Below are 72,089 nucleotides of genomic sequence, written 5' to 3'. Positions count from 1 at the left end.
GCACCCGATGGAGTGTGTAGAGCTGGTCCAGTGTGCCACGACCAGGACGAAAACCACACTGCTCCTCCTGAATCCGAGGTTCGACCATCGGTCGAATTCTCCTCTCCAGTACTCTGGAATAGACCTTACCGGGGAGGCTGAGGAGTGTGATCCCCCTATAGTTGGAACACACCCTCCGGTCCCCCTTCTTAAACAGAGGGACCACCACCCCGGTCTGCCAATCCAGAGGCACTGTCCCCGATCGCCACGCGATGTTGCAGAGGCGTGTCAGCCAAGACAGCCCCACAACATCCAGAGACTTAAGGTACTCAGGACTGATTTCATTCACCCCAGGAGCCTTGCCACCAAGGAGCTTTCTAACCACCTCGGATACTTCGGCCTGGGTAATGGATGAGTCTGCCTCCGAGTCCCCAGTCTCTGCTTCCTCTTCGGAAGACGTGACGATGGGATTGAGATCCTCGAAGTACTCCTTCCACTGCTCGACAACATCCCCAGTCAGGGTCAACAGCTCCCCACCCGCACCGTAAACACTGCTGGTGGAGAGCTGCTTCCGCCTGAGGCGTCGGACAGTTTGCCAGAATCTCTTCGAGGCCGACCGATAGTCCTCCTCCATAGCCTCCCCGAACTCCTCCCAGACCCGGGTTTTTGCCTCTGCGACCGCACGGGCTGCGGCACGCTTGGCCTGCCGGTACCTGTCAGCTGCCTCTGGGGTCCCACCTACCAACAAAGATAAGTAGGACTCCTTCTTCAGCTTGATGGCATCCCTTACTTCCGGTGTCCACCACCGGGTTCGGGGATTGCCGCCGCGACAGGCACCAGAGACCTTGCGACCACAGCTACGAGCAGCCACATCGACAATGGAGGTGAAGAACATGGTCCACTCGGACTCCATGTCTCCAACCTCCCCCGGGATCTGGGAGAAGCTCTCCCGGAGGTGGGAGTTGAAGACCTCGCTGACAGAGGGTTCCGCCAGTCATTCCCAGCAGACCCTCACGATACCTTTGGGCCTGCTAGGTCTTACCGGCTTCCTACCCTCCCAGCGGATCCAACTCACCACCAGGTGGTGATCAGTTGACAGCTCTGCCCCTCTCTTCACTCGAGTGTCCGAGACACGTGGCCGAAGGTCAAATGATACGACTACAAAGTTGATCATCGACCTCCGGCTCAGGGTGTCCTGGTGCCATGTGCACTTATGGACACCCTTGTGCTCAAACATGGTGTTTGTGATGGACAAACTGTGACTAGCACAGAAGTCCAACAACTGAACACCACTCGGGTTCAGATCGGGGAGGCCGTGCTTCCCGATCACCCCCCTCCAGGTCTCACTGTCGCCGCCCACGTGGGCGTTGAAATCCCCCAGGAGAACAATGGAGTCCCCAGTCGGAGCGCTATCTAGTACCCCTCCCTGGGACTCCAGGAAGGTCGGGTACTCTGCACTGCTGCTCGGCCCGTAGGCCGAGACAACGGTGAGAGACCTGTCCCCGACCCGAAGGCATAGGGACGCGACCCTCTCGTTCACCGGAGTGAACTCCAACACTTGGCGACTGAGCTGGGGAGCAATAAGCAATGCGACCCCAGCTCTCCGCCTCTCCCCGTGGGCAACGTCAGAAAAATGAAGTGTCCAGCCCCTCTCCAGGAGTTGGGTACCAGAGCCCAAGCTGTGCGTGGAAGTGAGCCCGACTATCTCTAGTCGGTATCTCTCAACCTCCCGCACAAGCTCAGGCTCCTTCCCCCCTAGCGAGGTGACATTCCACGTCCCAACAGCCAGGGGCTGTGAGCATGGACCGGGCCGCCAGCCACCCGCCCTCGCCTTATGAACACCCTGATGGTAATTTTTACTATGTTCAACTGGAAAAGTGTTGGCTTGATCACTGTTAGACAATAAGCATGTCTTTTGTGTTCTAGTTTGGAATTTTAAAAAACAACCCACTCTATTACTGATTTAACCATGCTCCCATATTTTATTATCGCTCTTTAAAGACATTCTAACTTGCTAAACGCACATATTCTTTGATAACATGGCAGTAGGGGAAAATTGTGTGTGAAATACACGCAAGTGTGATTCAGAACATACATGTATAAGTAAAAATCTGTATGTGCAAGATAAAAAAAAATTTAATTATGGCTTTCAGAGCACTCACCGTGTACTGGCTATCAACCTTAACCAACGTTTAATCCTATTTTCTGTCCATGTGGGCTGGTCCACTGCAGACAGCCTGTCAATTGAGGAACATTCATTCCATCCTGCTCAGGCATGCAGAAAGTCCCACATCAGTTTACATTCATATTTTCAGATTAGCTTTCAACCAATGAGAATTTTAACAAACTATTTCAAATGACTCATTTGGGCACAGACGTTATATATTAAATAGTCTCTCTGTCAAATGAGTCAAGAACTACATATACTGCTGTACATTCACAACTGAAAGTACATCTCTCTCACTCTGTGTGTGTGTGTGTGTGTGTGGTGTGTGTGTGTGTGTGTGTGTGTGTGTGTGTGTGTGTGTGTGTGTGTGTGGTGTGTGTGTGTGTGTGTGTGTGTGTGTGTGTGTGTGTGTGTGTGTGTGTGTGTGTGTCTCTCTCTCTCTCTCTGGGCCTATTAGTGAAGAATTTTGGGCCACAGCGCTTCTAGTAATGAGCCCGGCAGTACAATACAAGCACCGGGCCGGAACAGCTAAGGGCAGACAAAGCTGGCAAGACGGGGCGACTGGGAGTTACTACGTTTAAAACGAAGGCATAGCATTGTACCAGTGTGTGTGTGTGTGTGTGTGTGTGTGTGTGTGTGTGTGTGTGTGTGTGTGTGCCTGCACATCTTTGGAAGGAAAGGCATGTGTCCTATTACCATTACGGGGACACATTCAAAGACAGAACAGGGGCCCCTAGAGGAACAGCTGCCAAAAAGCCAGCCGAGAAGTGTGTGGCAATCAGTGGGAAGAGATTTTTTTGGGGTTGTCCTATGTTAGTCATCTGGAAAGACTGACACTTGGGGCTGAGACATAGGCCAACCAGGTCAGACTAAGATGACAGAATATGTCTGTCCAAATGAGGCGGAGGACTATTTAAACTGTGAATTGGGTCACATCCTTCTTGTTTCTGGAGACCTAGAAATAGTCTAACAGCTCTTAGTGGTTCAGTTGTAATTCAGAGAAATTTCTCGACATTGATTAATCAATTATATTATTCCCAAATTTAAGATACCTAGATTGTTTGGCCTTGTCAGAGATACGGTATGTGCTCTCCTTGTGTCCATCAAATGCATGTCAGTGGGAAAATGTGGTGTTTTTCCTTTGACAGGGATGTTTGCAATATGACCAAAAAAAACCAAACAAACAAACAAAAAAAAAACCTATATGGGACTTCAAATGACACCACTTTCATCAAATTTCAAGGAGCTATCTAATCTCACCACCTTTAACCATGATGCACCTGGAACAAATGTGCCAGTCAAAAGAGCAAAGTGGTGAAACAGAGAGCGTTTGTGTGCGGAACCAGGAGGGAGGACACAGGTGCCCTGTGTCAAACCAACCTATTAAACAGCACACAGGCCCTGAAGGCAGGAAGCCACTACTGACTGTGAGACATCAAGAAAAACGCACCTTTGAAAGAACACAGCAAACATACACATTTAGCTCTTTATACACCAACACGGATAAAATCAGCCCAGTATCAGGTTCCTGCCTCAAGGGCCCTGGTCAACCTGTAGAGAGTGGGAGAGGCAGGCTACTGATAAATAACTCATTCAGCATTTATATATATATATATATATATATATATATATATATGCGTGTGTGTGTGTGTGTGTGTGTGTATTAGAGCCTGCCCAGTAGGGATTTATTTAGGGCCTACCTGTCGATACATACAGAAACATGGCATGGGGCTGGATGTTTTGCAGTTTAAACATGAACTTTAATATAAATAACTATACATATGACAAGAATCAACCAGCATGTGTCATGATGGCAGTTGCCATGTTGCTTCACTCAGCATTTGCATAAACAGACTTTGCATCTATTTTGACCCTGCATAGCACTACTTGTGTGTTGTTGCTGTAAAACGCCCACTCTGATTGAAAATGAATGAGAGCTGTTTGCTTTGGAGCTGTATCTTGTAGGTAAATAATGTGGCCAAGGGGTGATGGGGTCCCAGCTGTGCTTGACAACATTGTATGGTATCTTTTTCTGTATTGTTTAGCAGGAAATTAAATGTTTTCACATCTGTGTGTGTGTGTATATATATATATATATATATATATATATATATATATATATATATATACACAGATGTGAAAACAACAGTTTTGCAAGTTCTCCCACTTAGAAAATCATGGAGGGGTCTGAAATTTTCATCTTAGGTGCATATCCACTTTGAGAGACATAATCTAAAAAAAAATCTGGAAATCACAATGTATGATTTTTTTTTAATAATTTATTTGTATGTTACTGCTGCAAATAAGTATTTGAACACCTGCCAATCAGCAAGAATTCTGGCTCACACAGACCTGTTAATTTTTCTTTAAGAAGCCCTCTTATTCTGCTCTCTTTACCTGTATTAATTGCACCTGTTTGAACTTGTTACCTGTATAAAAGACACCTGTTCACACACTCAATCAATCCCAAAACCAAAGAGCTGTCTAAGGACACCAGGGACAAAACTGTAGACCTGCACAAGGCTGGGATGGACTACAGGACAACAGGCAAGCAGCTTGGTAGAAGACAACAATTGTTATGATTATTTATTAGAAAGTGGAAGAAACACAAGATGACTGTCAATCTCCCTCGGTCTGGGATTCCATGCAAGATCTCACTTTGTGATATAAGAATGATTCTGAGAAAGCTCAGAACTACACAGGAGGACCTGGTCAATGACCTGAAGAGAGCTGGGACCACAGTCACAAAGATTACATTCGTAACACATGATGCTGTCATGGTTTAAAATCCTGCAGAGCAGCAAGGTCCCCCTGCTCAAGCCAGCACAAGTCGAGGCCCGTTTGAAGTTCACCAGTGACCATCTGGATGATCCAGAGGAGGCATGGGAGAAGGTCATGTGGGCAGATGAGACCAGAATAGAGCTTTTTGGAATCAACTCCACTTACCTTGTTTAGAGGATGAGAACAACACTAAGAAAACCATCCCAACTGTGAAGCATGGGGGTGGAAACATCATACTTTGGGGGGTGCTCTTCTGCAAAAGGGACAGGACGACTGCACCATATTGAAGGGAGGATGGATGGGGTCATGTATTGCGAGATTTTGGCAAACAACCTCCTTCCCTCAGTAAGAGCACTGAAGATGGGTCATGGCTGGGTCTTCCAGCATGACAATGACCCCAAACACACAGCCAGAGCAACTAAGGAGGGGCTCCGTAAGAAGCATTTCAAGGTCCTGGAGTGGCCTGGCCAGTCTCCAGACCTGAACTCAATAGAAAGTCTTTGGAGGGAGCTGAAACTCCAAACCTGAAAGATCAAGAGAAGATCTGTATGGAGGAGTGGACCAAAATCCCTGCTGCAGTGTGTGAAAACCTGGTGAAAAACTCCAGGAAACGTTTGACCTCTGTAATTGCAAACAAAGGCTACTGCACCAAATATCAACATTGATTTTCACAGGTGTTCAAATACTTATTTGCAGCAGTAACATACAAATAAATTTAAAAAATCATACATTGTGATTTCAGGATTTTTTTTTTTTTTTTTTTTTTAGATTATGTCTCTCACAGTGGACATGCACCTAAGATGAAAATTTCAGACCCCTCCATGATTTCTAAGTGGGAGAACTTGCAAAATCACAGGGTGTGTCAAATACTTATTTTCCTCGCTGTATGTGTATGCTTGTGTGTGTATAAAATCACCCACGATAGAATCACAAATCCTCTGAAGAATGTCACAAATTTTACAGAAACACACATTCCAGAAATGCTGTTGTGGGAACAGAAGCTGTGCTGGATTAAACCTGGATGCCTATTTAGCTTCATAATACTGCACCAGGTGGAATTTCTCCTCAAGTCCTGCATTTTAAAAGCTGTCAAGTCTTTGCCGAGGAGTGTTGTCAGAGCCACAAGTTTGTGTAAGCAGAAAGGCCAGTGAGAGGTCATATGTTGAAATGCCCTTAAGCAAGGCACTACTCGTCTTTACTGTTCTAATAAGCAAACATTTGCGGTCAGGCCCTAACTGTTGGCTATGAAATGTTAAGCATTATTCATGTCTGCACTGGTACTGATTGGAAAAACACCCCCCCAGTTTCTCCATGTTCAAAGGTACACGCACGCACACGCACATACATCACACAGAGTCCACGATGACTTTTATATATAGATAGAATCGATGTTGACTTATTATGAAACTATATGTCAGCACAGGGAATCCACACCATTTCTCACAAAAATATTGTAGTAAAATGTGCTAAAAAATTATAATGATGTACAAATATTTTTCAGACTTATTCTTAATATTTCATGTATTGACGCTGTGATGATGTCACCGAAATCTGATACGATATCAATATGGTCTGAGAGAGCAAGAGAAGAGAAAAAAAATGGTGCAAGTCATTTTATTGTTATTCTAACCCCTGGCAAGCATGGCTGAATACTAAATGTGAACCCCACATTTAGCACATACACATGGATATTGTGGACGTAAGTACCAAATATCACACGAAACGTTAAGTTTTCTGATATTATATGAAAGTATCATGAGCATATGTTGATTCACCTCGAGAATAAGGGAGACAGGGAGATCTTTTTGTCTTTTTGGACTTACTCCAAACTTCGTATGCCCATCCAAAAGAGAATCCTTCTAGCACGGTATCCAACCATGTTGTCAGAATATGTTAGATAGTATTAACATGGGGAGTCCGACACCTGTGGTTCCCTGTGAAAACCATTGTGGGTCTTGATTGTGATGTCAGGTCCTGCTTTTCTCTCTCTCTCTCCCTCTCTCTTCTCTCTCTCTCCTCTATCATCTCTCTCTCTCTCTCTCTCTTCTCAACGGGTCTCGATCACATAACAAGAAGCAAATAGACTATTTAACACATAGGATTGCACACAGCTCAGACGTGAGGTCGCTGGATAAAAGTGTTTGGTGATGCTGCTATCTTTGGGCCCGTTCACACTATGACGTGAAGTGGCATACATAGCAGATTCTGAAAATGTCTGTGAAATGCTGGAGAAACCTCACTCCAAGGTGTACGAAGTTCCACCTTCAATGCAGGTAGACATAGCTCACGAGTGGGGGACATTTAACGACGGTCCACTGACTTACTATTGGATGTAGTTCAACTTTTGCCATTGGAAGACTGGTTTCATTGGCCGCACACTCCACGGGCAGTAGCGTAGCTTGGGGTGGAGTTTATCACTGACCTGATTCAGTGATATACTCATTTGAGAAGCGTTTGAGACGTCATGTGACATAGCCTATAAGATCTCGACATAACTGCAATTGCGTGACTTGCTGGTTCTATGGGTTCTACATATTCCTTTACATTTCTACATATTTCTTCATGCCCAAGGGATCCAGGAGGAAAGGTGGTGCATCCAGACAAGCCTCTGAGTTGGCCAGCGGAGGCCGGCAGAGGGCACTAGCGTACTAGCGGAGGTGACCGTAGTGAAGCCAGACCTCAAACTTTTGCCAGTGTTTAAGCGTGGACATCAAATATTTTAAGCATGTTGAAAGTTTTTCCGTAACCCCAACAAACATTAGCATTGCATGGACTGATGTTGACTTTTGGAGTCTGGTGAACCTCAGCGCTGGTCCACAGTAAGCATCTTTTCGCTCTCTATCAGCAAATGGGTTCATCATCAGAGTGGGAATGAACCATTTACAGGAGAATGCAGGTGCAAGACTTATGTTCCTGGTGCTCTATGAATTACTGTATGGGTCTGTGATTTGGTCCAAAAACCAGTGTCCTAAGGCGACGAATGGATGTCTTTGGTATTAGGACTCTTGAGGGGGATCGTTGGGTATCACTTTGTGTCAAACAAACCGGCTACTTACAGAGACTGAGTTGAAGCCTACTACTCCCATTGTTTTTGGGAACTCAGCTGTGACATTTCAGCCAAGTAACCGGCTTCTCTGGCATGATCCAGCACACAGTGTCCCAGTGTTGAGACCCAAAGCAAGAACAGAAGATCACGGACACGCCCACATTTTTACATGGCTGTGGAAGACATTTGGCTACTTTCAAGAAGTGCGGATGGACTGGTTGTCTGTCTGAGTGGTTAGCATCCAGGAACCAGACAGTTACAGTAAGTGTGGTGGATGTGGCACCACAGCATACTCCATGACCTGACGTAGGGCCAGACTTTAGGTTGTGAGCAGCTACAGTACGCAGATTAATCCACATCAATGAAATTTCCGCTTTTCACTCCGAGAAATGCACTGACTGTTCAGCTTTGTAGAATTTGTAAAGTGCTCTCTGCAAGTGTACACAGGACAAGAGCCCGCCAGAGGAATGTAAAAGTGTTGTAAAAGAGTCAAATAACTTCAGAAAGGACCGTGGAGAGATTTCAAGGGCCCTGGATGGAGTAACCCACAATGCAACACTGGCAAGTCGAATGAAGCAGCAGAGAAAGAAAAGTGGAGTGCACTAAAGTGAAAGGAGGGAAACAGTTTTTTTTAATAGTTCTAGTGGGAGAAATGAAGTGTGAGAGCAGATAAGAGATAAAAAAAAAAGTAACACGTAGAGTGTGCAAGCCATCAGCAGCAGATGGAGAATGTGCATCAGGAGGATCATTGAGGCCCGTGGCAGGCAACGAAATAAACAAATGTGAGCGTTCTTTCTTGGCGGGTGTTTGCGGCTTCTATTTACTGATCGCTTTCAGAGCTACGATGGATGTTGAGCAACGTCAGGAGGAGAAATGTAACCTTCAGTTTTGGTGGTTTTCACTGGATAAGCTGCTTATGATCACAACTCCAGCTCTCGGCCTTTTAATTGCTCACCCAGGCCTGACTGAGACGTACCAACCTCTCCAGCCTGGTGGGGGGTGGGGGTGTGTGTGGCGGTGGTGGTAGTAGGAATAGGCCAATTCCTCAGGAAGGATGTCCTTTGAACCCAGCGGCTTATGTGGCCCCCGCTGCTCCAGCAGCTCATTGGTTGTTAGAGAGGTGGCACTCCAAAACAAGGCCACCACTACTGCTGAAGTCATGGTCCACAGGCCATGTGAGAAGAGCCGCGGTCAACAGCTCTTCTGTGACGCCAGGACCATCTTCAGACTGCAGGCTGGGCCACAAACACAACGAAAGGAGCTTTATCTGAAAAAACAGGAGGCGCTGCAGCCTGAGCCAGGTTCCAGTGACGGCCCCAGGCCCCTGTCACTCATACAGCCCATCAGTCACCCCCCATCTGCACAATCTGACTTTATCTCAACGAGCTGTTGTTATTCCACCAAATGAATGGAGGAGAGAACAAAAAGTCTAACAGTCATCACTTTAAGTGCTGATCAGTCAGCAGCTCCTCCAGTTATTTCCTACCAAGGAGTAAGAATTATGGACACGTCCACTCGGGTCGTGATGATCCGACCTCCTTGTCTGCATTGTCTGTGCTCTTCGTTGCCTTTCCTATTGTCGCATTCTGACTGTCACGCTGGACGGGGGACTATAAGCAGGAATGTGTGCGGTTCAGGTTGTGGGGAAACGTTTCGGAGGAGGGAGTAAATTCCAGACATCCTGTTCTTATTGTGGGCCGCCCCAGGTCGACTGTTGCCCCTCATGTCAGGCTGAAAGAGAACAAAACGGGGCCCGTGCCACTGAGCAAGATCACTCACACACCCAAACCTCCCAGTCTGCTCCATCTTAAAGAGTTAAAATTCCACACGGTGCATTTTTTTTTTTTTTTTTTTTGTCTAACAGTAATTCTGCAGGAACACAGGTGCAATGAGAGGAAATTTTAATGGTAAAGTAAAATATGGCCAAATTTTGCAATCATTGTAATTCCATTACCGTAGAACTGCACATAATGTAACATTTATTCTACATCCATCCATCCATTTATCTATACCCACTTACTCCAATTAAGGGTCACTTGGGGGGGGGGGCTATCCCATTAGTAATAGAGTGTGAGGCGGGTTCACCCCGGAGAAGATGCCAGTCTATGGCAGAGCCATTTATTCTACAACCCCTGGCAAAAATTATGGAATCACCGGCCTCTGAGGATGTTCATTCAGTTGTTTAATTTTGTAGAAAAAAAGCAGCTCACAGACATGACACAAAACTAAAGTCATTTCAAATGGCAACTTTCTGGCTTTAAGAAACACTATAAGAAATCAAGAAAAAAAGATTGTGGCAGTCAGTAACGGTTACTTTTTTAGACCAAGCAGAGGAAAAAAATATGGAATCACTCAATTCTGAGGAAAAAATTATGGAATCACCCTGTAAATTTTCATCCCCAAAACTAACACCTGCATCAAATCACATCTGCTCGTTGATATTGACCCTATGCCATGACATTGACCCTATGTGTCTTTTTGCAAGGAATGTTTTCAGTTTTTGCTCTATGGCAAGATGCATTATCATCTTGAAAAATGATTTCATCATCCCCAAACATCCTTTCAATTGTCCAAAATATCAACGTAAACTTGTGCATTTATTGATGATGTAATGACAGCCATCTCCCCAGTACCTTTACCTGACATGCAGCCCCATATCATCAGTGACTGTGGAAATTTACATGTTCTCTTCAGTCATCTTTATAAATCCCATTGGAACGGCACCAAACAAAAATTCCAGCATCATCACCTTGCCCAATGCAGATTTGAGATTCATCACTGAATATGACTTTCATCCAGTCATCCACAGTCCACGATTGCTTTTCCTTAGCCCATTGTAACCTTGTTTTTTTCTGTTTAGGTGTTAATGATGGCTTTCGTTTAGCTTTTCTGTATGTAAATCCCATTTCCTTTAGGCGGTTTCTTACAGTTCGGTGACAGACGTTGACTCCAGTTTCCTCCCATTCGTTCCTCATTTGTTTTGTTGTGCATTTTTCGATTTTTGAGACATATTGCTTTAAGTTTTCTGTCTTGACGCTTTGATGTCTTCCTTGGTCTACCAGTATGTTTGCCTTTAACAACCTTCCCATGTTGTTTGTATTTGGTCCAGAGTTTAGACACAGCTGACTGAACAACCAACATCTTTTGCAACATTGCGTGATGATTTACCCTCTTTTAAGAGTTTGATAATCCTCTCCTTTGTTTCAATTGACATCTCTCGTGTTGGAGCCATGATTCATGTCAGTCCATTTGGTGCAACAGCTCTCCAAGTTACAGTTGTCACATATAAACGTTTTCAATGTTTGTATAAAATGCAATCAAAAAGATTTTTGTTCAAAATTTCAAAAGTTGAGAATATAATAAACGAAATAAGATACAACAAAATAAATAAATAAAAATGAATAAAACGTTTGATTTGGTCCAAAAATATCTGAGATGTGTTGAATAATTGGATCTTTTTTAGTCTGACTAGAAATTGAAAACTAAAAATGAAATTCACTGCAAAAAACAATACTTGCAAGTTCCAACAGATTTTTTTTTTTTTGGAATACCAAATAATTAATTCATTGTAACAGCTAAACAAAATAAATGTGGCAAATTTGGTTTAAAACATTTATTATTTTCTGTGCTACCCCAAAAACTACAATAACGTATCTCCAGATGATTCAGAACAGCAGCAGCTGGAGTTCTGATCTATATTTAAAAGCTATGGTTCTGACTGGAAGAAGAGCATTCACTCACATCACTCCTGTTTTGGTGGTTTGTTTAGAGGTCTACATGGTGGATTTGAAGACCACAAAGGGCTCTTGGGCAAAGTCCTTAATCTGTTGTGTGTGAATGTAAACGCATCATTGAAAAGTGCTTAGATAGAACTACTATTTATTTATTTCATGTCCAGTGATCTCGGCATGTAGGTTAACTGTTTTCTGAAGGTGATGATTAAGTCAGCAGGCTGTAGAGCTTCTGTGCTTCTGTGTTGTGGGTTGGGTTGCCTGCCAACATTAGTCTGAGCTATTAAATCTTTCAAATGTACATTTAAAAGTCATTTTTTCTGTTAATAAACTTGTTAAAATTGGGTCTACATCATTTCATTTTTAGCTTTTATACATGCTGACACTGTTGTGAATGCGGCAATTTGCTATTTGTTTTGAGATTGCTTTGCACTTAAAATTGTTCAGCACGTTTTTGAAAGCACTATATACAGTGCATTCAAAAAAAAATTCACAGCACTTCACGTTTTCCACATTTTATATTACAGCCTTATTGCAAAATGGATGAAATTCTTTTTTTCCTCAGTATTCTACACACAATACCCCACAATGACAATGTAAGTTTTATTTTTGCAAATTAATTTTTAAAAAATCATATGTACATAAGTATTCACAGCCTTTGCCATGAAGCTCAAAATTCATGTAATCCTGGAGCTCTGTCAGAGCAGAGTAGCCAGATGGAAGCCACTCCTTAGTAAAAAGCACATGGCAGCCCACCTGGAGTTTGCAAAAAGGCACCTGAAGGACTCTCAAAGATTGAACTTGTTGCCGTAAATGCCAGGCATCATGTTTGGAGGAAACCAGGCATCATCCCTACAGTGAAGCATGGTGGTGGCAGCATCATGCTGTGAAGATGTTTTTCAGCGGCAGGAACTGGGAGACTAATCAGGACTGAGGGAAAGACAAATGCAGCAATGTACAGAGACATTCTGGATGAAAATGTCCTTGAGTGGCTCAGCCAGAGCCCAGACCTGAATCTGACTGAACACCTCTGGAGAGATCTGAAAATGGCTGTGCACAGACGATCCCCATCCAACCTGATGGAGCTTGAGAGGTGCTGCAAAGAGGAATGGGCAAAACTGCCCAAAGATTGGTGCACCAAGTTTGTGGCATCATATTCAATTAGACTTGAGGCTGTAATTGCTGCCAAAGCTGCAACAACAAAGTATTGAGCAAAGAGTGTGAACACGTATGTGCATGTGATTTCTTAGTTTTTATTTTTAATAAATTTGCAAAAGTTTAAAAAAAAAAACCTCTCTCTTGTTGTCATTATGGGGTATTGTGAGTAGAATTTGAGGGAAAAAATTGAATTTTATCCATTCTGGAATAAGGCTGTAACATAAAATCTGGAAAAAGTGAAGCGCTGTGAATACTTTCTGGATGCACGGTAAGAATTTTATTATTAAAAGTAAGAAATTGTTATATGTAGGAAAGCAACAAAATTGCAAGAAATTTGTAGTTACAAGAAAGTGTCACTTTCAAGTCTCACAAATATAACTGGTTAAACAAAGGCATTGTTTTATTTTCCCATAAACAACATACAGCATTAACCTTATATAGAAATACAACTGAAAACTTTGTTGTAAACAGCATGAATTGTAACAGAACACAAGAACATTTTAACACAGGATGTTTTAAAACAAAAAAAGTGCAAATAAGTAGTTTAAAATACGCAATTTTAAAAGTACCTGACATGACATCTCACATCCCTACAAGTCAGAGCCATCCTGTACTACACCACCATCTTGTGGTTTACAATTAAAGGCACATTTGACTCAAAGTACAACTCCAGCCAAAAATAAAAAAAATAAAAAGGCAGATTTGTCCACCCCCTTTTTTTTTTTTTTTTGTTTTGGTCTGACATAAGGGCGAATTAGGTCCCATCATTTTATGTACCTAAAAATTAAAGAAAAAAGAAAGTTGCCCGGGTAAACATTCTTGGAGGTCTGCTTCATTAAAAGTGCACAGGATAAGAAATGCTGAATAATTGTAAAACAAGTTGCTGAGGCATATTTCACACAAAGCTTTGGTGTTTCTTTGCATCTCCTCATTATTTCAGTAATACAGATATGTAAATTTCTACAGGCCCCTCCCATCGTACCGTCATTGTGTTTCTTTGTTCCATCGAGGAATGATGGTCCTGCGGTACGTCCGTCTTTCAGAGATATTGCGCCTGACTTTGACCACAGTTGGAGCAGGAATCTCCAGCTCCAAAGACGGGCTCGAGTAGGACTTTTTCAGGCCGCCTTCCTTCTCCTCCTCTACAGAGTCCCCACACATGGCTTTGTCAAACAGGTTCAGCTCTGTCGTGCTCAACATGCTGTCGGCCGACTTCTTCACGTTCTTCCACGCCTGCAGCGCCTGTATGTACATCTCATAGCGACAAATCTGTGACACACAAGCAAGAAAGAGAGACGAGAGATCTGAGAGAGAGAAAAACAAAATAGAGTCACTCACAGGTCCGACCTCATAAGGTGTTCAGAGGACAAACACCTGCACTACCTCGTGCTGGAGGTACTCTGCTCTGACACGCTGCTCCTCCAGCTCCTTGGACCTGCCTCTTCGGCTTTCCACCCTGTTTTCCTGCAGGTACGACAGGTCGGCTTTAAAGGACTCCAGCATTCCTGTGTGAGACTGCATCTGATGCTCCTGCCGAAATAAAGTAGAGATAATTCACGATCAACCTTTCTGAAGAAATCCATAAAACTGATGAACTGTTGAAGAGTGCATGACAGCTGATACTTCCTCTACCATTCCAGTTGAACAGGTTTTATTCCATCACGGATAAAGATATCACGGATTTGGGTTAAAGATTCTTCACCTGACAGATAATGCGGGAAATACAGGCAGAAAAAAAAAAGACAGAGCCCCAAGACACATGGGACTAAGTACTCACTAATGGCACTTACCAACAAATGGTAGACAACACTGTCCAATTGCATAATAGGAGCTGACCACAGCTCAAAAATTAAAACTTATGCATAGTGGTTTGGGGCCCTCACTGAAATGTTTTTCATTAAATCGCATATTTTCCACATCTTTAAAGGAATAAAACAGGTACGAAGTACTGTTAGAAACACTGGCATACATTCTGTGATCTTTCTACCACTTGAAGGTCCCACAGATAAATGTGGTCCAGAGCTCCGTGGCTACACTACACGGCCCCTGACAGGAACAAGATTATGTGAAACATAACAGAGTGATGCGCTAGCAGAGGGGCAGTGCTTACCACATTCCACATGATGTGGTTTGCAGGATCCCCAAGTTTGAATCCTAGACTAGGCAACTCCTTATTTTCCTGCCAATCTATCACTGTTCTCTAAAATAACGGCCTGAAAAATGCCCCCCCTCCACAAAGTATTTTATTTATTTATGTATTTATTTATTTTTAAAAATGTATTTATATTTTTTTTCATCAAAGGACAAAACGAAACACCAGCAAGTGCAAACATAATGAGGTGCAATCAAGTATGTAAATGTGCCACAACCAGAACCTTCACAAATATCCAACACCAAATATACCAACCACAGGCCCTCCAAGATACTAACAATTAAAATAAATAAATAAATAAACAAAAAACAAGCTCCCATGAGAATCATTTCAATCAGGTCCAATATTTTTCAAGAATCCAAGATAGGAAGCACATGGTTGCCACACTTTAGAAACCAATCAGCCCTCCCTCTAAGACTAAACTTGATTTTTTCCTCAAGTTTTAAGAAAAACATAAGATGTTTCAACCATAAAGAAATAGATGGAGGATGTGGAACTTCCCAGGATAATAATATTCTGACCTGCTAGCATTGAGGAAAAGACAACGACATCCACCTGCGATTTAAAGGACACAATGAGGACTCCTAGAACTCCAAAAACAGAGATCAGCGGACAAGGCTCCAGCCCGACATCAAGAACGTGAGAGATAACATCAAAATATGAAATCCAATATGGCTGGAGTTTGACGCTATGAAAAAACATAGGACTTAAATCACAGGCAGAGGACAGCATCAGGCATCTGGGGTGTGCTGCATCAAGTCCAGTGTCGCCATCTTGGATTTAAACCACTCGTCTTTTCGGAGCGCAGCGTACTCGCCTTGAGCTGGTCCAAACACTGATCAAAATCAGTGTGTGCAGATTCAAGAGAAATAATGTGTAAACCGTGGTCACGCCCTGCAGATCGGACACTGTCCAGCTTGGACGACAAAACTTTAAAAAATGAAGGCTTAAAGTCCGCAACACAGTGCAGCTCAGTGGTCTTCCAGGAGAAGCCTAATCTCCACCATTGTTACAGGTGCCACAAGTGGCAAAACTTTCTCTGTCTCTTTACTTTCAGATTTTGGACATTTTGCAGGTGGTCAAAAAGCGGTAAATTGAAAAACAAAAATAAAACTGGGATTCCAAACAAAAAGTGCAAGGTTTGCAAGGTAAAAAAAAAAAAAACATTGAGTAGTGCAGCGGAGTGAGCTGAATACGCGTCTACTCTCTAAACATCATACTGCCAGTCCAAAGTATTTTTTTTAAGGGACTAATAATATGAAGGAAGTGCACTTGGTCAGTGTTCATTGTCCAGAATCCCAGAATATGTAAATGGTAAATGGACTGCATTTATATTGTGCTTTTCCATCAATATCAGAAGCTCAAACTGCTTTAAAATGATGCCTCACATTCACCCATCAGACAGACACATTCCCACACCGATGTCAGAGTGCTACCATGCAAGATGCTCACTACACACCGGGAGCAACTTGGGGATTAAGGACCTAATTCAAGGCTCTGTAGTGATTGTCCAGTCAGACTCTGGGGTTTGACCGAGGATCCTCTGGTCTGAAGACCATCACACAAACAAACAAACTATCAATCATGTGAAAATCATTAGTTTACATGCTGCATTTACTTGTACAACCACTGAAAATCAAAATACAAACCAGCTGGACATTGACTGTCCAAACATTAATGTGTGTGATCAGGTTTTTCAATCAATCAATCAATCATTTTTTTTTATATAGGCACCAATCACAAACAAACAGTTGCCCCAAGGTGCTTTATATTGTAGGCCAGGCCATACAATAATTATGTAAACCCCAATGGTCAAAATGACCCCCTGTGAGCAAGCACTTGGCTACAGTGGGAAGGAAAAACTCCCTTTTAACAGGAAGAAACCTCCAGCAGAACCAGGCTCAGGGAGGGGCAGTCCTCTGCTGGGACTGGTTGGGGCTGAGGGAGAGAACCAGGAAAAAGACATGCTGTGGAGGGGAGCAGAGATCGATCACTAATGATTTTTGTGTCCAGACTCTATCCTACAGCCACACAGAGACACTGAGGAACCAGAAACCAAACCACAACCTGAACCCAGCATACAGAGGTTCGGTGAATGTGAAGGCAGAAGGTGTGGAGTGGATCAGAGTCAGAGGAGACTTCATAGAAGTACAGAGTGCCGCAGGACAGTCCACCAACACTGAGACTGTGTGAGAGGATGAAGAGGAGCGAAGAAGGTCTGTTCAACTGTTACTGTGCCAGACAGTGTAAAAACACCAATCAGAGCATCTCAGACTCCAGGACTGATCATTGGATCCAAACTCACAGTCCTCACTGCCTCCTTTCCTTCAGATTCTTCTGTAAGTCACCTATATACGCATACAAACATGTCCTCTCATCTCGACCTCCCAGTATCAGTGACCAGTCAGGCCAGTTGTACACAGGACGTGAGGGCAGAAGTCAAACCTGTCTGGATGATCAGGATATGACTGATCCTCTTCCACATGTTCCACATTTCTGTTGCTGTCAGACAGTTTGAGTTTTCTGTTCGCTGAGTTTGGATCCAGAGTGAGTTCACAGAAATGCTTCCTCAGACCTGGTCTCAGCCATCGGACTCCACCAGGATCCACCCTGAGAGAGTCCAGAGTCCAGAATGCAGCGTGGGATCCTCCAGTCCAGCAGACAGCAGCTTGCTTGACTGATTCTCAATCAGTGGCCAAGGATGTGAATGCTTTTCAGTGATGTGCCTAATGGAAGAACATTAACTTCCAAACATTACAGACGTTCATCCAATACAACTAGAAACATTTAAAAATAAAGAGATTTAAAAAGCATTGGCTCTTGATGTATTGATTATACTGACCTGGAAAGTCAACTGCTGATATCTCATGTTTTATTTTTTAAGAGCTGAAGGTACAGCACATGCCACTCACTTTAACATTTTTCTATTTAGCTTCATTCTAAAGGTCTCGGCGTTAAAAAGGTGGGTTTAGGACTAACGGCTGTCCAGTTTGAATCCTCATGAGACCATAAAATCACTAAAGTGTGCAGTTGAGCTCCTTACATGGCAGAACCCTGAAAATTGGTGTGTGTAGAAAAGCGCTACAGAAATGCAGTCCATTTAGACACAGGGGTCTTCAACTCCAGTCCTCGAGGGCTAGTGTCCTGCGATTTTTAGATGCATCTCTGCTTCAATACACCTAGCCTGAGTCAATTAATGAGGTCATTAGCAGCCCTCTGGAGAATTTGACTGCATACTGAGGAGGTAATTCAGCCATTTGAGTAAGGTGTGTTGGACCAGGGAGACATCTAAAAGTTGCAGCCCTCGAGGACTTGAGTTGAAGACCCCTGATTTAGAACCATGAGAACCCACCATGTGAAGATGACGATTGCTCATACTCATACCACGTGACATGCAAAAACAAGCACAACATGCCTGTAGTATAACTTTGCAGCTTCCAGAAAACCCCCTGTTGATGTCACAGCATGTACGACAACATTACAGGTTCTACGGGAATAAAAAATATGCCAAAGATAGTCATAGCCAAGGACATTTATTTTTTTTGAACATCTTGAAAATCCTACCACCAATAAAACAAGACCATGGCACAATGATGGAATATTCTGGTTCACCCCAGACACCCTCCAGCACCTGCTAAGTGTTTCTGTGACATCAACAAGGCTTTAGTGAACAAATGTTTGGCTACTTATTAAAATTTATGAACCTTTAAGTTACACAGCTAGATCAAGCACTACTTCACCCTATATAGGGTATATTTCTAAGATTTTTGACAATACAAATAAAATAAAAAAAACTGTCAGACTCAAAGTGATGAGACTCAATATTTTAAGTCTTTGAGGCATGATTTTAGAGGCAGCCACTATTCATCGCTTTTGAAACAGTCCACAAGAAAATAGACTTTGATTGACAAATTAGCCAGGAAATTATTTTACTGAACCCGAGACATTTCAACTTCTGAACAGTAGAAGTAATGTGTACCAGAGTGTGCGCAGACTGCGAGGCAGGAAGAATCGGTCGACAGAACCTCCTCTGGGACCCAATAGCCGCAGGGAAGGGAGGCGAGGAGTGAAGAGCCGAAACCAGATTGATGCGTCTGATCCAGGAGTTCATCTCTGCTTTGGATCTGACACCAGAAAAAAAAAAAACAAAAAGACGCTCAGACATTGATCTCTTCGACTCTTCTGGATGATCAGAATGTGCACTTACGAGGCTTGAAAAAGGAAAACCCTCCAGTCGGCCGTCTGCAGGCGGAAAACATGCGGCTTTTTGGTGTAGTCAGCTGCAGGCTCAGCCAGGGAGTGATGCACGCTCACCACCTCCTCACTGGTCTGGTGCTCTTTCCTGTAGTCATCCTGACATGTGCCCAAGAAAGCAATGCACTCACAATCAGAAAACACACAAGATCTGATTTATGTTTCTGCAAATATTGAATTCTGGCAGCAGACACTTGTGCAAGAGGTGCTGACCTTCTGTAAATACAGAACCATTCCCCGCAGCACTCCAAAGAATGTTTTCCAGCTCCTCTTTCCCCACGGAGCTGCAATATGTTAATGCATCACGAAAGAGAAAACTTTGGCAATTTGGCATGAGAAAGGCAGTGGATGGAAACTTGTAATTCCCCGTGTTTAGCAGGAGTCAGTGAGAGAGTGGGTCCACAAACATTCATTCACTAACTTTGTAAAAACTACGGATATTCAGCTCTTATATTTGGAATTCAGGTAGATGCATGTAAGTAAACCAACACTGTATGTCTGTATATAACAAAATAGAAATGCGATACTTTTGTTTTTGCTCCAGTTTTCATGAGCTGAACTCAAAGATCTAAGACATTTTCTATATACACAAAAGACCTGTTTCTCTCAAACATTGTTCACAAATCTGTCTAAATCTGTGTTAGTGAGCACTTCTCCTTTGCAGAGATAATCCATCCCACCTCACAGGTGTGACATATCAAGATGCTGATTAGACAGCATGATATTGCACAGGTGTGCCTTAGGCTGGCCACAATAAAAGGCCACTCTGAAAGGTGCAGTTTTATCACACAGCACAATGCCACAGATGTCACACGTTTTGAGGGAGCATGCAATTGGCATGCTGACAGCAGGAAAGTCCACCAGAGCTGTTGCCTGTGAATTGAATGTTCATTTCTCTAACATAAGCCATCCCCAAAGGTGTTTCATAGAATTTGGCAGTACATCCAATCGGCCTCACAACCGCAGACCACGTGTAACCACACCAGCCCAGGACCTCCACATCCAACAGGTTCAACTCCAACATCGTCTGAGACCAGCCACCTGGACAGCTGCTGCAACAATCAGTTTGCAGAACTAAAGAATTTCTGCACAAACTGTCAGAAACCGTGTCAGGGAAGCTCATCTCCACGCTCGTCATCCTCATTGGGGCCTTGACCTGACTACAGTTTGTCATCACACCTGACTTGAGTGGGTAAATGCTCACATTTGATGGCATCTGGCTGCTGATCAACTCTATGCAAAGGAGGTATGTTGCACTGTGTGAGGCAAGTGGTAGTCACAACAGATACTGACTGGTTTTCTGACATCACCCACCCCAATAAAGCAAAACTGCTTATTTCAGAGTGGCCTTTTATTGTGGCCAACCTAAGGCACACCTGTGCAATAATCTTGCTGTCTAATCAGCATCTTGATATGCCACACCTGTGAGGTGGGCTGGATTATCTCAGCAAAGGAGAAGTGCTCACTAACACAGATTTAGACAGATTTGTGAACAATATTTGAGAGAAACAGGTCTTTTGTGTGCACAGAAAATGTCTTAGATCTTTGAGTTCAGATCATAAAAAACTGGAGCAAAAACGAAGTGGTGCATTTATATTTTTGTTGTTTTTTTGTGTATAGACATATGTATATATATGTATACACACACACACACACACACACACACGAGTCTCACGAGTCTTGTTTCAGATGCTTGTTGAGGCTACCACAGCCTACTCACTACGTTTGCCGTCAACATCAGCATGGAGTTTACGCTGGAGAAACCCCTGTTTGATCAGAGCAGCTTTCTTGTCATGTGGAACATCCTGGAAGGGGTTACTCTTGGAGCGCAGAAATAAATCCTCCCCAGCGTCTTTGTCCAGCAACACAAAATCATTCAGTTCCTCCTCATCACTTTAAAGGGCAAAGGACAATTGTTTGTAAGCGGTATTATCAAAGAACAGAGAAGGAAATCGTGTGCAAACAGAAACTGAAATGACGACACTTACACAGCCCATTCCAGAGGCTCGCTCTTAATTGAATTGTAAAAACTCTGAAATGCAGAGAAAAGAAAAAAGTGAGATTAACTTGTCTATCATATATTTTATGAGCTTTTTAATTCAGTAAATTACTTTGAGGAGCTCCTTGCTGAAGTTTTCGCCTTCGTTCATCCCATCCAGATTGGACACAAACTTGGAACAGGACATGACTTTTCCCACATGCTACAAACACACACAAAATATGTGACTGTCTAAATTCCTCACAGAGCTCGTCTGGCATCACAGCTTTTCACAGCCACTAACTTGTTTCCCACCTGTCCGTGCAAGTCGGTGTTAAGAAGCATCAAAGCACACGTGAGAGTCAACACGGCCCCTACGATAAAAGGCAAAGAGACATCTGAATACTTCCTGCTGTAGGAAATGGAGTACTCTGGAAGTGGCCGAGCAAACGATGCTCACCCGAGGAGCTAAAAGTGTCGGGGTTGCACTGATGGAAGCGGCACGAGAAATACTGCAAGACCCGCGCTCTCTCCTGCGTCTCTCCCGTTAGCACCACCACTTTCAGGAACGACCTGAGAGAAAAACAAAAGGACATAAAAGGGATTACGAGATGTTCAATGAATGCACTCGCCACAGAGAAGAGACGTCTGTGCATGTCTCCAGTCACACCAACTCCACAAGTCTCACCTTAGAGCTTCATCCAAAGTTTGCCCGGTGAAGTCAAAGAATTTCAGGTATTCTTCTCCAACAGCACGGCTGAAGTCATTACTATCAAAATAAGAGTGAAAGCACAAATTACTGAAAAGATGTTTTGCTATACCAAAATGTAAAAAAAAAAAAAAAAATTGTATTAGAACGAGTCATTTTCATATTGTATAATAAAACTGTGACAACTAGATGGATGGACACATGCACAATTAGCATGAGATCTATAAATATTTGGACAGTGACACTACTGTTTTTATGTATAATGATGCTGCCTCTGTTCACCAGCAAAATGGACTTGAAAAGAAACAATGAATAGGTGCTCGTAGTCCACACTTTCAGATTTTATTCAAGGGGTTTAACAAATATAGCCATAACCATTTATGAATTATAGACATTTGTATGTAAAGTGCTTCCATTTTCAGAAGTAATAAGAAATTGGACACACTAAATATAGGGACTATTTCAATACAAATGGCTTTTACAACCGGTTTTCCTTACACAAAGGATGCCAAAGGATGGATACGTGAACATTTTCAAGTCAATGAATATGTCTTGGGCTTCATGTACATCAATCATTAATAAATATAAACAGCATGGTACAGTTTGGTAAATCTGTCTGGACTTGACAGTTCTCAAAAATTGAGTGGCCACACAAGGAGACAAGTGAGGGAAGCCATCAAGACACCCAGACAACTCTGAAAGCATTCTAGGCATTTGTGGCTGTCACTGGAGCAACTGAATTAAAAACCTGTTGAATTAAAGCTGAAGTCGACACAAGATTGTTTCATTTCAACTCCAGTGTGGTAGTGCACAGAGACAAAATTATAAATAGTTGCGTCACTGTCCAAATAATCTCATCTGGAGAAGGCAAGAAAAAAAAATGACCTCTTAGACTTGAAGGGCGGGCACCAGACGGTAGTTTTCATTGAGCCGTCTTTAGAAAATACAAAGTGTGTTACTGGGATAACCAAACTCCGATACTGTATATAGTCTCATATCACGAGCAAATTCTTAAATCAGTGAAACATATCTGTGTCAGACCTCATTATAAGTGTTCTGCTTAGTGTTTACAGAGGCGCACCTGTGTGCCGCCTTCATCGAAACAAAAATCACAACTGCTGCGGCTGCAACAATTAGTTTGGAGGTTTTGCTCAGCAGACTTACCACCATCAACAAACACACAAATAAATAATTGCATAAAACATGTCCTTACTCTTTGTCCAAGTGCTTCACCACATCAACTGGTTGGAACCCATCCAGCTATACAGCTGCTCGGCGAGGCGGCAGGCCATCTCTCTGTCCACTTCACCTCCATTCATAAGCGGCTCCTCCGTCTGTCCATTAGAGGCGGTTGTTTGTACAGTTCCAGGCACGCTACCTTGCACCTCCTCAGCCTGATGTGCCTCCTCAGCCGCTGTGCCCGCCTGACTTTCAGCCTCTGCCCGCGGGATGGGAAGCCTCAGCGTCAGGAAGCAGTTGCTCTGTCGTTTTGCACTCATCTATCTTCTTGCTCTGCACGAGCTGTGCCGAATGCACTGGAGGAAGGTCGGCAGTTTGCAGGAGCTGCTCGTTCTGCTTCATGCATTCCTGCTGTTCCTCCGCCTCACAGTCACCTGCTTGGGCACCAACTGCTCCTTCTGAGCGCAGAGACTCCTGCGGCTGGTTATCTTGTCTGTCACGTCCAGCTGCTCCAGATGTGTGATTGTCTTAACTGCTTTTCCTCTTCAAAGTACTGTGACGCCTCTGCCAGTTCAGCTGTCCTAAGATGCTCAAACTGCACTGATGGCTCGCCGTTTTCTGATGTCATCACTTGGTGACTGTCGTCTTCCTCTAAACAACCTGGCTGCTCCAGTTTTTCAGTCGGCTCTGGTACCTCTGCAGAGGTTTCTTCCTGCTGCACTGGCAGTTCTTCATCAGCATCTGGAAGCTCTACAGCCTCCGACTGGTCAGGGATCCATTTCTGCTCATCGTCTTTGCACATTTCGAACTCTTCAGACTGACCTATTGGATCTTCATGTAACTGATCTGTTAATTTGAGATCTTCTGTCCTTGACCTGGTTTTTGAGTGCTGCCTCTCCTCAAACTCAATTAGCTGATCGGGGTTTATAGTTACTCCAGTAGACGCTGGTGGCAGTGGCTCTGAAGAAAACTCCCTACAGTGTGCATATAAAGTGTATGTCGCAACCATCGCATAAATGTGATCACTAAAGCATGTATTTCAAAACACACTTCCTGTTTCTCCTTTTTTTAAATGGCAATACGCACTGTTCACTCAGGCAGCTGATGGATTTCACCTCTTCCACGCAGAAACATTTGTCACAATCTGCTCCCCCGTCTAACTGATTGCCCTCCTCACTGTGGTCTCCCAACCTCAGCTATGTGTGATGAAGTCTGCTGTGCAGTCAGCAGAACATCCGCTTCTTCCTGTTCCTCTTCTTGCCTCAAATTTTCAATTATACGCCAGACTAATCCATCTTCTGAGCCGTCTTCACTTTTCTTAGGACTGACGTCGATACTTTAACAGATTCCAACGTTGCTGGTGGGCCGTTCTCTACGTCTGAATCTGTCCTCGGGAGGATTTCTGAAAAATAATGTAGAAACAAACGTTCTTTTAAAAAGGTGACATCTATTCATGTAAATAATGAAAGTATGACAAATGAAAATCAAAAAATTCCATTTTATTGTACTACAAACATTACTATAAAACCCACTGGCAAACATAAAACAATCATATGCTTAAACCTTTGGCTAAAAACTTTCTAACTTAATTTTCCCAGAAGGCACATATTCTAGTTTATCAAACACTGTGCATGCTAAGCCAAGGTAGAATGTCTACTTTATTAGAAAACTACTGAAAAATAATAGTTACAAGAAAGACTTATTTCATATTTTCTTCTCTATGTCAGATTTTCAGGGGGGTCACTATTTTACATACACGAAAGTGAACATATCTTGAAACGGCACATAAAATTCCAGAAATTGTTAAAAAATGACCTCTAAAAGCATTTGCAAGAATATATTAAGAGTTAATGGGAAACCTTTGGCTTAATTTGGTCATTTGTACGGTAATAGAATTACCGTGACTGCAAAACTTGGCCATATCATAACTTACCATTCAAAATTTGCTCTGATTGAAATTCTGTTACCATAGGATGACCCACTTAATGGCCTGCACCTTCTTGAATTTAACAGCAAAGAAAATTTGAGATCTGTGAGCAACTTCACAAAATGATACCCCGCCCCCATTCCAGCTCACCATACAGTTTTATCTTGCTTACAGTATATCAATGGTGGTAAGTCTTTTGCTATTAAATATCTGAATTAACATACCGGTCAACATCTGAACTGAAGAGCTCAACGGGTCTGTTTATATACATGTTATTAACAGATATGATTAAAAAACAACAAAAGTCCAATTATCTTCCCTTGAAGACACTGGACCAAAATCAATTGCATGGCAGACATGTATATGACAGAAACTCATACACACATTCACTCACACCTACAGTCAATTTAAAAGTCACAAATTCACCTGACCCACATTTCTTTGGAAGCCAGAGCACCTGAAGGGAACTCATGCAAACATGGGGAGAACATGCAAACTCCACACACAGAGAACCAGAAGGAGAGAGAACCACTAACCACCGTGGTGACCATTCATTGAAACCCATTAACCAGTGGTGAAGGAGTTATGCTCATGAAGTCAGTATGATGCATTAAATAACATTCAAGTCCAGACAAAACACGCATCTATTCTTCCTCTTGTATGGCTAGCATACCGGTGTAGTGTGGAATTATGTTTCCTCTCCTTTTAAATCATATTATTAGCAGCAGAACAGGTCCCAGTCTCACTAAATCTAAATTCTGGGTCTGTTAATGAAGCAGAGGGCTCGCTGCCAGCGACCACTTTACTAATTTCTCTGCATCCCTGTTGATTTACTGCTGGTGAACTACGCAATGCCTTAGGTGCCGTTATCTCCAGCCGACTGATTCTGCTCTTTTTCTCTCTGTCCAAGATGTTTTGCTAGGATCCAAAAGGCTGGCACTGCTTTTAGAGGACCAGGCTAACCTGGCACTGGCATATGACGTCTATCAGAAATATTGAAGAACTGAAACTGGAGTCTCTGCACCATGATGGACCATTTGTACTTTAATAACTGAATCAGATTTTTCCTTCATCTTTTGTAAAAACCTTGTAACCGTGAGACTGGACCAAGCAGTGGGTCACCCCTCTGAGTCTTTTCTGCTTGAGGTTTTTTCCTCAGAAACACCAGAGGGAGTTTTTCCTTACCACTGTCGCCTGTGTGCTTGTTCAGGAGGATTGGTAAGGTAAGACCTTACCCATGTGAAGCGCCTTGAGGCAACGCTATTATGATTTGCCACCATAAATAAATTTTACTGAAATATGCATAGGTCCAATTATCACCCCATGAAGACGTTTGTTCAGAATCATGCCTGTCTTCATATGCCATACTACTGTACCATCTTGCCAAGTTTCACTGAAACCAGTTCATGATGATTTGTGCATACAAACCTCATGGGCAGATGGACAAATGGGTGGACGGACAGGGTGATTCCTATGTTCCTAGATTTATGCCCAAGATTCCAGAGCACAATTTTGGATCTCCACAAGCCAGATTCTTGACAAGATTCATGGTACTATGACCAACTATACAATCCACTATAGAAAATATAAGAAGCCTGGGTCCATACAGACTTTACAGACTTTTCACTGAGGAAGACATCCCAAAATAACACCCGGGAATGAAGGAACATTGTTCTACAGGTGCAGCAGAACCTCAGGAAGAAGATGCTGGAGACAACCTTAAGTCAACCTCACTTGCAAATGTCATTTCTAATGAAAATTAGCAGACCACTGGAGCTGTATCAAATCACAAAAGAAATAATCACATGTATATAGTATGTTCCAACAGTGATAAAGGTCTGCTCTTTAACACTTTAAAAACACACACATTTCTCTCTGATACATACCGTTATTTCCATCTGAGAGCTGCTGTGCTGAATCTTCCTCTTCCTCTGTCGTCAGCTGTTGCACATCCACAGGATCACATGGCTGGAAATTGCAAAACAGAATCTCAGTAGGTTGTGGGAGACAACTTGTGATTTCCAGTGGATTTTTCAGTAGGCAGCTGCACGCCGAGTCTCATCTGACCAACATTATTTCCGCTCTATTCCTCCCACCTCCCCTCAACCTACAACAGCCAACCTGCAATCAGCTCAGCGCATTTATTTGAGTGATTGCTGAACAAAGGCTTACATAATAACCCAACATAGTAAAAGAATCTACAGAAAACATGGTCAGGTTTACAGCTACCAGGAGAAAAACAAATTCTTTAAAAAAAAAAAAAGAAAGAAACAAAAAGGGGCTGGAATATTATACCTCAAAGTCGTTTCTCATCCAGTTGACATGTGAGTCCAGAATCAACTGTGACTCAAACCCGTCTTCTTCCTCTGCGTCCTCTTGAATAAAACACTCGGTGTTAATGACATCAGACCGGTGAAGTGAGAGGGAAGTGGAGTCTAGACTCGTCACTCGGCAATAGTCCAGCTCATTGGCCAAGCTGTTATCAGTCATGGGTGAAGGCATCTCTAGGGAGGCGTCGGGGACGTCCCATTGAACTGTTGCAAAGGACAGAGGAGAAGTAACAGAGCTGACAGGGCGCACTGGCCATATTATCTGTTCCCAGTCTTCTGTCTCTTCAGGAGGTTCTGGTCCTTCTTGGAGAGCAGGCGAATCTGTCACATCCCACACAGTTGTCTCCTGCTGTCCATTTATGTTCTGGAGATCTATACAGGCCCATGAGTCCTTCTGATGGACTGAATTTTGAAAATCTGTCAGAGAGGAACACAAGTTTTCCTCCTCCATGAGCTTCTCCCTCAACTGTTGGACTGTTATGGCTTTTGACTAAAGATGTTGCAGCCTTAAATATTTTCTAACTCCAAAAGGTCGTCTTCCACCGTTTTGCCAAAATGTGAACTTCTGAAGCATGTTACGGCCTCGGCGGCAGCCTGAAGTAGATGCAGAGCTATAACAAAAGAATACTTTAATTAATATTCAAAAATATTAAACCACATCAGAAGCTACATCATCAACTGTAAAAGTCACACATTTTACTGAAAAAGCCTGAATTTTCTGTTCAGGCTTTTTCCATTGAGAGAACGATCCAGTTAGACAACACAGAGAAGAAGAATTGTTGACTATTCTGACAACTGTTTAAATATATGTTTAATGATGTCAATTTCTTAACTGACATCATTCACTCATGAAAAATAATAATTTATTAGTAATGCACCACTGTAGGCCCTGCAACTTATACTCCGGTGCAACTTATATATCCCCCGCCCCAAAAAAATCATGCATTCCTTATTAATAATTTCTACAGGAATCAAAGCATTAGAACAATATAATCTCTAATAATAAAAGAATAAGTGACAATAATATAAAAGTACATTACAATAATACACAAAATCCCGAATTAAAGAGCTGATAATATAGAAAAAGATACTTGTATTCCAGTGCGACTTATACTCCAGTATGACTTACATACGGATTTTTCCTCTTCAACAACCTTTTTTTTTTTTCTTTTGACAGGTGCGACTTACACTCTGGAAAATATAGTAATTATATCAAAGTCTAATCAAAAATGAAATCTAAAACATTTTTGGACAACAAATTTATTAAGAGTGCCATATTCCCCTTTCACACTGACTGATTTAAATTAACTTAAAGGAATATGTAAAGACATGCTCATGCTCTTGCTTCCAACTTATAACTTGTGTAGAGCCAAACGGCTTTAAAAGTAATGATTTATTTGTGTTATATTACATGGTACATGGTTTTATGCAATCAATTATTTTGGGTTTCACATTATTATCAAAAACTGATGTTGGAGAGTTGATCATATCTTGATATTAAATAGCACATTTTTCAGGGGTTTAAAAGCCATACATTTGTTTTTATTTTGATGTGCTGATATAAAAAATTATTGCTGAGGAGTACACAAACTTTTGCATACAACCAACAATGGTGCATTTATACACTATGCATATTTTTTCATTTTTTATTGATGCTTCATAAATAGTTTTAAGTAGATTTTAAAGGAAAACTGCTGAAGGAAGCCACAGGCCTCTAAGGGCAGAGGATGTCTGGAATGTGCACTGTTCTGCCCATCAATCACCGTTTCCTAACACCTATGCAAAAGATCCATGCAGGACCTCGAGACCCCAGGGAAGAGTAGGATTTCAATCAGTGTTATCAGTGAAAACAGTTAAAAGTTGGGATAAACAGAGCCAAACCAACTGTGCAAACTAAGTAAGATCTGGTAGCAGGAATGGCACCATGAGTGTAAGTAAAGATGACTTGGAATGGAAGAGATTTATTTTCTCATTATTAAAATTGACATTATTTAGGTGTGACACTGTAAACATGGCTGACTTTTACTGAAAGTCACTTTTGTACTTCCTGACCACAGATGCGTCCAATCAATCGAGCAAGTGAGCATCTGAAAGACAGTGAGATATGCATGGAGGCAAAGTGTAGATTAAGGATTTGTTTTTGGTGAACAGTTTAACTGTCGTGTCCCTGGGTTTATCACATTATCACCACACTGCAAGGTGACCTTGCTAAATGATAAAACTGAGACTCATAACTTCCCTGCATGTTTTAACCCAAACACAGAGCATCTCTCCAGAAAATAAAGATAATCTAAATCAGCAAATATATATATATATTTATATATATATATGAAATCCATGTTTGATTACGTATTGAAACTTACAATCAAGACCTAATCAAACACACCCGATATCATGATTTATCTGTGATACATCATGTACGTTGTGCATCATTCTCATACACTCAACAAAAATATAAACGCAACACTTTTGGTTTTGCTCCCATTTTGTATGAGATGAACTCAAAGATCTAAAACTTTTTCCACATACACAATATCACCATTTCCCTCAAATATTGTTCACAAACCAGTCTAAATCTGTGATAGTGAGCACTTCTCCTTTGCTGAGATAATCCATCCCACCTCACAGGTGTGCCATATCAAGATGCTGATTAGACACCATGATTAGTGCACAGGTGTGCCTTAGACTGTCAATCAATCAATCAATCAATTTTTTTTATATAGCGCCAAATCACAACAAACAGTTGCCCCAAGGCGCTTTATATTGTAAGGCAAGGCCATACAATAATTATGTAAAACCCCAACGGTCAAAACGACCCCTGTGAGCAAGCACTTGGCTACAGTGGGAGGAAAAACTCCCTTTTAACAGGAAGAAACCTCCAGCAGAACCAGGCTCAGGGAGGGGCAGTCTTCTGCTGGGACTGGTTGGGGCTGAGGGAGAGAACCAGGAAAAAGACATGCTGTGGAGGGGAGCAGAGATCGATCACTAATGATTAAATGCAGAGTGGTGCATACAGAGCAAAAAGAGAAAGAAACAGTGCATCATGGGAACCCCCCAGGAGTCTACGTCTATAGCAGCATAACTAAGGATGGTTCAGGGTCACCTGATCCAGCCCTAACTATAAGCTTTAGCAAAAAGGAAAGTTTTAAGCCTAATCTTAAAAGTAGAGAGGGTGTCTGTCTCCCTGATCTGAATTGGGGAGCTGGTTCCACAGGAGAGGAGCCTGAAAGCTGAAGGCTCTGCCTCCCATTCTACTCTTACAAACCCTAGGAACTACAAGTAAGCCTGCAGTCCTGAGAGCGAGCGCTCTATTGGGGTGATATGGTACTACGAGTCCCTAAGATAAGATGGGACCTGATTATTCAAAACCTTATAAGTAAGAAGAAGAATTTAAATTCTATTCTAGAATTAACAGGAAGCCAATGAAGAGAGGCCAATATGGGTGAGATATGCTCTCTCCTTCTAGTCCCCGTCAGTACTCTAGCTGCAGCATTTGAATTAACTGAAGGCTTTTTTAGGAACTTTAGGACAACCTGATAATAATGAATTACAATAGTCCAGCCTAGAGGAAATAAATGTATGAATTAGTTTTTCAGCATCACTCTGAGACAGACCTGTCTGATTTGAGAGATAGTGCGTAAATGCAAAAAAGCAGGTCCTACATATTGTTTAATATGCGCTTTGAATGACATATCCTAATCAAAAATGACTCCAAGATTTCTCACAGTATTACTAGAGGTCAGGGTAATGCCATCCAGAGTAAGGATCTGGCCAGACACCATGTTTCTAAGACTTGTGGGGCCAAGTACAATAACTTCAGTTTATCTGAGTTTAAAAGCAGGAAATTAGAGGTCATCCATGTCTTTATGTCTGTAAGACAATCCTGCAGTTTAGCTAATTGGTGTGTGTCCTCTGGCTTCATGGATAGATAAAGCTGGGTATCATCTGCGTAACAATGAAATTTAAGCAATACCGTCTAATAATACTGCCTAAGGGAAGCATGTATAAAGTGAATAAAATTGGTCCTAGCACAGAACCTTGTGGAACTCCATAATTAACTTTAGTCTGGAAGAAGATTCCCCATTTACATGAACAAACTGTAATCTATTAGACAAATATGATTCAAACCACCGCAGCGCAGTGCCTTTAATACCTATGGCATGCTCTAATCTCTGTAATAAAATTTTATGGTCAACAGTATCAAAAGCAGCACTGAGGTCTAACAGAACAAGCACAGAGATGAGTCCACTGTCCGAGGCCATAAGAAGATCATTTGTAACCTTCACTAATGCTGTTTCTGTACTATGATGAATTCTAAAACCTGACTGAAACTCTTCAAATAGACCATTCCTCTGCAGATGATCATTATCTGTTTTACAACTACCCTTTCAAGAATTTTTGAGAGAAAAGGAAGGTTGGAGATTGGCCTATAATTAGCTAAGATAGCTGGGTCAAGTGATGGCTTTTTAAGTAATGGTTTAATTACTGCCACCTTAAAAGCCTGTGGTACATAGCCAACTAACAAAGATAGATTGATCATACTTAAGATCGAAGCATTAATAATGGTAGGGCTTCCTTGAGCAGCCTGGTAGGAATGGGGTCTAATAAACATGTTGATGGTTTGGATGAAGTAACTAATGAAAATAACTCAGACAGAACAATCGGAGAGAAAGAGTCTAACCAAATACCGGCATCACTGAAAGCAGCCAAAGATAACGATACGTCTTTGGGATGGTTATGAGTAATTTTTTCTCTAATAGTTAAAATTTTGTTAGCAAAGAAAGTCATGAAGTCATTACTAGTTAAAGTTAATGGAATACTCAGCTCAATAGAGCTCTGACTCTTTGTCAGCCTGGCTACAGTGCTGAAAAGAAACCTGGGGTTGTTCTTATTTTCTTCAATTAGTGATGAGTAGAAAGATGTCCTAGCTTTACGGAGGGCTTTTTTATAGAGCAACAGACTCTTTTTCCAGGCTAAGTGAAGATCTTCTAAATTAGTGAGACGCCATTTCCTCTCCAACTTACGGTTATCTGCTTTAAGCTACGAGTTTGTGAGTTATACCACGGAGTCAGACACTTCTGATTTAAAGCTCTCTTTTTCAGAGGAGCTACAGCATCCAAAGTGTCTTCAATGAGGATGTAAAACTATTGACGAGATACTCTATCTCCTTACAGAGTTTAGGTAGCTACTCTGCACTGTGTTGTTATATGGCATTAGAGAACATAAAGAAGGAATCATATCCTTAAACCTAGTTACAGCGCTTTCTGAAAGACTTCTAGTGTAATGAAACTTATTCCCTACTGCTGGGTAGTCCATCAGAGTAAATGTAAATGTTATAAGAAATGATCAGACAGAAGGGAGTTTTCAGGGAATACTGTTAAGTCTTCTATTTCCATACCATAAGTCAGAACAAGATCTAAGATATGATTAAAGTGGTGGGTGGACTCATTTACTTTTTGAGCAAAGCCAATAGAGTCTAATAATAGATTAAATGCAGTGTTGAGGCTGTCCATTCTCAGCATCTGTGTGGATGTTAAAATCGCCCACTATAATTATCTTATCTGAGCTAAGCACTAAGTCAGACAAAAGGTCTGAAAATTCACAGAGAAACTCACAGTAACGACCAGGTGGACGATAGATAATACAAATAAAACTGGTTTTTGGGACTTCCAATTTGGATGGACAAGACTAAGAGACAAGCTTTCAAATGAATTAAAGCTCTGTCTGGGTTTTTGATTAATTAATAAGCTGGAATGGAAGATTGCTGCTAATCCTCCGCCCCGGCCCGTGCTACGAGCATTCTGACAGTTAGTGTGACTCGGGGTGTTGACTCATTTAAACTAACATATTCATCCTGCTGTAACCAGGTTTCTGTTAGGCAGAATAAATCAATATGTTAACTGTCCACAATAAAAGGCCACTCTGAAAGGTGCTGTTTTGTTTTATTGGGGGGGGGATACCAGTCAGTATCTGGTGTGACCACCATTTGTCTCATGCAGTGCAACACATCTCCTTCGCGTAGAGTTGATCAGGTTGTCAATTGTGGCCTGTGGAATGTTGGTCCACTCCTCTTCAACGGCTGTGCGAAGTTGCTGGATATTGGCAGGAACTGGTACACGCTGTCGTATACGCCGGTCCAGAGCATCCCAAACATGCTCAATGGGTGACATGTCCGGTGAGTATGCCGGCCATGCAAGAACTGGGACATTTTCAGCTTCCAAGAATTGTGTACAGATCCTTGCAACATGGGGCCGTGCATTATCCTGCTGCAACATGAGGTGATGTTCTTGGATGTGGCACAACAATGGGCCTCAGGATCTCGTCACGGTATCTCTGTGCATTCAAAATGCCATCAATAAAATGCACCAGTGTTCTTTGTCCATAACAGACGCCTGCCCATACCATAACCCACCGCCCCCATGGGCCACTCGATCCACAACATTGACATCAGAAAACCGCTCACCCACACGACGCCACACACGCTGTCTGCCATCTGCTGTCCGAGTGGCTGGTCTCAGACGATCTTGGAGGTGAACATGCTGGATGTGGAGGTCCTGGGCTGGTGTGGTTACACGTGGTCTGTGGTTGTGAGGCTGGTTGGATGTACTGCCAAATTCTCTGAAACGTCTTTGGAGACGGCTTATGGTAGAGAAATTAACATTCAATACACGAGCAACAGCTCTGGTTGACATTCCTGCTGTCAGCATGCCAATTGCACGCTCCCTCAAACCTTGCGACCTCTGTGGCATTGTGCTGTATGATAAAACTGCACCTTTCAGAGTGGCCTTTTATTGTGGGCAGTCTAAGACACACCTGTGCTCTAATCATGATGTCTAATCAGCATCTTGATATGGCACACCTGTGAGGTGGGATGAATTATCTCAGCAAAGGAGAAGTGCTCACTATCACAGATTTAGACTGGTTTGTGAACAATATTTGAGGGAAATGGTGATATTGTGTATGTGGAAAAAATTTTAGATCTTTGAGTTCATCTCATACAAAATGGGAGCAAAACCAAAAGTGTTGCGTTTATATTTTTGTTGAGTGTACTTTAACATGATCTCAGACTTATCTTTGCACTGACTCTCACTTATTTTTTTTATTTTTTATTTTTTTTTTTACTGTACACCTCCGTTCTGTGCCTATCTTCATTATTCTGCTCATGTCAGGCAACCGACATCCGGGACAAACTTTAACCACATTTCCTGTGTGGGTGCTCACTTCTCAGTTCCTGGCAGGGTGCAACAAATGCTCCACGCACCGCCCCACAAAATACACCATCTCTAAATGAATTACACTGTCTTGGAAACAAACAGAACATTCACACAAAGTGATTTCAGAGCAGTGTTTCTTTTGATAAATTCAGTTGAGAATTAATATGTTTAAGTCTGAACTTCAGAATATTTTCATCCTACTTCAGCAACACGAAGTCGTAAACACGAATTGTTTGACAATAGAAGAACGCGTCTGGTGTTGACTTTGGAACCTTTGTTGACTCTAAAGATTATAATTTTCAGATGCCTGCTGACATTTCTATGAAATAAAACTTTTTTACCATAAAGAAAACTGGTTATGTGCAGAGCATGCAAAATTCATGCACACATTTGGATGAACAGATGACGCAATAGCACAGAGAAGTCAATGCACACAAAAAAAGAGGACACAGAATAAAAAGAGGAACTCGACTTCTGTGGACAGTGAAAGTCATGTCATATATGTAAAAGAAAGGGGTATATGCAACCATTAATAGATGCAAATAATAATTTTAGTGACTAAACACTAACTCACAAGAATATCACTTGATATAAACTTTTCGGCTATGAGCGTGACTTACCACCTCCGGGCTCCTTAAATCATATGAGCAGCAGTTTTGTGAGGTTTTAAGTCCTGTGGGAGAGGAAGGGCAAAACCACGGTATTATACTGGATTTATAACGTGCCGGAGCCTTCACAAACGTGTTCACAGCTCAGTGTGTCTAAACGTGGTGCGCATAACAAACAAGCCTCACATCCGCCTCCTCCAAGCCAGGGAGCCTTTTTAAGTCTGTGGTGTCACATAAAGATGCACGCAGGTCACAAGCTCTAGTCTGGACCCGGGTCTTCTCCTTCATACTTCCTGTCCATATTGGACGGATCGAGCTCAGACTTCCGCCTTCCTCTGTCCTGTTTGTGTCTCGGCAGGTACGACTGAGGAAGAAAGGAGAGCTTGAAGAGCAAAAGCTGCTGTGTGGAAACAAAGGAGGAAGAAACGGCACATTGTGATTGGCAGATGACTCAAAGAGTTCGGAGACACCTGAGAGGCCCCGGCCCACGCCCACTGTCCCGAAGGCATGCAAACGTACACATACAGGTCAGGTGAGGGGAGTGGCTCGTCTTCATTCCTGCAGCTGACATCAGGAATGATATTGTACAACCCGATGGCACAATGTGCACAAAATGGGCATGTGCAATTATATGATTTGTCTGGGAGAGAGGGCACATGTTCCACAAGCCAGAAAACTTACAATGCATTGTTTATTTTAATGCTGTTAATTGGCAGTAATTTAAAATCAACTTCACCACAGAAACAGTATTATCATTACTTGTCTGTATCAGAAGCATTACGCATTCTGTTACAGACACCAGTGTCTTTAATTTTAGGAAACACTCAAGCTGATTTTATATATTTTTACTTTATAACCTCAAGTCATTGTGTTGCATGTTCAATTGAGTTAACTTTGTATGACTGTTTTGATGTTGTTTCTAGTCTATAAACCAAAAACTAAGCAAGTATTTATTTGTGTTTGCCCATGTCACCTGCAGTCATATTACGTCTCTTCATTTTTATCAAGGACCACAATGGAAGTACGATTTACACTTTATTAAGTTGTCTATGGGCTAAAAAATGTGCCGCTTGAAACTTAATTCGAATCATTTATATTTGGATTTGAGTTGCTCAGCTTGACTGAAAGAACTAGATCGCGGGTACAAGCGACCGAAATGGGCTTCCTCAGGAGGGTGGCTGGTGTCTCCCTTAGAGATAGGGTGAGAAGTTCAGTTATCCGTGGGGAGCTCAGAGTAGAGTCGCTGCTCCTTCGCGTTGGAAAGAGCCAGCTGAGGTGGTAAGGATGCCTCCTGGGCATCTCCCAAGGGAGGTGTTCCAGGCACGTCCATCTGGGAGGAGACCCCGGGGAAGACCCAGGACTAGGTGGAGAGATTATATCTCCACACTGGCCTGGAAACGCCTCGGGATCCCCAGTCAGAGGTGGTCAATGTGGCACAGGAAAGGGAAGTCTGGGGTCCCCTGCTGGAGCTGTTGCCCCCGTGACCCAAACCCGGAAAAGAGGTTGAAGATGAATGAGTGATGAGTGAGTGAGCTTGAATACTTGCAGAAAAAAAAAACTAAATCCAAATAACATCATTTGCAATTAAATGCATTAGTCTGGAACTGAATTACAATACACTTGAAACTGAAGAAAAAAACAAGGATTAAAAAAAGTGAGATAAAAATGTGGGGGAAAAAAAATCAGGTGCTCTTAAATAAATTAATGTTCATTTTATTGCATGAAGCATGAAATATCTAAAATTAAAAGATTAAAAAAAAAAACAGTGAGCATCCAGCTTATGAAAAGTGGGGGGAAACGTCAGTCTAAAAAAATTGGAGATACTCTAATTTAAAAGTAAAGAACTTTAATAAAGTGAACAAAGTCTAACTGCAAATGCATTCTAGCGCAACAGAATAATCATCAAGGCATCCAGTTACTCAAGTTGAGCCATTTAAATTCAAATATAAATAAATTCAGTTTTAAAGTGCAATTCTGTTCCAAACTAATACACTCAGTTTCAAATTATGCTATTCGGGTTCTGCTTTTTTATAGTTATTCAAACTGAGCAATTCAAATTCACCTGTAAATGAAAGGCACCAGAGATCTGATGGATACCTTGTACGCTCTACACATCAGAATATAAAGGTACAAGTAAACATGTAGTACATACGTCTGCAATGGTGTTTTTGACTATGTATGACTTCTTGTGACTTCATTATCCCAAGTCCCACGAAGTTTGATCCATCTAGCCGTTTGCGTTTTGTTGGGATATACCAGAAAAATAAAACATATATTTGTACCATATTCTCACTAGGTTTAAAGGAAATCCATCCAGCTGTGATCTTGTTCAAACACAGAGACACACACGCCAGTGAAAACAATAACCTGCTTAACAACAGCGCAAGATAATGATTTGAATTCATTTTCAAGTGGCACATTTTATCAGCCCATATTATGATATATATATATATATATATATATATATATATATATATATATATATATATATATATATATATATATATATATATATATATATATAGTTATGTTTGTATTGCGTGTGCACTGTATGCATGACGTCAATGAAGTGATATAAAATTTTTGTTTTTACTGAATAAAGTTTACGCCACAAAAAATAGTTACTGTTAGCGAGTTAGCACAGCAGAAATAGCCATTTAACGAAACGTTAGTGATTGTTCTTTGCCGAGCATGCATTAACTTGTATTACAAAAAATAATAATAATAAAAAAATAAACGTACTGAGCGTTCTTACATTGTTAGCTTTGCTCTCAGCGGCATTATTAGCAGAGTTAGCTTAAGAACACAGGGGAAAAAGTCACCTAGCATTTTTGTAAGCATCCTTGCAGCTGTAGCAGTTAGTGGCTGTAGTAACTGGTAGTAGTAGCGTTGCTAAAGTTACGTGATTTTTTTTTTTTTTTCTTGCGCTATTTCCATACACAGCGAGATTATGTATACATAGTACTAACGCCGCTATTCCGCTCCACACCATGTGGCGGCGCTGCAGACCTCCGATTTTCTGCCCTGTCGTCACTTACTTGCGACGCTGCTGCGCTTTGTTTGTTCCGCACACGGCAGCAGAACCGCACACAAAGTCCGTTTGTTTCCGCGGGCCGCCTGTGAATTAAAAAGTTGCTGGCGCTCAGTCTAACATGGCCTGGTCGAAAGACCTTAAAGTGTTCTTGGAATCTTCGCTGAATGAGATCTTTCAGACGACGGTGAACGACATTCTGGACTCAGTCGAGCTCACCCTGTGCGAGTACCATGACAAATTCCGGAGGATGGAGTCGGAAAACGAGGACCTGAAGCGGCTGCTGTTTGCACAGAAGAGCGCGGAGGCTGCTGCCGAAGGTACGGCGCTGATAAAGCGAAGGTTTGCTCTTTAATTAAGGCCGTTTGTGGCTGCGTGAAAACACTTACCTTTCCTTGACCCACTGCGCCGTCAACAAAACGTGTTTGTTTTTGCAGAATTCATAAAATGTTCCAGTAAAAAGACATATGTGTGATCCCGGTGTTTCGAAACAATCTGTGCCTGTGTAATCTGGTGACTGCAGATGTACAGTAAAGAGCGTTTAGTTGTCCACATCAATGCCTGATTGTTTTGTTCAAACTGTCTTGTTTGTATTTTTCTTTTAGTATAAAATGGCTCCGTATGAAGTATTTAGTTATATTTTTAATGTGATAGCCATACCAATTGCCATCTTATTTGTGCAGTTTAGAAAACCGTTGCCTTCTTTTTCTTTATTTGCTGATCAACTTCAAAATTTGAAAAATTTGTTTCACATTAAAAAGTGCTTGTGGTGACTGTAGAACACCACAATGTTCTACAGAAAACAAGAAGGCAGCTGAGATTTAACGAGTAAAAACCGAACACAGGCTGTAAATAAAGCGACAGACTTTCTGCACTGATGCCAGCATCCCCGACACCAGGGGGCGCTGCAGCAGAGCTCCATAGAGAAAGGGAAATGGGAGAGGTCATAATATCCCTAAAACAGGACAGTTTTGGTTTGTGGGTGATATCCACTCTTCTGCTTAGACAGACAGCTGGAATGAGAGGGTCAAAATCAGTGTGAATGAGTGAAATATTTATTGCATCGCTTCATTTGAAAGTATGATTGCATACAAATCAAACCATGAAAGAGCACAGTACAGTCATTGCCAACATTAAAAGAGAGATGGGGGACTAAAATATCCAGTTAACTATAACATGTCCTGTCAAGTTTAAAAAAAAAAAAACACACAACTCATGAACAGGAATTCACACTAAAAGAACTATGGGACATCAGAACATGGCTCAAAAAGACCACGGTGGCTAGCACTTAGTTAGACCCTTTCAGGCCTTGTGAGACCTGCAGAGGAATGTGAGCTTGAGTTTAAACAGTCAGGTTCCTGATGTTTTCTACTGCACGGTTTGTTCTTTTTGGTGATAATGCACCACTAGCTTTGACACCTACCAGTAAACCCAGCGGAAGATGAAGCCTGTGGTTTCTCGTATGGGAAATGTGGGAAGGTAAGTCTGAGAGTTGGTGTTTTGACTGGTGTAAACACTCCATGTTCTGTTCTCTAGTAAGGAATTAATATAACAAAAAAGAGTGGAACAGTGCATCGGGATGACTGTATCCTGGGGCCTGTATTATAGAGTATTCTGATACTGTTGTGTTAGAGAGTAGAACCTTTTTGACCGCAATCAGTCTGTGGTGTTTGCCTTATCAGCTCACTGACATTCATTTAAATGGGGAAAAATGTTATGTGGCTTTAAAAAAAAATGCATTATTGTGTTAAATTGCCTTGTTTTTTGTATTTTCTTTCCACAGAAATGCATGAACAAGAGAACACTGATAACTTTGCAGAACCAGAATGGATTGGTCCTCCAGTTAGTTCTACCCATGGTACTTTCAAGATGTCCATATGCAGCAGTGACAAGAAGAATTTCAAAAGGAAGCATAAAGACAAAAGGAGGGAGAGCAGAAGTTCTGCTTTTTTACTGAATACCAATCTGATGGTAGAAGAGCCACGTGTAAACACACACAAGGGCGCTGTAACCAACCAAGTCTCATTAGCTGTTAAAACAGAACGAGACATGAATGAAAGCGCCATCATCGACCTCTCTCAGCCTTCCTCCCTTCTCAATCTGACAATGCGGCCGGTCAAATCTGAAAGTGCAGATGTCAGTTTTCAGAGTCACGGTGCACAAATACCTGTGCAGCCACCTGCAAATCCTGAACAAGAGTCCAGAACCAGTGACGGTGTTGCGGATGCCACTGATGACTGCATAGATGGCCGTGAAGCTGAGAAGAAAGATTTTATCAAGGCAGAGATGAATGAATGTAATGGGATAGAGCAATATGACGACTTCCCGTTGCACCAAGACAATCATTTGTTGAGCTTTTACCCTAAATTGGATGTGGAACCTGTTGGAGCCAGCGGAGAGTCTTTTATGCCTGAAGAAGAGCAGGAAGGGGAAAGTGAGTCACTCAGTAATACTGTAGACTTTCTGGAGGCACAGGATAACTTCTTGCATTGCCCTTCATGTCCCAAGACATTTAGTCGAGCAACTTCCCTTAACATCCACATGAGGACTCACAGCGGTGAAAAGACCCACAGTTGCACCTATTGTGGCAAGCGCTTTACCCGAGCTGACCTCCTGAAATCCCATAAGCGCACCCACACCGGGGAAAGACCATACAGCTGCAACATCTGCAGTAAAACATATGCCCACTCGAGTCAGCTCAGGATCCACAAACGCATCCACACTGGCGAGAAGCCATATTCTTGCTCCCACTGCGGGAAGCGCTTCAACGAGCACAACCAGCTCAAAGTCCACTTGCGAACGCACACAGGCGAGAGGCCCTACAGCTGCCAGCAGTGCGGCAAAAGTTTCAGCAATGCGGGCAACCTGCGGATCCACGAGAGAATCCACACAGGGGAGAAACCGTACTGCTGTGCTCAGTGTGGGAAAAAGTTCAACGGTTTGGGTGACCTGAAAACACATTACAGGATTCACACTGGAGAGCGGCCCTACAGCTGCCAACTGTGCAAAAAGACCTTCAGCCAGGCCGGCCACCTCACCATCCACATGCGGATGCACACGGGAGAAAGACCGTACAGCTGTAACGAGTGTGGGAAGAAATTCACGGTGGCCAGTAGCCTGAAACTCCACATGAGGACTCACACAGGGGAGAAAGAGTACAGCTGCTCGTACTGCAACAAGAGCTTCAGCCGGTCGGGGCACCTGAAGAGACACGAGCTCGTCCACACCAAAGAGAAGGCTTTCCTTTGTAACCAGTGTGGGAAGAGCTACACTGATCAGTCTTCCCTCAGAAAGCATCTGAAGATGCACGTGACCAAGGAGCACAACAGTGAGGAAAACGCCACGCAAGCTTCATGTTTCCAGCCACTTCTGGACAGTGACTAAAATGACCATATTCTGTCAGAGAAGTCGATACACAGTTGAGGCCATAAGTTTGCATGCACCTTGGCTTGAAAAGAGTTTTTACACTCAGTTACCCCTGACACCACAAACTGTTTTATCAAACGTGTGTAATGTCAGTTACAATGTCTACTTTGTTTCAGTCTGACAACTCGCATAGAAGAATATTTATTGCCAGAGCATCACATAGCTTTGAGTTTGGCAGATGGGCTGCTGTCACATCACTCACCGCAGATGTTTGTGGTAAAGGCAGTCATGATTAGATTGACACATTTTCTCCCTTGTCAGAGCCCACGGGGGATGTTTTGGTGTAGGTGTGGCTGAGCAGCAGCAGCAGTGAGTTGTTGTAACAAGCAGTGTTTGACAGGCAGAAAAGGAGCTGGGAAAATTTGGCATTTTACGTGAACAGAGCTGGAAAGTCTCATACTGACGTTGGGTACAAACAAACTCGTGGCTTGGTGTATGTTCCATGGTCAATGTAATTACTCGCCAGTTCCTTTTAAACTTGAATTACATTGGCATTTTGTTGTTTTTTGTTTTGTTTTTTGTTTGTTTTTTTCATTGGTTGCAACCACCACAATGTCTCAGGCACACGTGACGAATCGCATGTACCCAGCGCCTACTTACTAGAAGCAGGATGCACGACAGAAAAATGATCTGTCATTGTACCATCAACATTAAATGGACACCTGTCACTGGAGTTTTTATGACTAGCAAAGAATTCACAGACCCCAAAAATATAAATATTGTTCTTTCTTTATTTTTCACCTTTTACTGCCTGAAAAAAGTCACATGACTGCGGTCTGGTTAGAAGATGTCACTTCTGTTGTTAACTTTTTCTGAGTGCTTCTCAATTAAAACCCACACAGAGGGAGCTGTGATGGCATTACTTCTAAAAGGTTCTTAATGAGTAGTGATTGGCATTGTTAATTGAGGCACTTTCAGATCTCTGTGAGGGCCTGTCTGTAGAACTAGTGCCTTGTTCAGTTAAAAAAAAAAAAAACTAAATTGGGGGGCGGGGGGAGTCAACAAAATTTTGAATTGCCGCAAGTCAGGTTCCTTCTTAGGAGCTGTTTTTTAAAAGGATTTATGGTACCAGTATGGTTATTTACACAAAAATACAAGAAGCTTGGATCATACCGCCTTCCTGTCACTGAGGAAGGCTGAAGTGGACGACTAAGACTTAAAAAGCTTTTGTTCTACATGTGCAACAAGCTCGGGATCAAAATCAACGTTAAAAATGGTTTTGTCTTTGTCCTGATGATTAATTATAAGTTTATATACCTGTCTTTTCGGAAGTTGTGATTGAACGCTCCTTTCAACAGTAGACTGTCACATTTCTGTCTGTTGCCTTAATAACCCCTTAAGCCCTAGAGCTTATTTCACCAAACTCACATACATTCTGATTTATTTCTCAGCTTGTACAAGGTCAAAAATGCAAAAGTTTGGATCAGCTAAAAGACAGGTCCTAGGGGATGTTGTGGATCCAAAAAAAATTGAAAGTAAATAATAGTTGGTTAGGAGTAAATTAGGTTTTTTCCCAAAAAAGTAATTCCGATTTATTATATTATTTGCTTGGCGTTTCATCTGTGGTTAGTTGATATGTGATTAGATACTTTTGTAGAGGATACTTCGCTTGACATTTTAATGTATAATAAGTGTATGTTGGTGTCAGCATTGGTTAGTTATGAGTGTTCAAATGTTCCAAAACAGGGTAAGTCCCCAAATTGGGACTCTGGGGTTTAAGAGGTTAAACTTCATCCTTTCCTTATTAGTTTTGAACATGAGGTTCTGTTGGACTGTTCATACAAATGGTCATTAATTTCTGGGTGTTAATGTAAACTCCCTTCCTCAGTGATTTGAAGACTGTATGATGCCAAGCTTTATAGCTTTGAGTTTGGTAGATGGGCTGCTGTCACATCACTCACTTTTTTTCCTTGTGGTACCATGAATCTTTTAGAGGTGACCACATGAGGAAGTTGACTTGTTTAGATTCAAAATCTCACTTTGGATGCCTTGTGTTAATTCCTTGCACAGTTTCTGCGAGTACCATTGCAAATAGTCTGCATTTTATCCAGAAATATGCCAATAAATCAATCAAAAGATTTAAAATCAATTCCTGTAATCTTCCACACTATTTAGAGGGAGTCATCTTGTTGTATGTAACCTTTGACCCAATACTTGACATCTGAGAACTGGTGGGATGAGGTGTGTTCAGAGCTGCATGTCTGCTTCATTTAACACAAACATTGATTGGGAATGTAAAATGTGGGCATAAAGAAAGTTGAGTTTGAATGTTTGTAACTAAGATACATTCAAACTTATGGCTGCAACTGTCAAACTTTGACTAAATAGTGATGTATGTGATATTTTTGTTACAGTGCAATACACTGTTGTCTAATCTTTACTGTAATTTGGTCAAAATGTGTAGTAAGATCTCGATTAATTGTTCAAGTCTGATAGTGGTCTTGTGATTGTCTTTACACTTAAGACTAATAGAAGTTGGGTCTTTAGTATCTGTTAATTCACATTACTGAACTATGTATTTTAACGTAAAAAGACTTGAAAATGGTGTCAGTTCTATTAGCAGGATGTGCTCAAAGTCAATATTAATGAGTTTCAGAATTATAAATAACATTTGGTAAAGTGTTAGAAATACGTACTGCATTTCTGATTTAAAAGTAGGGGTCATTCATTTTTAGCTGTGTATATATAGCTGCTTTAATTGTATGTATAGGCGGCACCACTCTGATCCAGTACACGGACGAGAATGTAGTTTGAGGTAAATATTTAGTACGCCTAAAAACGGTTTTAGTTGTAAGCTTGTTTTGCAAGCCTTGGTAATCTTGAAGAACATTAAGCTTCTTGAGCAAATTGTCTTAGGTCGTTCGTCGTATTACGAAGTCTTCCCCTGTGACTTTGTACAATGGGTTCCTGTAGGAAAAAAAATATAAAGCTGCTGTTTATTGTGGAAGGTCATTATACATGCAGTGTATATTCAGTCAAATATTATCTGGAGTACAGTGTGGTTTACTTACTTGTCTAAATTAAAAACATTAACTGCATTACTTTTTTTTGTCTTATTTACATACTCTTAAAATATTATTTTGATTTATAGGGTGTCTAAAACAAATGGACCCAAAAGTATTTTGACAGCACAGAAAAAAAAACAGTCAACATCAGACATTTTCTGCATGACCACATGACCGAATCATATAATTTTCCTCCCCAATGCAGTTTTTAGCTCAGTCTTTCCTTTTTGATGTTTTAACCCTTTATTTTTGCACCACATGGTCAACGTAACCTCCTCATCTGAAGTTTTCTAAGAAACAAATCATCAGTCTCCAGTTTTCCAGAAAACCACCTAGCAAATTCAAGTCTCATTGCCATTTGCTGGGGAGTTAGTTCACTCTGAGACTGAATTTTGTATGGAAAGAGATGCAAGTCAGCCCTTAGGATGCATTAAACAGAACTCGACAATTTTTGTTTTCTGAATTAGGGTCAACTGTAGCATTTTTCCTGGACTTCAACATCTTGCAGAACAAACTTTAAGGTTCCTGAAATGAGAAAAACACCATTATTTCCCAGTAAAACCATTTCCTGGTGTTCATATTTCAGAGTACTTTTGAGTACATTTTTTTGAGACACCCCATATACAACTCCTGGCAAAAATTATGGAATCACCGGCCTTGGAGGATGTTCATTCAGTTGTTTAATTTTGTAGAAAAAAGCAGATCACAGACATGGCACAAAACCAAAGTCATTTCAAATGGCAACTTTCTGGCTTTAAGAAACACTATAAGAAATCAGAAAAAATAATTGTGACAGTCAGTAACGGTTACTTTTTTAGACCAAGCAGAGGGAAAAAAATATGGAATCACTCAATTCTGAGGAATAAATTATGGAATCACCCTGTAAATTTTCATCCCCAAAACTAACACCTGCATCAAATCAGATCTGCTCGGTAGTCTACATCTAAAAAGGAGTGATCACACCTTGGAGAGCTGTTGCACCAAGTGGACTGACATGAATCATGGCTCCAACACGAGAGATGTCAATTGAAACAAAGGAGAGGATTATCAAACTCTTAAGAGGGTAAATCATCACGCAATGTTGCAAAAGATGTTGGTTGTTCACAGTCAGCTGTGTCTAAACTCTGAGCCAAATACAAACAACATGGGAAGGTTGTTAAAGGCAAACATACTGGTAGACCAAGGAAGACATCAAAGTGTCAAGACAGAAAACTTAAAGCAGTATGTCTCAAAAATTGAAAATGCACAACAAAACAAATGAGGAATGAATGGGAAACTGGAGTCAACGTCTGTGACCGAACTGTAAGAAACCGCCTAAAGGAAATGGGATTTACATACAGAAAAGCTAAACGAAAAAAAAACAATGTTACAATGGGCTAAGGAAAAGCAATCGTGGACTGTGGATGACTGGATGAAAGTCATATTCAGTGATGAATCTTGAATCTGCATTGGGCAAGGTGATGATGCTGGAACTTTTGTTTGGTGCCGTTCCAATGAGATTTATAAAGATGACTGCCTGAAGAGAACATGTAAATTTCCACAGTCATTGATGATATGGGGCTGCATGTCAGGTAAAGGCACTGGGGAGATGGCTGTCATTACATCATCAATAAATGCACAAGTTTACGTTGATATTTTGGACACTTTTCTTATCCCATCAATTGAAAGGATGTTTGGGGATGATGAAATCATTTTTCAAGATGATGATGCATCTTGCCATAGAGCAAAAACTGTGAAAACATTCCTTGCAAAAAGACACAGAGTCAATGTCATGGCCTGCAAATAGTCCGGATCTTAATCCAATTGAAAATCTTTGGTGGAAGTTGAAGAAAATGGTCCATGACAAGGCTCCAACCTGCAAAGCTGATCTGGCAACAGCAATCAGAGAAAGTTGGAGCCAGATTGATGAAGAGTACTGTTTGTCACTCATTAAGTCCATGCCTCAGAGACTGCAAGCTGTTATAAAAGCCAGAGGTGGTGCAACAAAATACTAATGATATGTTGGAGCGTTCTTTTGTTTTTCATGATTTCATAATTTTTTCCTCAGAATTGAGTGATTCCATATTTTTTTTCCCTCTGCTTGGTCTAAAAAAGTAACCGTTACTGACTGCCACAATTTTTTTTTTCCTGATTTCTTATAGTGTTTCTTAAAGCCAGAAAGTTGCCATTTGAAATGACTTTAGTTTTGTGTCATGCCTGTGATCTGTTTTTTTTCTACAAAATTAAACAACTGAATGAACATCCTCCGAGGCCAGTGATTCCATAATTTTTGCCAGGGGTTGTCGTTAAATGCAGTGTCAGTTTCCCACTTTAATGCATCAAAAAGAACAAATACATAACAGAGTAACAGTAAGTGCCTTTGTAGAAATACAGCGTTTTCCAGCCTTTTATTATCTGTATCATTATAGAAAACAAAAAGGTAAAAAAAAAAAAAAAAGCCTCCTTGGATTTAGAACATCTGTGAGGCTTGTCACATATATATATAATAAGCATTTGTTTAAATCTGTTCAAGCAAGACTATCTTATTCCTCACCATCCTGCACAATATGAACAGCCGATAATCTTATGGCTCTACTGATGTCGAGCGGCTCTGCTGTTGTTGAACGGTTTTGGTGCAGCAGCAGCTGAGGCACCACGAGGGCTTCTCCCTGGAGAGGTAGAGCAGGGGCTGAATGCTGCTGCTGAAGTCCATCAATCCAAATGCAATGTAGTGAATGTAGCAGACAAATACCTTGGGAGAGAAGTAGTGCTGGAAGGGGAACAGTGCAACAGGTGGGAAATAGTTGAACACAATGATAGTCAAAATGATGAGAACCATCTTAAAGGCTCTCTTCTTCACGGGGTGCATCTCATCTCTGCTGGGCCCCGACTGCCGGAGCAACCAGAGGATAGAAATGTTGCAGAACACCATGAAGACAAATGCTGCCAGGATCATACAGGTGAAGACCTTGTCAAAGTTGGCTATGTTGTCCACGCATTTCCCAGCAGCGTATCCCAGTGTGACCAGCCAGACTAAGATGGCGAGGACGGCTCGATGTTGCCGATCCTTGAGCTCAGTGAAGATGATGGGGTGGATCACGGCCATGTAGCGATCCAAGCAGATGCAGGACAGAAAGAGTGGAGAGGCATCTTTAATGCCGTAGAAGAAGCGTAGAATGTACCAGGTGCTGCTGGTCGTCAGGAAGACTATGTTGGCCAACTCCAGCGGCGGTATCAGACAGAACAACATATCTAAGACTGCCAGATGAAGGATGAAGATATCGGAGGTGGATGAGTTCCTGCTGTTCTTATGGATCAGCCACAAAACCATCATGTTGGCCGGGATGCCCACAAACATGTTGATGAACTGTAAGCAGAGGTACCAAATAAGTGCAGTGGGCATGTCTTTGCAGTGCTTGTACACTGTCTCCTCTGTGGTGTAGTTGATGGGACTGTGAGAAAGGAAGAGCAAAGAGGAGTTGGAGGAGTTGATGTAGAGAACCTCCATTCAGGCCAGATCAGAGGAGGTGCTCATCAGAGGACACAGCAATCAGTCTGGAGTAAAACACAAGAGGCTCAGTTACTGGAGATCAAGGTAATTATTCTGTACATTACTATTTATGGAGTTGTACTAGTATAATTTGAGTGTTTGTTTGATCTGGTTCTATTCCCAGGTCCTTTGGCTGATTTCCACCAAACTCGGTGTGTGGATGATGGTCCTTCAAAGGTTAGTTTCGGCAAAGATCAAGGTCAGTTGAGTCAAAAAGTGCGCTTAATTTAGATTTTTGATTTGCACCAATTTTGGCACCCTTTGAGTTGGGTTGCAGAATTATTCAACAAGATCAAATATGCCAAAGGTCAGTTATTGAAGCTAAAGTCATGTCTTTCTGCCTGTCAGTTTGTTGGCTTACTCCCTGGTACTTCAAATGATTACTACAACCCCAATTCCAATGAAGTTGGGATGTTGTGTGAAACTTAAATAAAAACAGAATACGATTTGCAAATCCTCTTCAACCTATATGCAACTGAATACACCACAAAGACAAGATATTTAATGTTCAAACTGATTGTTCAAACTTTTTGTTTTTGTGCAAATACGAGGTCTATTAGAAAAGTATCCGACCTTATTATTTTTTTCAAAAACCATATGGATTTGAATCACGTGTGATTGTGTCAGACAAGCTTGAACCCTCGTGCGCATGCGTGAGTTTTTCCACGCCTGTCAGTTGCGTCATTCGCCTGTGAGCAGGCTTTGAGTGAGGAGTGGTCCAGCCCCCTCGTGGGATTTTCATTGTCAGGAAATGGCGGAATGATTTGGGCTTTTTTTCCATCAGAATTTTTTCAGAAACTGTTAGAGACTGGCAGCTGCTTGTAACATACATCAACTAGTGATGCATCCTGGACACATCATCAGTGATGTTACCCGGGATCATAGAGTGTTTCGGGTCTTCCAAACATCATACACTCTCCTCCGGGCGACCCAGCCAGGGGTGATCAATCCCCCAGCTTGTGTCCAGGAAGCGCTACCCTACCCACGGATCTCCTCGCCTGATCCACAGCCACCTTGAGGCAGCCTCTGCTGCCTCTGTGGCTTCCTTAATGGCTCTATGCTTGTTGGCCCCAGTGATGCCCAGGATGTTGTAGACCCTGCAGAGGGAGTGGCCTGCGAACCCTCTGCATCCCACCTCAATGGGCTCACATCTTGCTTGCCATCCGTTGCGACGACACTCCTCCAGCAGATCCTGGTACTTGGCCCTCTTCCGCTCATTGGCCTCTTCGATATGATCTTCCCAGGGGATCCCAAGTTCTAGGAGCCCATGACATGCGGAATTCCTCCGCACGTCTGTCTCAATGTGCCGAAAAAGTGCTGATGTCCACATCTTTTCACAATTCCTGTGCTAGTCAGACGACGTCCTGGATAAACACAGCATCCAGTTTGGAAATGAACGGCACATTCCACTGTTACAGGAGTTTTTGTCATGGAAAGAGCGGAGGCTTCACGCGTCGCGGTGGTGCCGCATGGCGCACAGCAACGCCGTGATGAAGCCTCACGGGACATGTTCTGGCATGTCCAGGCACATCCACAATTTCTCGGATAATCACTCGATGGAAAAACCACCGACAGCTGTCTGAACGCCATCTCAAAGCCGTCCTGTGAGACCAAAACGGAGGTGGTTTTCGCTCCAGTAACGAATCCATCATCACGCGCGAAGCCTTCGCTCGGCTTTCCATGACAAAATCTCTTGTTAAAAGTGAAATCTGCCGGAAAATGGTTGATGTCCAGCTCTTGTGATAACCAGAGAAATGGCACACGATGGTCACGGATCCAGACAGCCATCCGTTTAGAAATGAAATGGTTGTTCAGCCTGTCGATGGCGGCTTCGGAGCGCGGCGCGCCCCACAGCCGCTGGGGGCCGTCCTTAAAGCCACAGTAACACTCCTTATTCTCTACCAAGCCCGTAACATTTTCACTGAAAGCCAAATAAATTTTTCTAATGGCTTCCAGCTGCCAGTCTCTAACAGTTTCTGAAAAAAGTCTGATGGAAAAAAAGCCCAAATCATTCCGCCATTTCCTGGCAATGAAACGAAGACGAGGGGGCTGGACCACTCCTCACTCAAAGCCTACTCACAGGCGAATGACGCAACCGACAGGCGTGGAAAAACTCACGCATGCGCACGAGGGTTCAAGCTTGTCTGACGCAATCACACGTGATTCAAATCCATATGGTTTTTGAAAAAATAATAAGGTCGGATACTTTTCTATTAGACCTCGTATTTGCTCATTTTGAAACGGATGCCTGCAACACATTTCAAAAACGCTGGGACACTGGTATGTTTACCACTGTGTTACATCACCTTTCCTTCTAACAACACTAAGAACTGTCTACTCCACACAGATTTACCATAGAGTACCATACTGTTTGTATTTCTTCATAACTGATGTAAATAAAATCCAAAACATAATCAGTGTCTTCTAAATGTTCACGCATCCGCCCCCCGACCTCTCTGAAGAAGACTGGATCTACAAGTTTACATGCACTATACCAAAAGGTGCACTTATTTATTCACACCATCATTTTGGCTTTTAGATTTTTTTTTTTTTTCTTTTCAGAGTTTAAATGGCATAATTTTAGAAATTTTAATATAAAAAGCCAGAATTTTTGTTTTGTTGTTTTGATGTCCTAAAAAAATTTCAAACATGTAAAAGCTCAAGGGTGCACAAACTTTTTCACACCACTGTATATTAAAATTCTGTATCAAAAATGCACAGACAGCTTCCTTAAACCTTAACAATGACACGCTGTGACGCAGCGGTCAAGTGAGTGTTTTCAAATGAGATGTGACTTGTTAACCACACATGATCATATTTCACACCTTTGAATAAATATACTTCCTTTAAACTTTTCTTAATTTCTTTATCTTATTAACCACACAAAAACCTTTAAAAAACACACACATTTGCACTGAGTGACCAGGAAATAGACACTCTTGTTACTTAATTAAATGTATCACGACAGTTTCATCATACCTTAATTAATTATCAGTTCATTAAAGTGTTGTTCAGACTGTTACTGTTTTATTGCTCAAAATAATTAGGGGAACACAGTGTTCCCCTAATTATTTTGAGCAATATTGAACATACTTTATGATGCACTTGCTATATTGGACTACATTGTATTTTTAATGTTTAGTCCACCTCTTTTGGAGCAGCTGTAACACATTTGTCAAATACAACCTCTGACACAGTGTCAACATTAATTACACTTTATTATTTCAACATTTTTTTGCAAGACTGTTGGCTTTTACATTTTACATCTGTGTCTGTTTTTCTGGTTACCAACTGTGTTTTATTTGCACATCGACTGAATCCGAGATAGAAAAGTGTTTAAAAAGTGTAAACTAGGAGCACGCCACAGTGCATGCAGTGAACTAAAATAGGCAATTATGTTCATCTTTCATATGCACAATTGCAAAAAATGTCTTACCTTTAGTGTGTATGAGTGGTGTGAATAACTGATCCTTTTGCTTCAACCTTACACCAGTTATGTTGTCGGGCTCTGATGCACAACGTGAGCTACAATGATGCAGCCGTATAGGATGGGTCAGAGCTTTATGACGCTCTGACCTTTGTTTGCATGTGTTTCTGAAAATTTCCACCATGCCAACAAGCAGTGCATATCATAATATCTATGTGGAAAGGTGACATGCAAATATGCAGCCTGACTATATATTTAAAAAAAAACCTGAATGGTGCATTGTCAGTGTAAAATAAAGAGACTGACAGATAGGGAGTTTAACAAACGGGGGAAAAAAATGCACTCACCTGTTGGCTGCAGCTCCAAACTTTGGTGACTCCGCTATGACTCTGTGCGATCACACACTAAGCTCACCCCTCAATGAAAAACTCCAGCTGGAAGACGACCCAACACTTTAGGGATCCATCTGACAGGCCAATCACAGCGCTGAGATCTGCCACCTGAAGATCTCTCCCTAGATAACATAATGTGCCTCTTTTAAATGGAATTAATTAAAATTAAACAATATTATTGACTAAGCACCTTGATTTTGATTATTAAAATTAGTAACGAGGGCAGATTTGAACAGTTTATGTGGGAAGGATGTTATTATCCATTTACGCTGATTGGCAATGATGCAACACACAAACCAATGGTGGCTGACGGAAACATTGGAAGTAAACAACTGATGCAACATTCCAGAAAATCATTTCTGAAATTCTGTGTAACAGTGTGTCATGTATTACACAATGGGCCTCACTGCAAGAACCACCTGTGCAGATTTATGCATGAGTAATTTCAGAAAGCATTGCCCATTCACCAGTTTTCACAGGTATAAAATGTATGGGTGGTCCAGGTCTGTAGGAGTGATGTGTAAATCATCTGATGTCTTTAGATGTTTTAAGTAATTGATTGATATTTCATTACATTGAAGCAGTTTTATTTTGAAAATCCTACATAAATTACAAATCATAATTATGTTTAACTCTCCAATTTCAGCTGTAGTTGTTTCAAGGCAAGCATGGGAGCAACCACCCCAGGGCCATGCTAGCAAACATCCACGCAGACAACCAATCCATCACTACCTATTGAAAGTAGCTTTCATCATGCGATACTGTTCAAAACATTTTAATATAGCCCAAAGGTAAGATATTCTTTTATTAGTCCCACAAAGGCGAAATTTGCAAGAATCACAAAGTTTGTTAGCATGTAATTTGATCAGATGCTGTTACGTACTGAATTATTTTCCGTTTCCATTCCTCTGTATAAAGATATGTTAGTATTATGTTTATCCTGTAGGCATGTTTACCAAATGTTTCATTTGACAAAATATATTGTAACCAGTATTTGTTGCAATTTAGCATTAAAAACAATGCATAAACAAAATTTATTTACATTCTAGTTGGTTTTTAAGAAACTATAATAGCAGTACTTTCAATAATTTATGATGGGGAAAATATTACGATTTGCCAGTGTAACTATGGTTTCCACTGTTTGCTGCTGAACTAAAAGTCACGTACATGAGAATGTGGAAACATAAAAGCGGAACTAAAACCACAGTAAGACATTTTAAACTGTCAGATTTACTTGGTATCTTTGGCAAGAAGATTGTGATTGCTTTTAGTTTACGTTTTTGAATGCTGCGGTGCAGGAGTACAGACGTCGCCATGCAATTACTGGATAGCAAATAACTTCAGATCCAAGATATTTGAGATATATTGTCACGTAAGTTCAGAAAATGTCAACCTTAAGCACCGGTTTCTGGGTGAAATCCAGGTCACTGCATAATAACAAGACTAACATAGGTAGGACTACTCCACAGAATCGTCACAGACCAAACCTACTGGGGGTGTGAAGTTTTGTACGTGCAGTTGTAAGAAACATACATTCAGACTGTTTGATATTATAGCTACAGCTTAAGAAAAAGGTGACAAACACTCAATGCAACAGGAGTGTGAGGGCTCAACCAGAAAGGTGCACATGCACACAAACACGAAAAATAACTTGTTTGGCCATATTTATTGTTTTACATTTCATGTGAATACACTCGATATAAATCAGAAGAGTTTCACTCACAAATAATGTTTGAGCAGCAACACACATAAAACATAGAATAAAAAGACTCAAACAGTAAACTGTTTTGTGCAGACATCCCAGCAGCATTGTACAGTACCTTTACAAAACTACGTTATTCCTACCGCCACCCAGTAACTAAACCGCTTTGTAAACATGAGTGGCTAAAATGTTCAATATCATCTAAAACTGCCCATTTCTGAGATCAAACTGTTTCTGCAAACATTTAATCTCCACGTTTCATTCACAAATCTCTTTAGAGGAGGAAATATGACTCGTGCAGTCTGAGAAAGGCAGAGATGTAGTACTAGACGAGCAAAATTATCATAATTTTTTTGAAGGTTCTGTTACCACATTACGTTTCCCCGACCAAGAATCTCACCCTGAAGCAGCATAAGCAAGGCTTCCGACACATTCATCGTCTATCGTGTTCATCCTCTGCTTTCTTCAACGTGCGCTTCCATCCTTCATCTCCGCTTTGCAGGCTTGTAGGTTGTTCTGTCATCTCTTCATGAAGGTTTTAAAAAAAAAAAAAATTAGTTTCTGAAAGATTTCAACATTAATGTGCTGGTTATTTTGCTTTGTACAAATTTTCCATCTTCGTCTTAATGAAGATGAGTTACTTTGTACACACTTGTGTCAGAAAAATGCATTACCATTGACAAATTATTTACATGACAGGACAGAAAATGCTGAGACATGGGTAAAGTGAAGTGAAGTGGACTACGTTACATTTTTCATATCAAAGTACCAAACTAAAGATTAAGAAAAAAGTCACAGCAACCAAGAACAGTTTGAAAGGCGTGCTTATTCACTGCAAGAATATGGCATTTTATTCCAATGAAATACTGCCTCTAAGTATTCCTTAAAGCTACAGTGTATATGATTTAGTGTCATCTAGTGGTGAGGTTGCAAACTGCATTTTGCCACTGCAGTCACAATATTGCTTCCTTCATGTTTTTGTTTCTTTTGCTCCCTTGGCTCCTCTTGTGAGAAGGAATATGTATGATGCTCCATTAATTAGCCTTCACCACCAACTAGGGTTGGGTACTTTTTCATGTTTCAACAGATACCAATACCTGACTACTTTTTTTTTTGGTGCTGAAACAATAAATTCAAATTTTTTAGTTTTTTTATGATGCAGTAAAATAGTATGAGCCAGGCACAATAGATCAATAAAAATCTACAGCATTTAATTACAATAAACTTAGTTGATTTGGAGCTGTTGATGATAATATTACTTGCTGGAGAAGCCAGAAGAAAATTGAATCAACATTTTAATACTGTGCTGTGAATTATTTGACCAGTCAGTCTCAGGTAGATGATGAGCTGCTATGGCAACATCTAATGGAGCAGCGGAGAGACGATGACACTTCAACTAATGAAGTTTTTAATTAAGTTTGAGAGTCACTGTTCTGGCACCAAATGACACTTAAATGAGAAACAGTGTAATCTTGCCCTGTTTAACGTCACTCTGACTTTTACCTTTGGCCAGCTTTCATTTTTATTCCCAACAATAGCGTAACGTCATTTCTGGCTGTCTCTGTCTCCGCTCTATGTCGTAGTGAGATGCTACAAAGCGCTGGTTCATGACACAGCTGGACAAGGCTATTGCATGCTTCAAACATTGTACAGATGCCGGGTTGAAAGTCCGTTTCTGCTGCGGCGTCAGTTGTTTTTCTATGTTTGGACTTTAACGGCAATTATGGAAAACTTTCTTCTCTGTACTAATAGCACTACTGCCAAAAAACTAACTGGTCTTGATCTCTTTCTTCCTCTAACCCAGAGGTGATCTGGTACCAAAATTTTGAACAGATTGATTATGTGTGAATCGGTACTCTACAGTACTGATGTAATTCGGTCAGTACCCAACCTTACTTGCAACCAGTAGACAGTGTACAGGGGAGCAAATACTGATTCCTCCTTTTTCTTCAGTTTTCTGGCCACATTGCAAAATTCCAAAGGAGTTAAGTGTGTCTCTTTGGGGGTACTGTATCATTATAAAGGTCTCCATGAGGCTCCCATGTAGACATGAAGGGCTCATTCTTAGCTTATGAAAACACATCGATTTGTTGTAGGTAATTATACACTAAAGAACAGATGCTATGAATGCTATATTACATTTCTGCCAATAAACACCCCTAAATATTACACACTGTAGCTTTAAAGTCTTGCACTGCTATAATCAGGCTTCAGCAGAATCACAACTATGCAGCAGAAGTTTTGGAGAAGATCCTACCTACTAGTAGCCTACTAATTTCTAAACAGTGCTTTTATATTGGTGGGAGTGTTTGTGGATTTCCAGAGGAAACAGGAAAGCAGCTGGTAACAAGATCCCAAAGACATTCAACTCTCAGATCAAGTCATTTAGGTTCAGTATTCCTCCGAGTGTAGTGCATGATTTGTTTTGGGGGTAGAGTGGTTGCATGTTGCAGTTGAGTGTATCATGGCTAAAGTGGTGTCACTGCCTCAAGTGGTCAGTGGGGTAAACAACAGCCAGCGAGGTTCGCTTCAGTCTTACTGGGGTTTGCTCCAGTTCAGCGGCCGTCACACAGTCTGTGCAGTTGTGTGTGTGTTTGTCGTGGCCTCGCTGAAAAAGCGCTATTATTATAATGGAGTGTTTTCAGATGAAGGTAGAATCCATGGTGCTGGTGTCCTGTGCACTGCGGGCACGAGCCTCGAAAAGCTGCTTTATCAAAGCGGACTTCTCCTGCTCCAGCTGGGTGATCCGATCACTCTTCTCAGTCACCTCCTTGATGTAAACACAAAGTGAGTGACATGCACAAAGAAAATCGAAGTTTGGTACTTTAGGCTACTATTGGGATTTATTTACCGTTGTGACATGACTGTGTTGAATGTGGCGTACCTGTGTGAGAAGTCTGTTCTGGTCCTTCAGTCTCTGGATGGCTTGTGGAGGAGCTGGAGCTGGAAGCTGGGAGGTGGTGGAGAGCACTGCTGTCTGAGCACCACCGGAAGGAAATGACTGCTTAAAAAAAGAAACCAATGATTAATTTAAAAAAAAAAAAGGGTAGATAAACTTCTTTATCTTGGAATCAGACAGCATAAAAAAGTTAAGATCATTTATTTTTCAGCATTTAGCCTTCTTAAAAACACACAAATGATGGTTAGTCTTCTTTCGTATTGAACGTCTAGCAGTAATGTACATAAAAGTGCAGTACCGCCACCTATAATACTAATTGCAAATTACAAATTTATTGTTAAAACAACACTGGACAATAATTCATTCATTCATTTTCTTGACATATTTATTCCAGTTGTGAGGGAGTTGGAGTTTATTCCAGCAGTCATAAAGCGAGAGGCAGGGTGCACCCTAGTCTACTGCAAAGCACACTGGACAATAATAATAATTACTATAATATTCCCAAGGAAAGTGTTGGTATTATGATAGATGTAAGTCCTCTTTAGACCCTGAGGCCCATTGGTGCCTGTGCTTATCTCCAGATTCCATAGTGTGAAGTGGATGAGAGTCTATGACTCCCCCTGGACGAGATGCCAGTCCGACACAGGTTACTTCACCAATCAAGGCCAGTACCCATTTACAGCTGGGTGGGTTGAGACAATGTAGTTTAAATGTCTTGTATAAGAAATATGGACAGGTACGAGTGGAGACTGAGAAGTTTTGAACCTGACCCAAAAAATGTAGGGCGTGGTTCTCCATCTTTTGCATTCTGCAAAAGACAGAGTCAGGCTCTAAACTTCTCAACTGCCCCTCGTAGTTTGAGCGGGATCGAACCCAGACTTGTATAGCTTTAATAATTCCCAAATAGTCAACTCACAATCATATTGTTGTTTTGGTGGCCTTTTTCTGATATAACAGAAAAATGATCTGGCTTTTTAATAATTTCATGGTCAGATTTCTCTCCATTTCGTTGCAGCTTCACGACAACCAGACACTAATAAAGTACAGATACACCTATCTTGAAGTTGAGCAGATTGCTGTCAACAGTCCAAACAATGCCAAAGGTCTCTTACATCAACAATTCCTTTCACACAATGTGGATTCATGATGTAATCAAAACAGTCTGTTGCAGTTGCAGTTTATGCTGAAGAAAAACTGGTCCTTAAGGGCCGGGTCAGTCTGGAGGAGAGCAAGAACGATATGGCAGGAGTCAGACAGGCTGACCAGGCAGGTGACCAAGGTCACCTGCCTGCAACCTGCAGTTGCAGTAAACACAGCATAATTATGCTGTGTTTGCTGAGTATGCTAACATTTAAAAACCAATGAAAACTACCAGTTACAGCAGCTAGATGACAATGAGAACTGTTTGGCTCTATTAAAATCATACAAAAAGGTGAACACTTACCATCCCATTGCAGGAAATAAGATCATTTAGGCACCGGTTGACTTCTTGTAATTTAGGGATTAGAACATTCATGCGACTCTGACTGGCTTCTGTAAAGAAATCCTAATAGAAGGAAACACAGAACATACAGGATTGATCTGGTGCATCAAAGTTACCCAATGTTTAATCAGTTTATCCACATTATATGCACATTTAATTTGTCAAGTTACAGGATCACAGCATTCATAGTTTTTAAGTTATCTTGTTAACAAACTGGAGGGGATGAACTCATTCATAATCCACTTATAGCAGCATTAATACATAGAAGACATCCATGAAAGCATCACAGCTAAGACAGTGTCTTTGACCTTACCGTGGAGTGGGAGCTCTGGCCGACCTGCCGCTGCCTCTCGGAAACATTGTGGATTTGGCCCTGGTACCAGTCACGGGCCCGTTCCACCACTTCCAGCCCTGCCAACAGGGAGTCCTTCTCCTGCTCCAACTCTTTCATTTGTTTCAACTTAAGAATCAAGAATTGAGGAAGGATGGAGAAAATGAGGAACAGGAAAAGGATGAGATGGCAGAAAAGGAAAAAGAAATTCATGATTTGGAATAGTCACAACCAGCCTGAAGTCAGTTCAACAATGACTGCTGAATACACACTTCAGATGGCATCACTGACCCCCCTCCCCCAGCCCCCTTTTTTTTCCTTTTTGTTTTTTTTGAGTAGCAGTAAACTTTTTACAAGCACATCTGCAGTAAACACGATACTGGGCAACACAGTCTGTTGTGCTTAATGGCTTTTTTTTTCCTTCTTGTTGAGTGTTTTCTGCTTCTTGTGTTCCCTTGTTTGTTTTTCCTTTCTGTGTCTGTGTTGTGGACGTGGCCGACCTCTCCCCAGCTTCCTGACCTGCACACCTGTCAGTCATCTGCTCAACATACCCCATCTGCATTCAGATTACTCATCACTCACAGCCAGTGTGTTGGTTTGTTCCTGTTTCCACATCCCTCAGATCAGGCATCTCACATAATCTGCTCCCTGGAGGCTGGTCTCACGGCATGACGTACTGGTCAGTTCTCAACGCCACTGGTGCCTCTTCCTCACCATCTTCCTCCTTGGTCACCTGCCTGGTCAGCCTGTCTGACTCCTGCCATATCGTTCTTGCTCTCCTCCAGACTGACCCGGCCCTTAAGGACCAGTTTTTCTTCAGCATAAACTGTCTGCATTGTCGTCTGCAACTGGGTTCACTCCCCACGACAGTGAGTGCATACCAACGACACTCATCTCACTTTCCAATCCTGACCGAGGTTTAGTGCAGCGTCATGGCAACCACACAGCGGTGTAAGAATGCCGTAAACAGCAGACCCACTTCAACCCCAGCTATCCCAACGTGAGTGTGTGTGTGTGTGCACTTCACTGCATTGAGTTGTGCTGACCCGGCGGTCCACACACAGCACACTGCCACAGTTCAGGCCCCACGGCTGGCAATCAGCCACCTAGCGTGTCATCTTTCCATCCGCCCCTCCGGCCCCCCGTGTAGCTCAGTAAAGTCAACTTCTCGCCACAGACACAAACATTTCAAACAGCACGAAAAGACAAACAAACAAAGTTCAACTCGTATTTAACCAGTTGTTTGCTGTTTCTCAAAGAACACAAAGTGATCGAGCCCACAAAGGAAGAAAGATCGGATCTAGACTGAATCATGACCCAGGGTCGGAAGCACGCAAACCAGCGTTTGACAAAAAAAAAGAAAAAAAAAGAAAAAAAAAGCGGGGGGGGGGGGGAGGAAAAACACACACAGCTGAAAGGTCTATGTGTGTTTTTGTGCTGAACAAGCAGGCATGAATACACACTACATGTACAATAACATCAAAAACAACAAAGAACCGCTTTTAAAAAGCAAATGTGCCAAAGAATTGCACGTAACCACAGCAGAATTCACAGGTTATCTGTCTCAAGTGCCACAAATAAACATCAACACTTCCAGGTACACATTTTCCAAAACCCCTTGAAAGCAGATCGACTTTGTCTTCATCCTGTCTGTTCTGTCCTACTCACCCAGAGGAAAAACTGCAGAGCCTTGCTGCTGTAGAGGCTGCTGCTGAGAGGGATGAAGACTGTCGTGTAGGCGGCCCAAACCGCCGTCCACGCAGAGCCTGGACGGCCAAGAGAATCGTTTACGTCTACCAGGCCCCTGGGCCCAACCCGGCCCACTACCATCAGGCCAGCGTTGGGCCAAGTAGGCCTGGGTGGGAGGGACAGAGGGAGAAGGAGGGGAGTTGGTCAGTCAGCCTCCCCAGACACAGAGGCCAAGAGGAAAAAGACAGAACCACAGACCGGGAGAGAACAAGGGAGAAGACGCAAGCTAGAGAGAATGATGGTGAGGCAGGGAGAGAGGGAACGTCAGGAGCACAAACCAAAGGGTGGGACGGACCAATTGAGGGGGAGGCAGGGTACACAGCAATGGGAGGGGAATGTGGTGGCAAATGGAAAGTGGAGAAGAGTTTCACATGGGCACTCTTCATGTTTCCACAACTCATTACAGCATGAATCACTTTGTTCACCTCCACCAGTCATTGAGCATGTGTATACAATCACTGGGCACATCAGCTCATTAAAACTAACATCCACTCAACCAATCATGTTGCAGAACCATAATGCATTCCGGCATTGTCAACAGGATCTACTGAAGTTCAAACTGAGGATCACCATGTGGAAGAAATGTGACTTTGAACATGGTGCCATGGAAGGTATTCAACTGCACACCAGGACCAACCTGGGATAATTTTCCAGTCTGACTGGGATTTGAACCAATGAGCCTCTGATTTCAAGCCCCACCACTACACAATCACCTCTACATACAATGAATGGCAGGTCTGTAGATGAAAATGACTTGTTGATGGTAGGGCGCAGACAAAATTAGCTACACTGGTTTGGGCTGTCAGAAAGGCACCAATAACTCAAATACCCACTACAACCAAATGAGTTCAGAAGAGCATCCCTTAGCACACAACACATCAAACCTTGACCAAGACAGAAGACCACACCAAGTGTCATTCATGTCAGCTACGATCAGGAAACTCGGTCTACAGCAATTTATGCTGTGACATTCAGATGTTGGGACAAAATTTGGTCCAAACAATATTAAAGCATGCATCCATCCCGACTTGTATCAACAACTCAGGCTGCTGGTTGAGGTACAGTATAATGACGTAGCAGGGTGATTCTCTAACTACGGGCACTATTGGCCTTGTAAATGTAATTTCCACCACACCATTGCCTTACAATATAAAGTGCCTTGGGGCAACTGTTTGTTGTGATTTGGCACTATATACATGTGCTCTGATGTCACTGTTTATCTCCATAGAAACTACCCAAACAATCTTTCATACAAACTGTTTAAAGGGACATTACAGTGTTGTGGTGGAAATTACGGCAATAGTGCGGGACAACTACATTTTGTTTAAAAAAAATCACAACAGTTGTATGACATTGAATACCCCAATTATGTTTTGATTATTTTACTGATATTTTATTCAGAGATATTTTAAAACATTAGAAAAAAACGTTTTTTTTTACCATTCATTTTTATCATTGAAGATCAAAAGTCTGGGTGTGGGACAAGCACAAAACAGCAATATTTGCATTTAATGATGCTGAAAAAAGGTAAAAAAGTCATCATAGACTACTACAACAAATTTCTTAACACACTTTCATTGTAAAGATAACTATAAAAGTGTGAAATTTCCCCTTTTTTCTGTTTTTCATACAATATGATCAAAGGACATAATAAGTGCCCGTAGTCTAAGAATCACCCAGCAACTGTGTGATGCTATCATGTCAGTATTAAGTCCCTTGGACCACTCCCTTGTTTTCACTCAGGGTCGCCACAGCAGATCCGAGACAGATCATGTTGGTTTGGCACAAGTTTTATATTAGATGTCCTTCCTGGTGCAATTCCATATAATACATGGATAATGGGCAGGGTGGGTTTGAAACAGAAACCTTTCACACTGTAAACAAGCATACAACTGTTTCGCCACACCCTGCTGATGCTACCACATTGATATAGACCAAAATCTCAGGTGTGATCCCTGCATCTTGCTGTATCTATGGTATACCATGAAGAATTAAGGCAGTTCTTAAGGCAAAAGTACATCCAACCCGTTGCATCCACCATCTAACCAATGTAGTGGTTATTGAGGGTTGTATTCCTGGGAGAACGTCATTAAAGGTGTGCATGCTATGTGTGAGATTCAGATGTTTCATTTCATGGTGTGTTGTCCCGACCACCAATCTGCAGAAGCTTGAAAAAGAGCTCAAATCTGCATTTTGCAGATGAAAAAATAAAATAAAAAAATCATATAAGGCTACAAACTGGTTAAGCATTTCAAAAATAAGAGAATTCTTAAAAGGTACAACTTACTTTTAATGACTGACTGATAACGGTCACTTTATCGACCAACAACAAGCCACTCCAATCAGAATGTCATTTTAACGTGAAAAAACACAGAAACACCTCTGGATCAGTCAATATGAAATCAACAAGTCTAAGATTTGCTTTATTTTCACATATGTTGTGGCTTATGGGCCCAATATGAAATATCCAAAATATCAGATTATACACCAAATAATTTCCTTCTAAAAAAGAGCCTCAAAAATTGGACGTGGCACCTTTTTTTTTTAGCACATATGCCTTTTTTCTTGCCAACTTTGAAAGGCAGCATCTGTAAAAATATAACAGCTGATGCCTTGAAGTTTTTCACCCCTTTGTGGTTCTGTTGTAACAACAGCAACAACTTTTGTGTGTTACATTCTGTTTAGAATTTCCTTGGCAATTAACATTAAAACCCTATCAATCAAACTTTTATCTGAAAAAGAAGAACAAAATATGGGGTCAAGTTCAAACACATGCGCTCAACTGCACACTGGCAGCAACTTGGTGATTTTTCCAATCTGACAGGAATTTGAACCGGGAATCCACTGGTTTGAAGCACACCTCTTTGAGGGCATCCGGTGTAAAACCACCAGATCTGCTGTGGTGACTGACTGACTGACTGACCAAGGGCCATCCCAAAGCACAAAAAAAAAACAAACATACACACACATACAGGTAATTATTGTATTCCTGTCAATCTGTCCCAGCATGTGTCACTCAAAATAGATCAGATGTGGGAGCATGCTCTGGTGCTGTGCTTTGCTGGATCATGCCCAGAGAAACACACATGGCCAAAATGTTATAGTTGGCATTCTATCACAGCGGAGGTCTCGCTAAATAACCATTTATTTGAAACAAAACCATTCCAGCAGTACCACAGGATCCTCTGAACAGACCTAAATCTAGTATCGAAAATATCCATTTGTCGCCTTAGGTCACTGGTTAGCGTCCAAATCTCATAACCATACAGTAAGACAGGAACTACCAGAATCCTCAAGACTTGGACCTTTGTTCTTGTGCAAATGTATTGGCATGGTCAAACTGTCCAGCAACTTCATGACTCTATAAGCTCTTCCCAGGTATTTCTAGATCTCCACAGTTAAGAAGAGAATTCTGTATGCATGCATTGATGTATTACTGCAACAACAGAACAGTGCTTTTATTGAAACCAAACTTTTTGTATGTGTGTGTGTATATACTGTATACCAACCATTTCATAATCCACTCCGCTGGATATGGTATGTCGTCTCTGCTCGTCACGACTCCGCCCGTGTCTCCTGGATCCTCTGGCAAAACCTGTTGCTGATTCACTCTGAGATCTTGGTAAACCAGGTTTTTCACCTAAAAAAAAGTGAAATCAGACACATTTCAATGAATTTCAACACCGTAGCACTCTATGACTCGTGTAATAATGTTGTCTGCTAAACATAAAGTGATAAATACTTTTAAATACAAACTTTTTCACCAACTGTGGTGAAAAAAAATGACTTATTAACTTGAGAAATTCAGCTAACCAACAAAAGTGTTAATATAAGACTTTCTTTGTGGAGGTGAATGCAAATAATTTCCATAATAACATAATTTCCTAATAACCAAATATTTAAGACAAATGTAGGCGTGGTGGTATAGCAACCCAGCAAATACATGACAGTCAAATGACTTCAGGTTTTGGTCAGGATGTAGTTAAGTCATGTAATGACATCATCTAAACAAATTACGACATGCTGGAGACATTATGATATGGTATCATACTGTCATCAAATCAGTTTGCAGGAATATAGGAATATATGTATATGATATCCCTGATTCAATCCTGGGTGAGAAAGTTTAAAAAGTTTCACTTTTAAAAGTTTCAACATATATGAATGTTATTTGAGTAAAACTACCAAATGTTTTCCAGTAAAACATTAGTTCTATGTAGTAATCCTACAACATGGTAGAATTATGTTGCAGAAATGTCACTTTTTAATGTCATCATTGCCAAAAAGGGATGTTGTGACAACGTAGAATTGTTTGCTGGGATGTTTAGCTGTTGGTTTAACTTCTGGCTATGCACATGTATATGATAATGTAACTTTGAGCAAGATACTAAACCCCAAATTACTTTCACTCTGCATGCTGGCGCTTTGCATTCAAGTCCCTTCTTCATTGTATGAATTGGTTAATGTGAGTTTTACTAATGAAGCATGTTGCTGTCTCAATGGTAGTTGTAGTAACGGCAATAGTAATACTAGAATCTGATCAGAGGACAACACACACAAAGTCCAACAGGATGTGTTTCCCTGTTTTTTGTTGTTTGTTCATTTAATATTGCAATGACTGCAGATCGCTCTCAAATTCTGCTTTGAATGACAGAATATTAGATTCTTCTCAGAATCCTTCTAACAAAATGGCTAAAAATGGGTCAATGTGTCCAGAATCTGCAACACAATAATGAAATCATCTTGGCAATTTTACAAATACTTTTGTGCCATGAAGGCTCAGCATGCAGCGCCATCCAGTGGTAAGAGCAGCTCTACATTTAACCGTGCTCATTATGTATTACAGACCACTGCAGGCTATCATCAAATGCATTAACCAAGCAATAAATAGGGGTTTGATTCTTTTGCAGCTAAATGTGATTGTTAGTCTGATTACTTGTCACGCAAAAATAGACTCATCATTATACTGCAAGGGGTGTGTTGGTAGAGGCTTTAATGACCTACTCAAAGCCCGGAGGTCTAAAGATTCAGGTGTATGCTACATGTATTGTGACTTCTAGACCATTATGTTCCAGGTTCAATAGAGGATCCAGAGTCAATGTGTTGCATTTATGACCCTACTCTCTCATCAAATTAAGACAAAATTGGTGCTTAAAACAAACGATGGTACAGCAAGAGCTAAAAAGGCAAAAATGTCAAAGGGCATAATAATGTGTTTGTCTGCACTCTGCACCTTCTTAGTGTCAAACAAAATAACACAGCTAATATATTATTGATTATTATTTGTTCTGTTATTAACTCTGTCAGGGTGGTTGTGTTTGTTTATGTTAGCAAAAGAGGTTCTGGGTGTTTTTTATTATTATTATTATTTACACCAGCAAGTCTTGATAAAGTAGAGGTTCTGATCAGCATAAATGAGATGAATTGACATGATGTACAATTTCACACCCTCTTCCCCTTTTGACAGGGCAGAGTTGTGGAAACCAGCAGACTGGGTGTCTTTAACTTTGCATTTAATAAATATTTTCCATTATCGATTAATCAGTTGATTATTATCTCAATTAATCAGTTGTCTGGTCAATAAAATGTCAAAAAATTGTGAAAAAAAAATATCAATCTGTGTTTCCCAAGGCACAGGGCAGTGCCCTCAAATACATATCTTGTTTGTCTAAAATCCAAAGATACGTATTGTTTGTTGTCAGAGAGGAATAAAAAACTAGTAGAGACCAAAAAATATTCAAACTCAAGAAGCTGAGAATTTAAAGATGACAAAGGTAGACTCTAAATGATTAACTGCACAAATATTTGGTTATTATTTTAATAATAGATTAATTGTCACATCTCTAGTCCTCTTTGCTGTCAAGGTAAGGTTGACTGGTCTCAACTTCACAGTAAGTGTTGAACTTGGAGAGACATTGATTTATCTCAACAGTGAGGTTCATGTCTTTGGGCCTTTGGCCTCTGAGATTGAGAGACACCTGGGAAATGCTTATGGAGTCATGAGGTCGCTCATCATCAGATCGTTCTGCTAATAGGTGTCAACACCTATTATATAACAGCTGAGTGGATCCTTGTCATTTGACTGGTGCTTTGTATGTCACGTGACATGGATTATTCGTCCCGTTGTTGCATTTAGAGTGCAATTTGGTTCCATACATTTGGTACCATTGCACGCTTCTGCTGTGGCGATCCCGAACGAGAGCAGCCGAAAGATAAAGAAGAAAAGAAGAGCACGCTTCTACCACCAGTGCCATTCCGCTTGTGTGAGCGAGCGTGCTCACACAAGTGGAACGGCGCTTAGCTTTAAAACAAATATGGTGGAGTTTGCGTTGCTGACAGTCAACGATTTGAAAAAGCTAACTGACTGTGTTAGTTCTTCTAACACACACTCTTTAATTTTTTTTTTTTTTTTTGGAAGTACAAAGTCAGTGCACAGCATCACCGGACTACACGTCACAATTTCCAAAGTCCCCTTTCTGTTGTTTATGAATATATAAATGACAAGGATCTATTTTAGCCATTATATAAAACAAATAATGAATGTTTTTATATTCTTTTAATGGAAGAAATATTTAATTTGGTGACAGCTGGAACATATCATTCAACGAGGCGAAGCCAAGTTGAATGATATGTTCCAGTTTTCACCTCATGAAATATTTGTACCATTGAACTCATAAACATTCCTAATTTGTATATTAGCACACCTGGTCTTTCCTGTCTTACTGCATGGTTATGACGGTTGGCTGCTAACCAGTGTCCCAGGGTGATGACTAGATGCCTTAGATAGTAAGTCTCTTCAGAGGATCCTCGAATTCTGCTTGAATTACTTTGTTAAACAAACAGTTACTTAGTATTACTTGTATTGTGGGCAACATCAGCTTTGACATTTTAGCATGTTTCTCTTTGCATGATCCAGGGGCATCCAGCACCAGGGTAAGGTCCCAGATCTGATCTATTTTGACTAATACATACTAGGATAGAGGCACAGGAAAGTGTCAATGATGATCATTTATGATAAACTACAGTGCTGCTATTAAAAAAAAAAAAAAAAAAAAAAAAAACTGTGGATCTACTTGTCAAAGGATCGCAGTGGGTGTTTTTGCTGTTATGTACTGTTTAATTTTAGTTGCTCTTTTGCAACCTTTTCTAAATGTACAAGTGAGGAGGAGAAACCGGGCTTTGTGTTGATGTCCGGGGGTGTTGAGGAGGATTTTGCCACTGTTGTGATTCAGTGAGCCTGGTCTGCCTGCTGTAATCTGGCCTAATCCAGCCCGGTTTGGCTGCATGGGAAAGATTACAGCACGAACACTGCTGGCCTGTCCGTCTGTCTGTTCTCTGCCTGCAGACAGACACACAGTCACGAGTTTAGATGATGTAAGTAGAGAAGCCCGCAGTGGTTCAGCGGGTTGAGAGAAAGCGAGATGCATCACGTTTATAGATTCTGACAGGCCTGGCTGGATAGAAATCAAACACAGGCAGACTTTCACTGTGAGAGAGAAACTGAGAGACAACAAACTTGTGCATGACTGAGAGAAGTTGATAGTGTATAAATGAATGAGATAATGAACGCCAGGCAAATGGGATAGGTCTCAACAGCACCTCCTCCAGCATAGTCAAGTAAAGGAGGACAAATCGAAAAGGAACAAATGAACAGTCGTACAACTGTCCATCACCCCTTCTGGGCTGAGTGAGCTGTAACAAGGCAGCTTCTCAAGGTAGACAAATCTCTGCAGGAATTTCTGACATGACTGCTGACCCAACCTGGAGTTAAGCACAGCAAATTTACAACTGGAGACTCATATGTGGAGCAGAGACCCTGTTTAAACTGTGACAGCAGCAGTAACCTGTTGTTGATCACGGTTAAGGTCAAAGCTAAGTGTTTTCAAACTATTCAAACACTGTCCATGGAGCGCACAGAATGGATCAGTCATGTCAGGTCTAGGAGCGTGCAGTGGTGCCTGAAGATCCCTGGCCTTTTATGAAATGTGTATTTGAAGGGAAGCACTGCCAATTTTTTTTAGTTTATTCTAATTTATTATGGAAAATAAGCATCTACATTAAACAAAAAAAAATTGCATCTGACTGCATCATATCACACCAAATCGAATCACTTCATAAAAAAAGTACTGTCCCTGAATTGTATCGTAACCAAGAACCAACCTCTGGCCATCTGATATGAAGCACACCCAGAAGTGGAAAATCTTGCAGTACCATGAAAGGCAACTTGGGTCAAAAAGAAGTTATTTCCCATAGAAGTTCATGTTAAAAACTTTACAGCACTCAACTTTACAGCAGAAATAAACATGTTTACAGTGTGGTACAAACAGCAGCTTCGGTCTCTATAGTTTCCCTCTCCATTACAACCATATAGGGGGAGGGGGGATATTTTTTTCTAGTTCTTTAGTTTAAGATATTTTAAGACATAAAATTATGAATAATTTAGGTGGGGTCGCTTTGATTAACAGCTAGCGTGTGCTGTGAGCCATGCTCGCAAAGACCGCTAACACAACAGTGTCTGTCCTTTCTGAGAATTTTATTACAAATTTCTGTATTATTATGGCCTGTTGTACAGTTAATTGTCCTAATGGACCATCTAAGAAATTTGTGCTCCAGTAATTCCACTGAGTGATATTTTCATGTTCTTTCATTTGTATGTTAGCATCATTAGCAGGTATCGGAATCTTGGTGGCTTTAACTCATCTGTTACTCTGGGGTTACTAAGGCAATAAGACAGACATCATTTTTAATATCTCAATCAATCAATCAATTTTTTTTTATATAGCGCCAAATCACAACAAACAGTTGCCCCAAGGCGCTTTATATTGTAAGCGCCTTGTAAGCATTGTTGTTATACCCAAGCTAGTAACACCACAGGCTGCATGATGGGAAAAAAATATACACTGCACTGGTCACGTGTCTTCTCTGTGGGTGAATGGAAGATTTGTCCACTATATGTACTGTCTAAGATCGTAACTCATATAGTAAATGGACTGCATTTCATGCTTTTCCATCAATAAAAGAAGATCAGTGCGCTTTACAGTAATGCCTCACATTCAGTGGTGGGCACAGTTCAGCTAATCCGATAACAGATAATTATTGAAGCTAATGTTTTTGCTAGCAGATTAGCTTTTAACATAAGTTTTAAAACCATCATCGGACCAATTATCTTCCGATAAATTTAGTTCCGATAACTTTCAGTCTGAAAAAAAAGAAAAAAAAATTGCTGATAAAGTGAGCAAACTTACAGTCAAAAACATTTGTAAACCATAAAATCAAACATTTTAGTCCGTCTGTTGTGTGTTTATGGCAGACTGGCTGCCTGTCGCTCGCTGATGATGTCATCATTAAGCCCAAAATGTGATTGGCCGGTCGATGCAGGGAGCATTGTGGGTAGTGTAGTTCAGGTTCACTTTGGATGTTTTACAGTGAGTGTTATCATTAGCTCGACACAAAAACAAAATGAACTAATTTTAACATTATTTTATTTCTTTGTGGCTGACAGTATAATTTAATCGCCAAGACTCGGTGGGGGAGAGGAGCTCTCACAGCGCAGGAGACTTTTCTTCACCGTTTAGACACTGTTTTGGATTTTTTTTTAAAAACGACGCTTTATGTGGCTTATTTATTCAGATGAATCCCACTGAAACTAACAGGTAAGAATTTATATTTACTACGTGTCTTTTAATCAATCAATGCATTATTCGGCGTATTTCAGTTGTTTAAGCTGAAGGGTTCAAAGCGTGTGAAAAAAGCAGCAGCTTGTTAGTTCGTAAATGACAGTGTATATAATACCAAGATAAACTCCGACTTCTAATACTGTGTTTTACTGCTTTTGAAAGATGATGACAATGTTTGGGGTTTTATTTTTTATTCAATCATTATTCGTGCGCTCTTATGTGTTTGTGATCCTTGAATTTACATAGCAGCGAAAAGTGAAAGTGAACCTGGTTTATCAGAAGCCAACAGTGTAATCTGATGTGGCCGCGTCCAAATCAATACTAAAAGTTATCGGTTATCTGTAATAAAGATACATTTTTTAGCAGTTTATCGGTTTAGCATCATAAAAGATAACTTTTCAGTTATCGGATTAATGGTTATCAAACCTAACTTTTTAATTAGCTGTGCCCACCACTGCTCACCTTCACCCATTCAGACACACCAATGTCAAGGCGCTACCATGCAAGACACTATACACCAGGAGCAAACTGGGGATTAAGGATCTTGCCCAAGGGTTCTTAGTGACTTTCCGGCCAGACGGAGGTTTGAATTGAGGATCCTGTCTCAAACCACTACGTAAACACTCTACAACTGTCCCTCACTTCTTCTGGGCTGAGCTATAATAGTAGCATCAATAGCCCATATATTTAGATATGCATTGGACTGTTTTACCGGGGAAACCTGTGTAGCGGCTGCACTCTGCGTTGTGTTGTTAGGACTCCGCCCATTCGCTCCCCTCGGGACGGGAACTCACAATCTCCGGCATGGGAGTCGGACTCTCTAACCAGAAGGCTAAAACCCAGGGCTCTGGCCTTGTGACCAGAGAATCCTTTTGAGCTGTTGGGAGTGAGGTTTACTAACTACATCTGCACAGCGACACCTGCTGGCCTCCGTTACAGTTGCACACCCCTAGTGACACGTATGGAGTTTGTTTGGAAGGTGGGTACTGAGGCGCCATGAGCACCCTCTGGCTTCATCCTTGGTTTTGCTCCATTCTAGGGATGCAAGTGTTTCTGGATTCTGGCAGTTTCTTGATGATAACAGGCAAATGTGTCAGAAGCGGCCTAACTTTGACACTTACTTTGTTCTTGTGGTGGTGGAGACTCCAGCGCAAGTGATTCAGTGGACCTGACCCGGCTATGCTGCGGTTGTTTGGGCACATAGCCCGGGTCGGTCCTGTAACACCCGCCCTCCTGGGGGTCGGGGACTCTCTCCAGGCTCCTTCCGGACCTCTCAAACCCCGTGCTGTATCGGGTCGGTCCACATGCCGAGTACCCGGGTCCCTCCTCGGTCCGAGCGCGGCTCTGCAGGGAGGACGCCCGCTGCTGGGTGTTGTTGAGGTTGCTCGGCCCCAGCGGGCGAACCTTGTTCTCAGCCCGCGTGGCGGCGCTGCACGTGGACAGCTTGGGAAGCGGCGGAGTGTGCTGCGGGCGCACGGCCGCCCGGGCCTTGAAATGAGAGCTGTTCTCCGGGTTCAGCATGGAGTACCGCAAACCCGCAACGAAGCGCTCAAAAGTGAGGCAGCCGTGTGGTGGAGCTACGCGCCTCAGGCAGCCAAGAACCCCGCCGGGCAGCTCACGGGTGTCGGCCCCCTGCCAGCGGCTCTCGATCTCCGAGATGTGGACGTAACCGCGTCCGCCGTCATCCAAAATGTCAACAGGGTCCTGAGGCTGTGGAGGAAAGCTTTAGGCAGGCCGTCTGTGGAGTAGTCCGCCTCCTTGGGCTGCATTTGGACACTTTTCAAACAGTCCGTATTGACATGAAAAACGTCTTTTCTCGCTCTGCCGTAAACAGTCCCGCTCACTTTGCACCTCTGCTCAGCCGCCACTAAAGCCATGAAGTTATCGACAAATCCTAAACAGAAAAAAAAAATACTCAACGGCGAATTTAAAGAGTGGAAAACACAAAAACAGACTAAAATTTCCCTACATTTCCCCTTTCTCAGTGTCTGCCTTCACTTCTAAACTCTGCAGCTCGAGCTACATACTTTCCTTTTTCTGCTCAGAGCCACGCCTCCTCGAACAGCTGTGAGCTGCTATTGGTCGAGCAGTGCACGAGCTGTGCTCCCATTGGTGCAGAGCTGAGGTTGGCTCCAGTTTGAGTTGTGCTTTTGTTATTACTAAAGCAGAGACGTTATTTGTGAAGCCTGTGGACAAAAGCAGAAAATAACTTCTGCAATCAGCCC

At 41.7% G+C, this 72,089-nt stretch overlaps 4 protein-coding genes across 4 annotated transcripts; 1 reads left to right on the top strand and 3 right to left on the bottom strand.

The window, feature by feature from the left end:
- Nucleotides 1-13,593: 13,593 nt before the first annotated feature.
- LOC117528865 (PH and SEC7 domain-containing protein 4) lies at nt 13,594-35,827 on the bottom strand. Its single transcript, XM_034191441.1, is given in 17 exon segments — nt 13,594-14,131; nt 14,246-14,392; nt 18,994-19,138; nt 19,222-19,367; nt 19,482-19,552; nt 20,989-21,161; nt 21,257-21,300; nt 21,380-21,469; nt 21,562-21,620; nt 21,707-21,819; nt 21,935-22,015; nt 23,169-23,217; nt 23,220-24,108; nt 24,221-24,536; nt 26,948-27,029; nt 27,357-28,002; nt 35,226-35,827. Coding segments are annotated over 13 exon segments (1,638 nt in total). The 5' UTR covers nt 23,455-24,108; nt 24,221-24,536; nt 26,948-27,029; nt 27,357-28,002; nt 35,226-35,827; the 3' UTR covers nt 13,594-13,846.
- A 2,443-nt stretch (nt 35,828-38,270) lies between these two features.
- On the top strand, nt 38,271-44,711 carry LOC117528864 (zinc finger protein 436). The gene is made up of 2 exons (XM_034191439.1): nt 38,271-38,564; nt 40,028-44,711. The coding sequence occupies exons 1-2, from the start codon at nt 38,366-38,368 to the stop codon at nt 41,626-41,628; spliced, it is 1,800 nt and encodes a 599-aa protein (XP_034047330.1). The 5' UTR covers nt 38,271-38,365; the 3' UTR covers nt 41,629-44,711.
- Nucleotides 44,712-47,238: 2,527 nt separating this feature from the next.
- LOC117530078 (proteinase-activated receptor 3) lies at nt 47,239-48,162 on the bottom strand. Its single transcript, XM_034193014.1, has one exon. It carries the CDS (start codon nt 48,160-48,162, stop codon nt 47,239-47,241), a length of 924 nt encoding a protein of 307 aa, XP_034048905.1.
- A 7,066-nt stretch (nt 48,163-55,228) lies between these two features.
- sapcd2 (suppressor APC domain containing 2) lies at nt 55,229-71,857 on the bottom strand. The gene is given in 7 exon segments (XM_034192413.1): nt 55,229-56,495; nt 56,610-56,729; nt 58,069-58,170; nt 58,421-58,567; nt 63,697-63,827; nt 70,986-71,561; nt 71,564-71,857. Coding segments are annotated over 7 exon segments (1,383 nt in total). The 5' UTR covers nt 71,742-71,857; the 3' UTR covers nt 55,229-56,366.
- Nucleotides 71,858-72,089: the final 232 nt, after the last annotated feature.

This window comes from Thalassophryne amazonica, chromosome 17, assembly GCF_902500255.1.
Source record: "Thalassophryne amazonica chromosome 17, fThaAma1.1, whole genome shotgun sequence".
Lineage (NCBI taxonomy): Eukaryota > Metazoa > Chordata > Actinopteri > Batrachoidiformes > Batrachoididae > Thalassophryne > Thalassophryne amazonica.
This window is presented reverse-complemented; position numbering and strand designations above follow the sequence as displayed.

Coding starts and splice junctions, on each gene's coding strand:
- LOC117528864 (XM_034191439.1), top strand. CDS start 38,366: ATGGCCTGGTCGAAAGACCTTAAAGTGTTCTTGGAATCTTCGCTGAAT. Junction 38,565..40,027: donor CGCGGAGGCTGCTGCCGAAG/GTACGGCGCTGA, acceptor TTCTTTCCACAG/AAATGCATGAACAAGAGAAC.
- LOC117530078 (XM_034193014.1), bottom strand. CDS start 48,162: ATGGAGGTTCTCTACATCAACTCCTCCAACTCCTCTTTGCTCTTCCTT.